The sequence below is a fragment of the Dipodomys spectabilis genome, unplaced genomic scaffold (genome assembly GCF_019054845.1).
Source record: "Dipodomys spectabilis isolate Male_0828 unplaced genomic scaffold, ASM1905484v1 ptg000118l, whole genome shotgun sequence".
Classification (NCBI taxonomy): domain Eukaryota; kingdom Metazoa; phylum Chordata; class Mammalia; order Rodentia; family Heteromyidae; genus Dipodomys; species Dipodomys spectabilis.
Window position 1 is genome coordinate 939878 of NW_024870795.1, and position 70478 is coordinate 1010355.

A 70478-nucleotide genomic window follows, 5' to 3' on the forward strand; every position below is an offset into this window, starting at 1 on the left:
AGAAGAAAGGAGGAGGAAGAGGAAGAAAACTATTGAAAAAACATACATGTGATATAGTAAAATGTGGAAGCAAATCAACTATATTGGCAAGGTTTGAGTAAGTATGAAATTGATCATGTGATGTTCTCCGTGCGTTATAATCACTCAACAAGGATCAACAGTCATTTTCTATTCCTATTTATTGGGGTGACTTGATGAATAATGATTTTTGAAAAATCTTTTTTCAGTCTCTACCTACCTTACTATTTTCAGAAAATCTCTCTCCTCTTCCTGATGTCCTTTGCTCTGGGGATCAGCCATATCTCCCTTCACTTTTCTAAAAGTGAAAGCACCATTATATTTGCACCAATAAACCATGTACTTGTGCCTTGGGCACTACGTTAGTTCCAAGGTCCTGAAGAGATGAGTCGGTCATGGGAAAGCCAGCCTGAGAAGACAGGATGGTGTCATGGCTGTGGATTTTAGCCAGGCTGGCTCTTCATGAGAGATAAGCAGTACACTAAATCCCATGCCTGAGATAAGCAACGTGGCCCCTGGGGGCTTGGTGGCTTTCTTCTAGCTCCAGGACCATCCTCTCCCATTGCATGGCCTCTGTCTTTGCTTACTGCTATTTCCTCATTGATGACTGGAAAGAGACATGGACAGTCCTGTGGCCCATCTTGAGAACCTTCTAGAGATGAGACCCACAATCCATGGCTTCTTTCATCTCTTACTCCTTTTCCATGACTCCGGCTTTCCCCTCCATACATATTGGTCTTTCTCTTTTCCTTCTGGCTGTACACATTCAGGATGAGCTTGTGGTCAGGGAGAAGTTTCTGGTTGGTGCTGTGCTGGCTTTCTGGGTGCTCTGTGCCTTCTGATGTCAGAGAACTCCTGGTCTAGCCCCTGCATGGAGTGTTAACTGCTTCTTCATTTAATACTTCTCTCTTTGTGCCCCTGCTCCAATTAACCACCAGAAAACCGGAAGTGGCACTGTGACTCCAGTGGTAGAATGTTACTCTTGGGCTGAAGATCTCAGAGCAAAAAAACAAAAAAACCACTCAGAGACAGTGCCTAGGCCCTTGAGTTCAAGCCCCATGGTTGAAACACACACATACGAAAACACAATCAGATCCTATAGACATTTGTGGACCAAGTGGTGAGGCCTCAGGTTCAAGTTCACAGATACACATAGATGTGTGTGTGCGTGTGTGTGTGTGTGTGTGTGTGTGTGTGTGTGTGTGTGTGTGCGCGCAAGCGCCAGTTCTGGGGCTTGAACTCAGGGCTGGAGCACTGTCCCTGAGCTTCTTTTTGCTCAAGGCTAGCACTCTACCACTTGAGTCAGAGTTTGCCTTCTGGCTTTTTCTGTGTATGTGGTACTGAAGTATCAAACCCAGGGCTTCATGCATGCTAGGCAAGCACTCTACCACTAAGCCACATCCCCTAGCCCCCTTTGGTATTCTTTTTTTTTTTGTCAGTTGTGGGGCACTGTCCCTGCGTTCTTTAGCTCAAGGTGAGCGCTCTACCGCTTGAGCCACAGCGGCACTTCTGGTTTTCTAGTGGTTTATTGGAGATAAGAGTCTCATGGACTTTCCTGCCCAGGCTGGCTTTGAACCTTGATCCTCAGATCTCAGCCTCCTGAGTAGCTAGGATTACAGACGTGAGCCACTGGCGCCCGGCCCTCTTTGGAATTCTTTTGTGCTGAAGTCGATGCCCCTGGAACATGTTTGAAGAAAGTCAGCTTCATAGAGAACAGCTGTTTCTCAGGAAATAAATGTTCGTCGAGTCGAATGGTTAGATGATCTCACAGCTGTTGGGGCTCATGATCTGTCATTGTGTAAGAACATTATATTTACCAAAACCAGATGGAGTAGCTTGTTACACAGCTAGGCTAGGTGATATAGACTATTGTACTTAGGCTACCAACCTGTGCTGTAACACAATGGTGTGTGTGTGTGTGTGTGTGTGTGTGTGTGTGTGTGTGAAAGCATATCTAAGTATAAGAAAGGTAAGGAAACAGTAGCCTTAAAGGTAAATAATTGTTTCTTTGATGGAGGATACTTATGGAGTTTGCAAGACAGGAGGCCGCCTGGGGGAAAGTCCACGAAGGAAGGGGAGGTAGGGGTCTGAGGTGGTAAAGACTTCACTATATAGTACTTAGGCTGCTACTCCTTTTTTTTCCAATTAATCTTGGTTTAGCTGGGTGCAGGTGGTTCATGTCTATAATCCTTGCTCCTCAGGAGGCTGAGATCTGAGAATCACAGTTTGAAGCTAGTCCAGGCAAGAAAGGCTGTGTGACTCATCTCCACTAAAACTACCAAAAAAAGCCAGAAGTGGAGCTGTGGCTCAAATGGTGGAACACTAACCCTGGGACCTACCTACACACACACACACACACACACACACACACACACACACACACACACAAATCTTAGTTTATAACCTTTCTTCTTTTTCCAAATCTTGATATTTTGAGAAAGGATCTTTCTGTGTAGTTTAGGCTAGTCATGAACTCTCCATCTTTGCTGCCTCAGTCTCCCAAGTGCTGCAATTACAGCCATGCATTACTACATGGTTTGTCAGTTTTGTTTTTTTGTTTTTGTTTTTGCTTTATATACTTTTTGGCTTAAATTTCCTTTTCGTAATTTGAAAAAAGTTTCGATTTTTTTGGTAATATCACTTATTTGGTTTTTTTTTTTGGGTCCAGTCCTGGGGCCTGAACTCTGGGCCTGGGCGCTGTCCCTCAGCTCTTCAGCTCAAGGCTAGTGCTTTACCACTTGAGCCACAGCGCCACTTCCGCTTTTTTCTTTTTGCTTATGTGGTGCTGAGGAATTGAACCCAGGGCCTCATGCATACAAGGCAAGCGCTCTACCACTGAGCCACCCTCCCAGCAATATCACTTAGTTTAAAACATATATTATATAGTTGTACACAAATTTTCTCTCTCTCTCTCTCTCTCTCTCTTTGTCCGTGGTAGGGCTTGAACTCAAGGTCTTGAGCCTCTTTGTGCTTGAGGCTATCACTCTACCACTTGAGGCACAGCACCACTTCTGGTTTTTGAGTGGTTAATTGGAGATAAATGTCTCATGGGGACTTTTCTGTCCAGTCTGGCTTCAAACCATGATTCTCCAATTTCAGCCTCCTGAGTAGCTAGGATTATAGGCATGGACCATAAGCACCCAGCTTCAGATTTTCTTCTTTGCATTTTTATTCTGAGCTTTCTTTTTCTTTCTTTTTTTCTTTTTCTTTCTTTTTTTTTTGCCAGTCCTGGGGCTTGAACTCAAGGCCAGGCACTGTCCCTGAGCTGCCTTTTGCTCAAGGCTAGCACTCTACCTCTTGAGCCACAGCACCATTTCTGGCTTTTTCTGTGTGGGTGGTACTGAGGAATCAAACCCAGGGCCTTGTGGATGTGAGGCAAGCAGTCTACCACTGAGCCACCTTCCCAGGCCTGAAGTTTTCTTTTTCTAAGATTAATTTTTTTTTTACTTCTTAACATTTTTCTTTTTAATTAATTTATTTTTGTTAAAAGCGAAGCTGGGTACCAGTGGCTCACACTTATAATTCTAAACTACTCAGGAGGCTGAGATCTGAGGATTGCAGTTTAAGGCCAGCCTGAAAAGGAAAGTTCAAGTGACTCTCATGTCCAATTACCTAGCCAGAAGTAGAGCTGTGGCTCAAGTGGTAGATCACCAGTCTTGAGTGCAAAAGCTAAGGAATGGCACCCAGGCCCTGAGTTCAAGCCCCAGTAGGGGCGTGCATGAGGGCACATGTACAGATGCACAGGTGCATGTGCGCATGCATGCACACACACACACACCAAAGCACAAAACACATACACACAAAATCCCAAGATACAACCATTCATAGTAGCCTACAGGCCTACACAGGGTCAAGATCACCCATTGCTCTGTCTTCCACCCTCATTTCTGTCCCTCTTAAAGTGTTTGGGGACAAGAAGATGCATGGAGATGTCATTTTTTATAACACACCCTTCTTTTGTGGGATATCTCCTGAAGAGCCTGCCTGAGGCTATGCTGTAATTTTTAAAATAATAATCAAAATATAGTCTCAAATGACAGTAAAAGTATGGTATAATAAATACATAAAGCAATTACATAGTCATTGATTGTCAGTATCAAGGATTGTGTACTATGAATGATAGTGTGCATTGTCCTTTATCTGACTGATATTACATCTCCATACACACGTGAGTGACAGATGGGCTGAGGATCCAATCTAAATATTACCACCAGGCAGCAGGAATGTTCCAGCTCCATGATGAAAAGCCACCATGATACATCGAGTCTGGGGCATGGCTAGAAGTAAATAACTGTTAGCAAAGCTCACCATGTGAATCCAGTGGTTTTCTAAGATTGTTCATGTAATAAAGTACTCAAGTACAGAGCTCTTTGTAGAACATCAAGAATTGAACTGGCTAGGCTCTGGTGGCTCATGTCTATAATCCTAGTTTCTCTCAGGAAGCTGAAATTTGAGGATCACAGTTTGCACCTGGCCCTGGCAGCAGGACCAGCAAAAAGCTGGACCTGGAGCCACAGCTCAAGTGGTAGAGCACCAAGCTGTGGGACAACATCTAGGCCTTGAGTTGAAGTCCCAGAGTCCCCCATCCCTACAACCCTCCAAAAAAGTTCAGATTAAACATGTTTTTTTTTTTTAATCCATTAAGAATTTTAAGTAGCCACTTTATTTTGGGACATTAATCAGGTACAGAAACCATAGTTTTTGGGCTGGGAAGGTGGCTCAGTGGTAGAAAGCTTGCCTGGCATACATGAGGCCCTGGGTTCAATTCCTCAGCACCATATAAACAGAAAAAGCTGGAAGTGGTGCTTGTGGCTCAAGTGGTATCCTTGAGCTGAAGAGCTAGGGGACAGTGCCTAGGCCAAGAGTTCAAGCCCCACAACTGACAAAAAATAACAAACAAGGGGGGTGGCAGGGGGAGGATGGGAAGGGATGGGAAGGGGAAACAAAGAGGAGGCTACAATGCTTGATAAGAAATGTACTCATTATCTTGCCCATGTAATTGTAACCCCTCTGTACAGTATTTTCACAATAAAACAAACAAACAAACCTGTATTTTGGGGGAGGGTTTTATGAATCAGACCATAGTATTATATTAGTATATTCTATATTATATATCTATTAGTAGGAATTTCCATAAGTTTCCAAAAATTTGAGGGTGAAAAATCACCTTTATGGAGTGCTCCTGGCTTATGCTTGTAATCCTAGCTGCTCAGGAAGTTGAGATCTGATTTCTTTCCTTTTTTTTTTAAAGTTTTTATTTTATTCTTTCTTTCCTTCCTTCCTTCCTTCCTTCCTTCCTTCCTTCTTTCTTTCTCTCTCTCTCCCTTCCTTCCTTCCTTCCTTCCTTCCTTCCTTCCTTCCTTCCTTCCTTCCTTCCTTCCTTCCTTCCTTCCTTTCTTTCTTTCTTTCTTTCTTTCTTTCTTTCGGATCCGGTCATGGGGCCTGAACTTTGGGCCTGGGTGCTGTCCCTCAGCTCTTCAGCTCAAGGCTAGAACTCTACCACTTGAGCCACAGTGCCATTTCCGGCTTTTTTCTTTTTGCTTATGTGGTGCTGAGGAATCGAACCCAAGGCCTCAGGCATGCAAGGCAAGCGCTCTACCACTGAGCCACCTTCCCACCCCTATTTATTTATTTTTTATTGATGCCAGTACTGGAGCTTGAACCCAGGGCCTCAACCTTCTTGAATTTTTTGTTCAAGGCTGTATCTCTACCACTGAAATCAAACCTCCATTTGCAGCTTTTTGCTCTTTTCTTTCTTTTTTTTTGGTCAGTCGTGGGGCCTGAAATCTGGGCCTTGGCACTGTCCCTCAAGTCTTCAGCTCAAGACTAGTGCTCTGCCACTTGAGCCATAGCACTGTTTCTGGCTTTTTTCTGCTTATGTGGTGCTGAGAAATTGAACCCAGGGCCTCATGCATGCAAGGCAAGCACTCTACCACTGGGCTACCTTCCCAGCCCCTGAGATCTGATTTCTAAGGCTGAGATCCCAGCTCAAAGCCAGCCTGGGAAGACATACCCACGAGACTCTTATCTCCAATTAATCAGCAAAAAGCTTCAAGTTGGAGGTGTGGCTCAAGGGGTAGAGTATCAAGTCTTGAGTAGGAAAAGCTAAGCCAGACCATAAGGCCCTGAGTTCAAGCACTGGTCAGTACCGGCACAAAATCACAAAACAGAAAAATACCTTTATGGAATAACAAATTACAGTAGACAAACACTGAGCTCCCTTCCTGGGAGTATACACATTTGGTAAAAGGTTCTATTTCCTTTACCCTGAGGAACTTCAGGCAGTGGGACTTGTGGAGAGATGAGGCCTGCTGGGGCCAAGGATTTCCTCTCTGATCACACCACTGAGCAGTGTTTTCCGCCTTCCAGCGCCCCCTTCCCAGAGGTGGGCTCCTTCCTTCATCCTGAGCTGACATGGAGGTCAGGGCCTGTAGGGTCTCCCTCATCACAACTGACCTTTGTGCCACCCTGTAGCCAAGAGAAGAGAGTAACAGACGCAGAATGTGACCCTGGGGCACACATCACCCACATGGTCATCTGGGGGGTGGGGCAGGACTGTCTCGTTGCCATGGCAACCTGGGCCTACCCAGCTGTTTTCAGAGAAACTCTCTGCTCTTCCTGGTGTCCTGGTGTACACACACACACACAGTCTGTTGCTCCCCAAGTAGGTGGGTGTACAAGTGTTTTACTCCTGAGCCCCAGCTTCCTAATATAGAAGGGATGCTACTGAGACAGTCTTTGGAAGAGTCAGTGAAAGAAGGCATGCAAGGGCCTTGGAAAAGGGATGACTGTTCAGCCAATGGCATCTGGGACTATAATATAATTTATGGCTGAACATTTACTGAGGTGAAATCCCTGTCTCCCTGACCACCAGCTCCCCTTTGGTGGGAGGCCCAAAGCCTTCCTTGCACACACACACACACACACACACACACACACACACACACACACACACATACACATATATTTATTTAAATTTTAAAATTTTATTTATTTTTTTGGTCATGGGCTTGAACTCAGGGCCTGGGCTCTGTCCCTGAGCTTTTTTTTTGCTCAAGGCTAGAGCTCTATCACTTTGAATCACAGCACCACTTACGGTTTTCTGGTGGTTAATTGGAAATAAGAGTCTCACAGACTTTCTTGCCCTGGCTAGTGCTTAGACTGGTGGTCCTCAGATCTCAGCCTCATGAGTAGCTAGGATTACAGGCATGAACTATCGGTGCCTGGCTCTTGCATATTTCTTAGAAGTGGCTTTCTCTGTGGTGTAAAGTCCCCCCACTGCAGAAAGGAAAACAGGGGGGCTGAAGGGAATGGGTGTTGGATTGTGATCTCTGAATGACTCAGCCACAGTGTCTAGGAATGTATCTTTGCAAAATGGCTGTAATAAAGTATTTCCCCTGTTGGCCCCACCTTTGTCTCCTAATTTATGAGGCTGGCGGGAACACTGATTAGCCTGTAAACTGTTCTGATCTCTCTGGAGATAAACATAGGATGGAGGCTGTTAAGGATGGCTGCAGTTCACAGAGTTGAACACTCTCCTCCAGATACCTGGAGCTGACGGAAGAGGACTTTGTAGCATCTGGATTCCAGGTGGTTGCAGGGTGAAAGTGATGAGGGGCTCAGCCTTGAGGAACCCCCAGTCCTGGGACTGAGGTGTGGTTTTGAGACCCTGTGGTAAGATTGGTGATTCTCAGCCCCTTGGCCACAGATTACTTTTGTTTGAAACTGGAGTTGGATTCCCAAGTTTGAATTCCAGCTCACTCCTTGCTAGCTATGTGGCCTTGGGCTAGTTCCCTAATTTCCATGTTCATTTGTTTCTTTATATATATAAAGAAATGGTATAAATACCTAATTCATAGGATTTTTCTTTTGAGGACTAAATGAGTTTAAAGAAAATCTGAAGCTCTTAGTGCACCATGCCTGGTAGAGTAAAGGCTTGAGAATTAGTAGCTGTTATCTATCTATCTATCTATCTATCTATCTTTTTGGTTGGATGTGGGGCTTTACCTCAGGGCCTGGGCCACTGTCCCTGAGCTTTTCTGCTCAAGGCTACTGCTGTACCACTTTGAGTCACAGCTCCACTCCTGGTTTTGTTGTGGTTAATTGGAGTTGAGATTCTCTCCGGACTTTCCTGACTAGACTGGCTTCAAACTGTGCTCCTCAGATCCTGAGTAGCTAGGATTGCAGGCATGAGCCACCAGTGCCTGCTTTTGATCTGTATTTTGATCTATCTATATCATCACAACCTGGACTAAGCAGTGAGTGATCTATAGAAGAACGAATCTGGGATTTGAAACAAGTTTATCTCTGGTTGCAGGCCTGTCGGTTCTACTCAAAGGTTTTGTGACCTCTAGGCCTTTACATATACTATTCCTATACTTCTGCATTTGTGAAGATACCTAAATAAGTTGTGGAAAGTTCAGAAATGGCTTAAAAGTTACCAAAGCACTAATGATATAATAAAGAATAGTGGCTGAGACCTTGGAAGAGACAGGATCCCAGAGAGATAAGCCCAACATGTGGGACCATGTGCCCCCCCCCCCCAACAATAGTTGATATTGAATAGGCAGCTAGTCAATAGAAAAAGGCTTGGGTTGCACTTTGGCAGTCTTATAAGTAGAGATCTGAGTGGAAATAAAACTAGATTTCTTTTAACTTATGATGAATAGGGAACCTGACACATCTTCCCTGTTTTGATCTGAGGCTTCCAAAGGCTATTCTCTAGCAGAAAGCGAAAGTGGGAAGAAACAAGCTATAGCTTGGATTTCAGCTGGTATTTAAGTCATCAGAGTAGTCTAGAAAACCTCAGTCTTCTGAATTTGACCAAATCATCCAGGAGTGGCCCTCAGGTGTTTGAAAAAAAAAAAAAAAGCTAATGAAATCCCTTTTGGAAGAAGAGTATCATGTAAGCCTCAAATTATTTTAGCAAATATGTTTAAAAATTATTCAATATCCCATAAGCAATGAAAGCTAAGCAGGCACAGGGCGGGGGGATATGTGGGGGGAGATGGGAAGGGATAGGAAGGGGAAACAAAGGAGGAGGCAACAATGCTTGAAAAGAAATGTACTCATTACCTTGCCCATGTAATTGAAACTCCTCTGCATGGTATTTTCATAATAAAAAGAATAAATAGTAAAAAACAAAAGATAACCAGGCACACAAAAATATATGACATGTTGAGCAAGAATCAAGAGAGACCACAAATGACAACGGGGTGACAGAATCAGACAATCGGAACTATGATCAGAAATCAATAATGAAACAATCACGCTTAACTGTCGTCAAGAAGACACAAAATGAGCTGGGTGCCAGTGGCTCATGCCTATAATCCTAGCTACTTAGGAGGCTGAGATCTGAGGATTGAAGTTCAAAGCCAGACAGGCAGAAAAGTCTGTGAGACTCTTATTTCCCATTAACCACCAAAAAGTTAGAAGTGGTGCTGTGCTTAAATGCTAGATCACCACTAGAGCAAAAAAGCTGGGGGATAGCACCCTATCCCTGAGTTCAAGCCCAAGTGCCAACACACAAAATAACTAGAACAAACCAAAAAAACTTGTATAACCAACATTTATTTTTATTTTACTGTAAAGGCGATGTACAGAGGGATTACAGTTATATAAATCAGGTAACGAGTACATTTCTCTTTGTACAGCGTCCCTTCCTCCCTCATTTTCCCCCCAGTTTTTCCCCTTTGGACTCCTGTGATGTAAGCAACATTTATCCAACTGTAATGTTATACTGTACCACAATTCTCCACATCACTGGGGGAGTATGTCCCATGACACAGATTTTCCTATGAATAACTATCAATGATAAAGTGTATTTATAAGCTAGGCACAGAAAGATATAAGTAGCAATAATTAGGAACCAGAGGCATAGCTCAGTTGGTAGAGCACTAGCCAGTGAGCAAAAGTGGCAGGTACCAAATTCGAGTCAAGAAAAAGCATCAATAATTAATTATCAAATTATAACTATAACAGCAAAATATAATGAATGTTATATGCTGTAGTCTCTGTCTCTGTCTCTCAGCCCATTAATGTACTGCACTAACCAACTTCTTGCAATGATGTGTATGTGGGTACGTGGCCTAAGTGGGTGAGGCGGATGTTAGGACATATTGTTGGCTACTTCCTGAGGGCAAACACAGAACCAGGATAGGACAATGGTCCACACTAAGGTTAAAGGGGTTCCTCATATCCCAGATTGGGAGCGAGTGGGTCAGTGTGAGATTTTACCATGCTACTCAGAGCAGTATACAATTTAAAGTTGAGGAATGGTTTATTTCTGGCATTTTCCATGTCAGATTATTTTAGATATTGCCAGAAAACCACGCAGACATCCAGGTACAGAGAACAAAGGAAGGCTGATTACTGGGAAAGGGGCCAGCAAGACCCCTTCTCACACGGGAGAAGTGAGAAGATGCGCTGGGTATTGGGTATTGTCTGAGGTGACCTATATAACCTAGGAGGTTTGGGAGGGACTAGAAGGGGCTAGGAGGCAGAGACCCTGGTATGGACTTGAGGGCCAGGGGCTTCATCAGGGCGGACTAGGATTTATGGCTGCTGCCCTAGTAGTATATTAAGGAGTCTTGTAGCTGCCTAGACCTGAAGGTCACTCTAAGGGGCTCTTGCTGCCTTCTATGATGGTAGCTGCCCCAGAGAAGTGCCATCCTAAGGTAAAGGGGGCTGGAGGCTGATTATTTACTGCCTTTACCAAATGGGCCTAGTGTTACCTAGGAAGGGAGCGTGCTCAGCCGGTGGAGAGGGGAAGGAGTGTACTAAGCTATGGGAAGGGAGCTCATTGGGCTAACATTCCACATAATATTTTCGGACTAGAATGGACCGGGAAGTAAGTGAGACTGCTAAAGCTGCCACTGAAGATAGGGGTGCTGCTGTATATTTGATTCCCTGAGCCTCTGTTTTCTTATTTGTCCAATACAGTTAAGAATCCTAGTTGGCTGCCTTTCATTATGGGCTTAGACAAGCTATCCATCATGTCAGTTGACTGTGATGATGGTTCTGAGCTCCAGGGAAGCTCCTATGTTGTATGTTAATTTCCTGAAATGTCATTCAATTTCTAGTAACATCTTTTTTTTTTCTCTTTCTCTCCCCCCCCCCCCCCCACTTCTCTCTTTCTGTGGTTCATGGGGCTTGAACTCTGGATGATGTACTTGAGATCTTTCACTCAAGGCTAGTACTCTACCACTTTGAGCCACAGTACCACTTCCAGTTTTTTCTGGTAGTTAATTGGAGATAAGAGTCTCCTGGAGGGGGATGGGAAGGTGGCTCAGTGGTAGAGCACTTGCCTTGCATGCCTGAGGCCCGGGGTTCGATTCCTCAGCACCACATAAGCAAAAAGAAAAAAGCCGGAAGTGGCGCTGTGGCTCAAGTGGTAGAGTGCTAGCCTTGAGCTGAAGAGCTGAGGGACAGCGCCCAGGCCCAGAGTTCAGGCCCCACAACCGGACCCCAAAAAAAAAAAAAAGTCTCATGGAATTTTCTGCCTGTGCTGGCTTCAAACCACAATCCTCAGATCGCAGTCTCTGAGTAGCTAGGATTATAGGAGTCACCTGCCAGCTCCTAGCAACATCTTGTTTCCAATTGGACAAAAGCATGAAGCATGAGCAGTCATCCCTGGGTGCCTGTGGGCAAGTTCTAAGCTCCTCCCACAGATACCAAACCTCACATAAAATGGCACCTTACATAAAATGACACCGAGTTCATATTACACATGTGCAACCAGGCACTGGTGGCTCACACCTGTAATTCTAGCTACTCAGGAGGCTGAGATCTGAGGATCACGGTACAAAGCCAGCCTGGGCAGGAAAGTCTGTGAGACTCTCATCTCCAATAAACCACTAGAAACCAGAAGTGCTGTGGCTCAAGTGGTAGAGCGCTTGCCTTGAGCTGAAGAGCGCAAGGACAGCGCCCAAGCCCAGAGTTCAAGCCCCACAACCGACAAAAAAAACAAAAAACACACGTGCATCCTTAGGTATACTTGATTAGCATATAGTAGCTATACAAGGCGGGGGGTTGTTGGGGCATTTCCACACATGCTCACAATATAGCCAAATATCCTTGCCCCTTCTCTCACTCTCCCCACCCTTGAAACAATTTCAGTGCGTCTTATTTCTATTTCATATATGTCAATTAACTACTTTGTCATTCATCCTCTTCATGAGCCCTCCCCATCTAGTATCTTGTAAATCATCTCTAGCTTACTTTCAATAGCTACTAAAGTAAAAAAAAAAATCTCTATGCACATATTTACTATTCTATGTTTTACAGAATTAATGATAAGAAAAAGTCTGTACATGTTCAGTACAGATACATCAAAATTTATTTCCATACCAGGCACTGGTGGCTCAGACCTTTAATCAATCCTGGTTGACATCTGAGGATTGAGATTCAAAGCCATGGCAGAAAAGTCCCTGAGACTCTTATCTCCAATTCATTACCAACATGCCAGAATTGGAGTAAAATCGGCAGTGTTGGTAGCTTTCTTTAACTTATACTGAAAATGATCTAGCTATTCATGGAATGATGAGCTTGGGGCAAATTCTTTAAGTCTCAGCCAGGCATCGGTAGGCAATCCTGTAATCCTAGCTACTCTAGAGGCTGAGATCTGAGGATAGCTCAATTGGTACTAGACCAGCCTTGAACAACAAAGCTAAAGGACAGTGCCCAGTCCCTGAGTTTAAGTTGCAGAACTGGCACAAACAAACAAACAATTCCTGAGGCCTCAGGGAAGCCATAATTATGGAGGGAGTATCTCAAAGAAACAGAACTCTATGCTTTCCCTACAAATCTGTGTTCTTACTGTTCAGTAGCCTTTGTGGGTAAGCCAAGCTGGTAAGCATGGCTGTGATGACAATTCCTGACACCAAGGAATCTGCTTAGAGAATGTCACAAGTGACATGCCCAGCATGAATCAGAATTAGGGGCGGCTGCTGGAGGAAGAAATATCTGCATTTTCCCCCTGAGGCTGCTGCAGTCCAGGTTTTGACTCCTGTGCTGAGCAGAGCCTAGGGAACAGGCTTAGAGCAAAGCACTTGGGGTACAAGACCGTCCTTATCTTTTTTGGATTGCATTTCTTATTAGCATTCTAATACAATTTACCATGTCTGAGATGTAGAAAAATACCACAGATGCAAACAGTGCAAGAAAACAAAGTCAAATCATCTCCATTTCCAGGAGCTCAGTGAGCTTCCTGTTTTGAAGTTCATTCATTCTGTCTCTCATTCTGTTCCTTCTTGAAAGGGAATCTTACTTCTTGGCAAACTTCTTTGTCCACCCAGTGACACACAATGTACCTTCTCCCACTTCATGCATCTATTGTCTTTCTCTGAGGCTATTTTGAATGGCTACCGGTCCTTCAATGGCACAATTCTGCTAATGGTGTCTATGTGGACTGGCAACAACCTTTCTCGTGATTACAATGGCCCCCTTGACTGGGGATCACGTACTGTGTGCAGCTTTTTGCAGGACATATTTTCCAACAGCAAAATGGAGAAATGCTAGCAGCCCTAGTTGTGCAAAAGGCAGATTTGAATACATGCAACTCACGATTTTAGGATTAACTTGCAAATGCCAAAATTAAGTGCTCACTTCTTGGGCTCCATTTATCCCAGAGGGGACATTTTCATCCCAATTAATTTTTTTTCTTCAAAGAAACTCCACATTGTCTGCATCTACATCTATATAGCTGGATTTTTGCCTTTGGATTAGCAGGAGGGACAATGCCAGATTTCCTTTCCTCTGGGGAGGTTTGGGATTCTACATCTGGAAACTTCACTGCTGCTGCAAGTCAACCATGATCTGAAAACAGAGAGGGGAAAATTCCAAACATAAACCATTTGTAAGTGTGCCACTCTGAGTGCTGACTTGCCCCTCTTGCCTAGGACCTGGATCATTCTTTTGCCATGCTGTGTAATGTTTCCTACCCATCCATCATTTAACTGTTGTTTTTGTATAACAGATCCACTGCTATATATATTTAGATTTATATATTTAAATCTACCTATCTATCTATCTATCTATTTGCAGATCTGATATCCATCCATCCATATGTATATATGTATATGTATATCTATCTATCTACCTATCTATCTGGGAATCTGATATCCATCCATCCATCCATATATATGTATATGTGTCTGTCTGTCTGCCTATCTATCTATCTCAGCGCTATGTGGGTTTGAGTTACCCCAATTTCACTTTATAATGTCCCCAGGGGCAAGAATGTTATGCAAAGGAGGCTGTAGACTATGAGAGGTGGTGGGATGGGGTAACTCTGGTGCCCTGTGGCAGGACAGCATGGTGTATGGGAAGACAAAGTGCATACAAGGCTCAGGCATCTTCTTGGGGTTTAGACCATCTCTGTCATGGATGATGGAGACTATTGTACTCAGCTTTGAGAGCTCTGGACTGGAGTCTGCAGGCTTCCCCTGATGTTCTTGTCCTTCCCTGAAGGTCTGCATGGAGTCTCCTCATACCTTAAACTTGGCACTTGGAAATCATGTCAGAATGAGGTGTCTGCCTTTCCCAGACACCTTTTTCTTACCCAGGGGCTCTCTGTCTGAATCCAGTAGACAAGTGGGGGCTTTTCTAGCACACAGATTTCAGCTTTTCCCTTCCAGTGTTTACCTGGTCCACTCAATACCTGTTTACAGGCTCTGTCAAGTGTCCCTGAAGACTATGACAGTACCCCCATCCCTGAGAGTCTATGTGGCAGAGAGAGTCAGATCACAAATCTGGATATTTAATGTCAAATGAAAGAACAAAAGCTACCTGGGTAAAATGTAAGAGTTTAATAATAAAAGTCTCAGAAGATACACCCACTTTGGTCTCTCATTTATGTACAAAGTTAAAAATGGTGAACGTCTAGGCAAACATATAATCCTACTACTCAGGAGGCTGAGCTCTGAGGATTGTGATTTGAAGCCAGCCAGGGCAGGAGAGTCTGTGAGACTTTTAGCTCCAATTAACCATCAAAATGCTGGAAGTGGATTAGTGGCTCAAGTGGTAGAGAGCTAGCCTTGAGCAGCAAAAAGTTCAGAGACAGTGCCCAGGCCCTGAACGCAGGACCTGGGACCAGCACACACCAAATACAAAAATGCTAAAAATACTGCATGTTGTTTAGGAATGTAAATCCATGCAAGATAAATGCCAAATTTAGGGTGACTAAGTCATCATCTCGGGCTGACTGGAAGGGGCTACTCAGGAGACTGAGACCTGGAGGATGGAGGTTCAAAGCCAGAGCAGGCAGAAAATGTCTGCAAGACTACATCTTTCAATGAATCAGCAAAATGGCAGACTGGAGGTATTGTTTAAGTGACAGCACCAGCTGTGAGCAAGAAACCACAAGAGAGTTCAAAGAGGCCCTGGGTTCAAGCCATAGTCCTGGTATACACACATAAGTAAAGTGATGCTTATGTTTGTCATAGGAAAAAAGGTGTGAGGAAACAGGTTAAACTACAGGAAATTGTCACTTTTGTAGATTAGCAGCAATCAAACACCAGCAGTTTCACCTAACATACCAAGTAGACACAGCCAGTCTCTCTAAAGATGGAGTATGGTGACTCTGATTTCTTTATACTCCAATGTGTTTTTGAAGATGTTCGTGATCATGTCATCATTCATATCTTCAAGACATCCATGTGTATTGAGAGGAAAGAGGCAAGTTCCTTGGAGATAGTGGAGGGGTGGGGCTGGGTAGCAAAGCAGGCGGGGGTGTGTGCTACTTCCTGCAAATCCAACTTCACTTCTCAGAGCCATAGACTGTCAAACAGCATAGCTGCACCATCATTTCCTGTGTATGTGTGTATGTATGTGTGCACACACTGGTACTGGGGCTTGAACTCAGGGCCTGGGTGCTGTCCCTTAGTTCTACCTCTGGTTAATTGGAGTTACGAGCCACATAGACTTTCCTGCTCATGCTGGCCTCAGATTGGGATCCTTAGATTTCAGCCTCCTGAACAGTTAGGATTACAGGTGTGAGCCACCTGTGCCTGGTTGTACTTTTCTGTTCTGCCAGCCATGGATTTCTATAAACTTGCTGCAAAGTAGACTTTGCAACTGTAAAACGTCTCTCTGCTGCCCCCTTGTGTCCCTTGTGCAACAGGCAGGCTCACGTTTCACGGGCCTTGTGAGCTCTCTGCCCTCCCGGGTGGTGTCCTGGCATCAGGAGGAGGAATAGGGCCTTGATGACAGAATTAGTTTGTGCAGGTTTGCTAACAAACAGCGTGGGGGTAATTAGGGTCTCTGGCACAGAGACACAAACAAAGAAATTGCTATGGAGCTGTAAAGATAAGACGTGGAACAGCTCTGCAAGGCTGGCCAGTTCCTTCACTGAACTCCAGGGATAGGAATGGCTGCTCCCACCCTATTTTCCCCACTCAGGGGTGTGATGGGTGGAGAAATCCAGGGTGGTCATCCACAAATAAAGCCTGAAGTCTTTCTTTCCCCTTGAGAGTCATGTAAAAAGTGTTATCTCTATAGCCAGGCGCCGGTGGCTCACGCCTGTTACCCTAGCTACTCAGGAGGCAGAGATCTGAGGATCACAGTTCAAAGCCAACCCGGACAGGAAAGCCTGTGAGACTCTTATCTCCAATAAACTACTAGAAACCTGGAAGTGGCACTGTGGCTCAAGTGGTAGAGAGCTCGCCGTGAGCCGAAGAGAGCTGGGACAGCGCCCAAGCCCAGAGTTCAAGCCCCACGACTGACAAAAAAAAAAAAAGTGTTATCTCTGTAGGTTTCCAGCAAGTTTGTAGTAGCTAACTAATGATGATGATGATGATGATGATGATGGATAGTATTAGAATCTTCATCTGCATCAAGAAATAACTTACCATATGGATTATACTTCAATTTTATAGTCATTCAAGGGAAGGTGGAGAGAATGGGAAGCAGAGAAAAAGAGAAAGAAAGAGGGCCAGGCTGCTGGTGACTCACAACTGTAATCCTAGCTACTTGGGAGGCTGAGATTTGAGGATCTCATTTAGAAGCCAGCCTGGGCAGGAAATTCCATGAGACTCTTATCTCCAATTACCCACCCAAAAACTGGGGTTCTGAATTTGTGTTCATGACATGGTCCCAGAAGAGAATTACAGGACGTGTCACGGTTGCCACCAAGAAAGTTTATTATTAAAATAAAACAAAAAGGAAACTATCCACTTTGGGTGGGGGAGGGAGGGGGGGAAAGGGGGGGTTTCACGTGAATGTGTCAGTACTGGGTTTGAATTCAGGGCCTGGGTGCTATCTTTCAGGTTTTTTTGCTCAAGGCTAGTAGTCTACCACTTGAAACATAGCTCCATTTCTGGCTTTTTTATTGGTTAATTGGAGATAAGAGTCTCATGGATTTTCCTGCCTGGGCTGGCTTCAAACCATGATCTTTAGCTCTCAGCCTCCTGAGTAGCTAGGATTACAGGCATGGGCTACTGGTGCCTGGCTGAGGGTTTATACTTAAATGCGAGTATGAGCACCCCCAAAAGAGGGGCTCTGTGCATTGTGACATCAGGATATTTCTGCTAGGAGAATAGGTCAGGAGATTGACTCAGATATTTTCTATTTTTTTTTCTTTTTTCTTTTTGCCAGTCCTGGGACTTCAACTCAGGGCCTGGACATTGTCCCTGAGCTAGAGCTTGACCACTTGAGCCACAGTGCTACTTCTGGCCTTTTCTGTTTATGTGGTACTGAGGAATCAAACCCAGGGCTTCATGCATGCTAGGCAAGCACTGTACCACTGAGCCAAATTCCCAGCCACAGATATTTTCTGTAACATTTACTTACTTGGGTTAATCATCTAGGCAAGATTAAGCTAGGGGGTTGTTCCTTAGGTCAGGTTATACTTCACTAAAGCTAAAGAAAAGAACAAGGCTTATGTGCTCACAAACCTAATTATGCCATTGCCATTCCATCCAGGAGGAAAGCAAAAGGAAAAATAGCAAATATGTTTTGTTCTTCAGGTTAAGGATTATTATTGTGCTTTGTCTTAAGATTTAGTGCTCATAGAAAATATGTTTTGCTCTCAAGATTATACACTAAGAAAGTAGTAAACATGTTTGTCCCTTAACTCTTGGCAGAGGGATTTCCTGTCACCTTTTCTTATTCTATCCGGCCTCCTGTGACTTCAGGAACTCTGCACAATTTTGGACAAATTTTTATTTTCCAAATGAGGAAACTGGAATCTCAGAATGACTGTGGTAAATACTCCTGGGCAGTCAGATTGCAAGATGCAGAAGTGGAAATTGAACTGAATTCTGTATGACTGTTCTTAATCTTTTTGACCTGGTCCTGGGGCTTGAACTCAGGTCCTGGGCCTTGAGTTTTTGTTTTTGTTTTGTTTTGTTTTGTTTTGTTTTTGCTCAAGGCTCTACACTTGAGACACAGCTCCATTTCTGGCTTTTTTTTTTTTTTTTGCTGGTTCACTGGAGATAAGAGTCTTACAGACTTTTCTGCCTGGGCTGGCTTCAAACTGTGACCTTCAGATCTCAGCCTTCTGTGTGGCTAGGATTATAGGTGTGAGTCACCAGTGTGTAGCTTGGAACTCAACTTTTCTTTTAGATCTTCTGAATGTTAAGTAGGTGAGACAAAAGGGGCCTCTGAGATTCCAGAGAGAGAGAGAACAATCCAGAGAGAGGGAAAGTGGGACAGACAGAGGCCGAGGGGGTGACCCACTCCACAGAAGCACAGGAACCACGAATTGAGTGAGACAAAGGAGACACTAAGCTCTATACTTTGTGTGTGTGTGTGTGTGTGTGTGTGTGTGTGTGTGCGCATACACACATGTGCAATTCCCTACCCCTACACCAGCCTCCATCCCCATGACCACCACAAAAGGAGAAGCAGAGCCAGTTCCTGACTGGTGGCTCATACCTGGAAGATGTTTCTGTCCTGACCGTTATTGATGTCTGTTGTTCTCTGTGCCCATCAGCCAGAACGAGGTATCATTCATTTAAATTCTAGAGGCACACAATCTGTGACAGTGTGGATGTGCTCGAACTGGTATTTAACTTGGCTTCGAGATTCCCCATCTGCACAAAAGAGCAAATGAACCATAAAATAAAAGCATGGAGTGTCAGCTCTGATCTAGCGAGAAAATAAGATCATTGAAGGCAGGATCATTAGGAACATAGGATGGTGAAAGAGCCTGATTAGATGGTTCAAAGGATTCAGTGTTATTGTGGGAAGAGGAAGGGTTAAAGAAGGTAGATGAGGGAGAAGAAGGTAATGCAAGTTAGTAGAAAACCAGCTAATCAGAGAATTGTGGCCTATAAAACTTGAAGATGAGCGCTCCCCCCCCCCCCCCCCCCATGTGGCTCATGCCTGTCATTACCTAGCTTCTCAGAGAAGCTGAGGTCTGAGGATTGTGGTTTGAAGCAAGCCAGGGCAGAAATGTCTGTGAGGCTCTTATCTCCAATTAACTGCTAAAAAGCCCAGTGGAGCTGTGGCTCCAATGGATAGAGCACTAGCCTTGAGCAAAAGAAGTTCAAGGACAGAGCCTAGGCCCTGGGTTTAAGCCTGGGGACCAGCACAAAACCTCCACCAAACAACAAAACAAAACTTGAAGATGGCATAATAAGCTGATAAAACAAAAGCTACCTGACTACTAAATGAGGACCAGGGGTTACAAAAAATGAGGAAATAAGGACAGGACAGTAAATCTTTGGTATCACCACCTTACAGGAAACAGAAGGGAGACCTGCCAACCAGAAAGCCATTCAATTCTTACTCTTTAACCCAAAGGCAAGCTTGGCATCAAGGAAGATGGCCGAAGACAGCCAAGATGGTCAACTTAGGTTAAAGTGCTCTCTCCCTGCGGCATGTCTGTCTGTCTGTCTGTCTGTCTGTCTGTCTCACCTCTCTCTCTCTCTCTCTCTCTCTCTCTCTCTTCTCTCCTCTCTCCCTCTCTCTGGTTGTTGTTGTTGTTGTTATTGTTGTCCTGGGACTTAAATGTTTAAACTCAGGGGCTAGGCATTATCCCTGAGCTCTTTTGCTCAAGGCTAGTGCTCTACCACAAGGAGCCACAGTACCACTTCCAGTTTTCTTGTGGCTAATTGGAAATAAGAGACTTTTCTTCCCCTTGGCTGACCTTGAACTGTGATCATCTGAGCTCAGCCTCCTGAGTAGCTAGGATTATAGGCATGTGCCACCAGTGCCCGGCTATATTTCTTTTTTTGAATAAGCTTTTCTATCATCTTTACTTATGTTTGCATCTTACCTGAATTCTTCTCAAGCTAGATGTAAGGACCCAGGTTGTTTAGCAGTCTTAACAAACTGGTACGTAGGCTGTGAAATTAGGGATTAAGTTTTGTGTTTTCAGACTTGGATTCATCGAAGGAGATCACTAATGGAGTTAAATGCCAGAGTAGGTTGGTGTGGTGTGTAGAAGCAGGATAAAGAGGACTGTAAAGTGACAGAAAAAATTAGGAAAAAGGTATTAGAAGTTTAGCCAGATGTAGGAATTAAGACAATCAGGAAATGTGGAAGTCACTAAGAGCATGGAGCCTTCTTTCTGTCTATCCCCTATTCTTTTAGATGTTGAGTTGCAATCTTCCTAGACTGATATTTTAATTTGAAAATAGAAGTAAATTTCTTTTTCCCCTTTGTGCTGGTACTGGAATTTGAACTTAAACCCTCATCCTTTCACTTGGCTTTTTTGCTCAAGGATCTGCCTCTGCTGCCTACTTTTGCTGGTTAATAGGAGAGAAGAGTCTCTCAGACTTTCCTGCCAGCACTGGCTTTGAACCTCTATCTTCAGATTTCAGCCTCCTGAGTAGCTGGGATTACAGAAGTGAATCACCAGCCTCTAGCTAAGAAATTTTCTCGACCAGAAAGGAATGTCTTGAATGTCATAGTCATTGGCTTTATGTTTGTGTGTTTGTTTGTTTTTTGCGGGTTCCGGTCCTTGAACTCCAGGCCTGGCTGCAATCCCTAAGCTCCTTTTGCTGAAGGCTAGCACTCCATCACTTGAGCTACAACACTATTTTCTGATTTTTCTGTGATTAATTGGAGATAAGAGTCCCACAGACTTTCCTGCTTTGAATCGTGATCCTCAGATCTTAGCCTGCTGGGTAGTTAGAATTGCAGGTGTGAGCCACCAGTGCCTAACCTAGCTCTATGTTTTGAGTAATAGGAAGTCCAGTCTGAAGCCGGCCATCAGTGGTTCATGCCTGTAATCCTAGCTACTCAAGAGGCTGAGGTCTGAGGATCAAGGTTCAAACCAGCCTGGGCAGGAAAGTCTGTGAGACTCATCTCCAATAAACTGCCAGAAAACTGGAAGTGACACTGTGGCTCAAGTGGTAGAGTACTTGCCTTGAGCTGAAGAGCTGAGGGTTAGTGCCCAGGCCCAGAGTTCAAGCCCCACAACTGATAAAAAGAAAAAAAAAAAAGGCCAGTCCTATGCCACTGGCATCCTCAGTTTGGATAACAGACACACCCTAAACCCATTGTTTACAGGCAATTTGAACTTCACAAAAAAGATGAAGGGTTCTTAGATAATATGCCCAGTGTCTAGGTAGGAGTTCAAACAAGAATCCCCCAGCTCAAAAGGTACAAATAGTCCTGTGATAAGGAGAGGCATTTTGAACCTCTTTGATCCTCTTTCATTTTTTTTTTTTTTGTCCTCTCTTTACTTGTTTCTGCTTTGCTAAACATATCCTTGTTAAAACTTTATGGGTGGGCTGGGAATGTGGCTCAGTGGTAGAGTGCCTGTCTAGCACGCATGAAGCCTGGGTTTGATTCTACAGCACCACATAAACAGAAAAAGCCAGAAGTGGTGCTGTGGCTCAAGCGGTAGAGTGCTAGCTTGAGCACAGAGAGGCTGAGGGGCAGTGTCCAGGCCCTGAGTTCAAGCCCTAGGACTGGAAAACAAACAACAACAAAAAACTTTATGGGTTTCTTTTTTTGTGAGATTCCCTTTGATACCTTCTAGGGAGATGGAGTCATTTTCTCTTATCCATTAAGGAATTAAAAGGCAGGAAGATGTTTAAGGTAAAAGGAGTAAGTTTGTTTGAAAATGAAAGGAAAGCCTTGAAAGAAACATAGCAGAACTCTCCAAGAGGAGTGTAACAGAGTCCTCTCAGAGGGTAATTATTACTCTTAGCAAAATTAAGATTAATAGACTTTTCCAGAGAATCACACAGACATCCAGATACAGAGAACAAAGAAAGGTTTATTGCTGGGAAAGGGGGCCGGTAAGATCCCTTCTCACAAGGGAGAAGTGAGAAGCAGCACTGGCTGTTGTCTGAAGTGCCCTATATAACCTAGGAGGTTTAGGAGGGGCTAGAAGGGGCTAGGAGGCAGAGATCCTGTGTGGACATGTGGGCCAGCCAGGAGCTTCATCATGGAGGACTAGGATTTATGGCTGCCGTCCAAAGAGTAGATAAGGGTCCTGCAACTGCCCAGACCTGAAGGTCACTCTAAGGGGCTTTTGCTGCCTTCTATGGTGGTAGCTTCCCCAGAGAAGTGCCATCCCAAGGTAAAGGGGGTTGGAAGTTGATTATTTACTGCCTTTACTACATGGGTCTAGTGTTGCTTAGGAAGGGATCATGCTCAGCTGTGGAAAAGGGAAAGAATGGACTAAGCTATGGGAAGGGGCTCGTTTCGCTAACAATTACCATATGGAGCCCTTTCCATATTTCTTCCCTTGGCTTTGTCCTGATTGCTTGATAGCTTGTGCTCCCTGGGCTTTTTTTCTTGGTTGAGTGGGCAACCAGGACATAATGGGAAGAAGTATGTTAGCAAGGGCCCAAGGCACTATGGGAACAAGAAGTGCCATAATGGGACATATTACCCACCATGTGTTATGCCACTCTTTATCCCTATGTAACAGTTTCCTCTCTCACACTTGAAATGCTTTCCACCATGGGTTGCGATTTCCTATGATTGGGGTGGAAACTGCGAAGTCAAGTCAAGATTTCCCCTGACCACGTTCTTTCTTACTGAGGAATCTTCATCCCTTTCATTTCTCCAGGGACACACTCTTCCCCAGGTGTGTCTCCGCTTTACAACCCAAGCTTCTGCATGTACAGAACATTTGTAGTCCATTCAAACCGTTAGGGGAGGAAGCAGTATTCTTGGGCAGAACAAGTACCACTCCCTGGAGTTAGGAGAGAAGATGGAGAGCTGGAGAGTGCAGCATTAAATAAAGTATCTTGGCTTTGGAATCTGAGCAAAGCTTTGCCTCCGAGGTCAGTGATTTTGCGATTACTTAACTTCTTGGGTTGTTTGCTAGAATTTCAGAGTAATCCAACAATGAGTCCTGCGAGAAGGCCTATGGGGCTTGAACTCTGGGCCTAGGGATTATCCCTGCGTTTTTTTTCTCTCTCTCTCAAGGCTGGTGCTCTACCATTTGAGTCACAGCTCCATCTCTGGCATTTTGGTGGTTAACTGGAGGTCAGAGTCTCATGGACTTTCCTGTCCAGGCTGTCAGATCCTCAGATCTCAGCTTCCTGAGTAGCTTGGATTATAGATAGGCGTGAGCCACCCGCGCCCGGCACCCCTTTCCCTTTAATTCTCCTTGTTTTACTAACTTGTACTGCTTCTCTCCTCTCCCACACTTAACATCCAACTCCTCTTCTGGTTTGGTTTCCTCCGGTTCCACCAGCTGCTCACCGCCCACCACTAGAGGGGGGAAGAGAACCAACCAGCTGCGTGCCTCTCTACCCCTCCCGGCTTCTCTCTATGGCACCTGCCTGACAGACCTCTGAAGTGAGGTGTGAATGTGTGTGCGTGCGTGGGTGTGATCCTATCACGTGACCAGGGTGCCCGGCGCCCGCGCAGGCGCAGGAGCCTCCCTGCCGTCGCCGGGCTGTTCCCCGCGCCGCTCCAGCCGCCCGGCGGTCCCGCCGCTTCTCCCGCTGCCGCTGCGGGACGCGGGTCAGGGCCATGTCCCGAAAGCAGACGGTGGCGAGGAGCCGGCCGGGCAGCGGCAGCCGGAAAGCCGAGGCCGAGCGCAAGCGGGACGAGCGGGCGGCGCGTCGGGCCCTGGCGAAGGAGCGGCGGAACCGGCCGGAGCCCGGCGGCGGCGGCGGCTGCGAGGAGGAGTTCGTCAGCTTCGCCAACCAGCTGCAGGCCCTGGGGCTGAAGCTGCGGGAGGTGCCGGGGGACGGGTGAGGCGGGCCGGGGACGCGGGGCCGGCCCGGCGCGGGGCGCGGGGCGTGGGGCCAGATCCTGAGGCGGAGCGGGCCCGCCCCGGGCGCTCGCCCCGGGGGTCCCCAGAGTGGACGCGGGAGCCGGGCCGCCGGGGGCCGGGAGGTGACATTTCAGCCGAGGCCTGCGGGGAGGGGCTGTCACCCCCACGATGACCCAAGGAAGAGGTGGTGGAAGCTCGGGCGAGCCGGGTGATGCCGTCTCCCGAGTGCTTGCTGTGGGCCCCCTCCCCTCCGTCCCTGATCATCTGGGAGACGCGATCTGCGGGGGTCTGCCCCGCCAGGGGTAGCGGCCCTGATCCTCACTTCCTCCCGTCTTTGTTTCTCCTCGTAGCCAAAGTACCCCAAGTCCGCGTGGGGTTTGGACCGGAATCCCAATCCAGCTGTCTAAGGGGACGGGGGAAGAATGAATGGGGGCTGGAAGGAGAGGATGGAAGAAGGGAAGGAAAAGTAACTTCAGGACAGAGTTACGGATGCAGGAGCATGGATCCAGGAGAAGGAACAGGGTTAGGGAGAGAGGGAGGAAGAAGAGCAGTTAGCATCCTCTTTGCAGAGACAGGTTTAAAGGACTCTGGTTCCCACATGTATCACTGTCTGAGTCTGGGGGAAATAGGGGGAGTGAACACTTTCCTGGGATTTGAACTTAGGTCCTGTGCTTTCTGGGCAGGCATTGTAGCCTACCCTCCTCTTGGTTGGGCAGCAGGAAGAAGGAGCTAAGAGACCATGTAGAATCGCCTTTCATGTAAATTGCGAAAGAAGGAGTTTTTCTTTTTTCTTTTGTTGGTCATGGGGCCTGAACTCTGGGCCTGGGCACTGTCCCTCAGCAGTTCAGATCAAGGCTAAGTAGCACTTGAGCCATAGCACCACTTCCCACTTTTTCTGCTTATGTGGTGCTGAGGAATCAAACCCGGGGCCTCACGCATGCAAGGCAAGTATTCTACCACTGAACCACCTTCCTAGCCCCAGAAGGGGTTTTCTTGATTTCACATTACACTGCAGCTACTGATCAAGCCTTAACTGGTCCTAATTCGTGCTTCCCACTTTTTTCTTCAGTGCTTTGAGGTGTGGTGATTGACCCATCCTCTTGCCTTGGTGTTTTTTTTTTTTTTTGGGTCCGGTCGTGGGGCCTGAACTCTGGGCCTGGGCGCTGATCCTCAGCTCTTTAGCTCAAGGCTAGCGCTCTACCACTTGAGCCACACAGTGCCACTTCCGGCTTTTTTCTTATGTGGTGCTGAGGAATTGAACCCAGGGCCTCGAGCATGCAAGGCAAGTGCTCTACCACTGAGCCGCCTTCCCAGCCCCTTGCCTTGGTGTTTTAAGCGATAGTTTGCACTTGGTTGTGTTTACAGTTACATAGGATGTATTCAGTACTCACCAGTTAATTCATTACACATTGTTTAGAAAGGTGCTGGGGGTAGGTTTGATGACAGAATTATATAAGATGCTCATCACCTAGCAGAAAGCCAAGAGGAGATCTCCAGTATTTTGGTTTTAGGACCATTTGTGTTCTTAAAATGTGCATGGATGAAAGTGTCATGATGAAACCCATTAAAAATGTGTAGTTCTTTTTTTTTTTTTTTGTCAGCTGTGGGGTTTGAACTCTGGGCTTGGGCGCTGTCCCTCAGCTCTTCAGCTCAAGGCTAGCACTCTACCACTTGAGCCATTGTACTTCCAGTTTTCTGAGTGGTTTATTGGAGATAAGAGTCATGAACTTTCCTGCCCAGGTTGGCTTTAAACCGTAATCCTCAGATTTCAGCCTCCTGAATAGCTAGGATTACAGGCGTGAGCCACCAGTGCCTGGCTTAAAGGTGCAGTTCTTTACCCAAGCTTAGAATGCTGAAAAAGAATTACGGTGGAACCCATGATCTGATTTTTCATTTTTTTTTTTTTTGTGTGTCGGTCGTGGGGCTTGAACTCTGGGCCTGGGCGCTGTCCTTCAGCTCTTCAGCTCAAGGCGAGTGCTCTACCACTTGAGCTACAGTGCCAGTTCCGGTTTTCTGGTGGTTTATTGGAGATAGGAGTCTCACGGTCTCTCCTGCCCGGGCTGGCTTTGAACCGCGATCCTCAGATCTCAGCCTCCTGAGTAGCTAGGATTACAGGCGTGAGCCACCAGCGCCCGGCTGATTTTTCATTTTTAAAATATGACTCTAGCTATTTTTACTGTATTAAAGGGTAAGGGATAGACTTTTGTTGTCTTTTTTGTTGGTTGTGGGGCTTGAACTCAGGTCCTGGGCACTGTCCCTGAGCCTCTTTGTGCTCAATACTAGTGCTCTACTACTTGAGCCACAGTGCCACCTCCAGCTTTTTTCTTATGTGGTGCTGAGGAATTGAACCCAGGGCCTCAGGCATACAAGACAAGCTCTCTACCACTGAGCCACCTTCCCTCCAGGTTTTTTTTTTTTGTGTTGTTGGTTGTGGGGCCTGAACTCTGGGCCTGGGGCTGTCTCTCAGCTCTTCAGCTCAAGGCTAGCACTCTACCATTTGAGCCACAGTGTCACTTCCGGCTTTTTCTGCTTATGTGGTGCTGAGGAATCGAACCTGGGGCCTCTATGCATGCAAGGCAAGCACTCTACCACTGAACCGCCTTCCCACCCCCCCTCCCCCCCTTTCCAGTTTTTGAGTGGTTTGTTAGAGATAAGAGTCTCATGGGGACTTTTCTGGCTTTGAACTATGATCCTCAGACCTCAGCCTCCTGAATAGCTAGGATTATAGGTGTAAACCACCAGCAGTGAGGCACAGGTTTAAAACACGTACATTCCATTAGCTATCCATACTTGATGTATGAGTGTTCACCCATAGATCACATGGCTTCTAGAGAGCACCATACATTGAGATGAGAATGAAGATGGTCAAAGTAGCATTTTGTTTTTGAACCTTCAGAAATCCTAAGAAGGTCTTAGAAGAGTTTTCCTTTCTACTTCCCCAAAGCTTTGGGACACATTTTGAAAACAGCTAACATAAAAAAGTACATTTTTGCCAGGCACTGGTGGCTCATGCCTGTAATCCTAGTTACTTAGGAGGCTGAGATCTGAGGATCATGGTTCAAAGTCAGCCTGGGCAGGAAAAGTCATGAGACTCTGCTCTCCATCAGAAAACCGAAAGTGGCACTGTAGCTCAAGTGGTAGAGCGCTGGCCTTGAGCTCAGGGATAGCGGCCAGGCCCAGAGTTCAAGCCCCATGACTGACAAAAAAAAAAAAAAAAATCTTGATTGTAGTGTTACTATGGAGAAAAAGGTGGTGAACACTTCTGAAAATGGTGGTCAGGAAGGCTCCTTGCTCATTTGGCAAATACTCATTGAGTAAAATGTGCTAGGTGTCTCTTAGCTTGGGTCAGGATCTGATCAGATAGGATTGCAGCTAGGCAAGAGAAATAACAGGTTGTAGTATGCACAGGCCCAGGAGTACTATAGTTCTGAAAGATGTACAAGTTGTAGCGTTGGAGGGCATGGCTCAGTTGGCAGAGTACTAGCCAGTAGTAAAAGTATGTATCCAGTTTGAGTCCCAGTTTTGCACCTTAGGAAAAAAAATAGACGAGAAGATGTACAAGTTGCGCAGGATCATAGGAGTATAGGTGTAGACGTAAGGGGAGATGAGGTGAAGAGGCTAGCTTGACTTGAATTCTTATGTATCTCACTTCTGAGGTTCTGTTTTTGGACAGTGTTATATCCAGCGTCTGATCCGGCTCCATGAACCTAACCTCCTGTCACTACTTCTTTAATTGGGTGCTACGAGGTATAACACAGATGTGGTTGCCTGTATATATGCTGTTGAGAAGTATCAGATTCTTTCCTGTGTTAGTATTTATTGAGTAGTCTTAGGGTAAAAATACAATGAAGTTATGGTACTCTACAAAATGAAGGTTGATAATCCCTACTCTCTCCATTGTGGTATGATGACAGTTTGAGTAACCTGAGATAGCATTGTGCTGTAGGCATGTACCCTGTGGGAAACATGGTACTTGCAGAGTTCTGTAATTGCTTGTTTTTCTGAGCTTGAATGCAAGACTTTACACCTATCCCTTAAGCACAGTGGTACTTAAGTAGGGATGATCTTGCCTCCCAGAGGGTTTTTGGCAATGCCTGGAAACATTGTTGGTTGTCACAGCTGGTGGGAGGGAGGTGGTTGGTGGTGTGCTGCTGGCATCTGGAGAGCCATGGGCAAGGGTGCTCCTGAGTATCCGCAGTGCTAGGAGCAGCCTTGTCAACCAAGGGTTATCCCCAGTGTCCACGGTGTGCAGCCCACTGTGTGTGTGTGGCTCAGGTAAACTGCTGCATCTCCTAGAGGTCCTCAGGGAAATGGTGCTGCGTTCTGTTCTTGCCAGGCTTCCTGAGGGAACCCAGCTCACTAGTGTTTGTTTCCTGTATCACTACCTGTAATCCTATCAGAAAAGCAAGTGGTTTCAGGTTATCTTTTTTTTTTTGGGTCAGTCGTGGGCTTGAACTCAGGGCTTGGGTTCTGTCCCTGAGCCTCTCTGTGCTCAAGGCTAGCACTCTACCACTTGAGCCATAGTGCCACTTCCAGTTTTTTCTGTTTATGTGGTACTGAGGAATCAAACCCATGGCTTCATGCATGCTAGGCAAGCACTCTACCACTAAGTCACATTTCCAGCCCCTTAGGTTATCTTGACTTGTTTTTAGTGGGCTCAAAGTTTGGTAAAGGAGATACGTATTAGGATAAGCTTAACAGTTGGTTCTCTCATTTCTGAAACCTTGGGGTAACTATGGCAAACAACTTGGCATTAACATTTGAGAGAAAGTGCAGGCTAGAGCCAGGTGGCTTAGGTTTGAATCCCTGATCCACCACCTACCGTTTTTGTGACCTTGGGCAAGTTGCCCCAAGGTTGGTAATAGTAGCTCATAGAATTGTAAAGACTAAGCTTGGAGTACACGTGAGTGAGGTGTTCCTAGCAGTCCTTGGCACATTGTAAGAACTGCCTCGGTGGTGGTTTTGGTGTTTTTTTTCTTGTGTATTTCTGTGTGTATGGTGCACTGATGATCATGGTTAAGTTCATGGAGTATATTTAATTTCATACCTATTTTTAGACTTTATGAGCATTTGCCCATGTTACTGAAAGTTCTTATCAAGCATGTTACTGAGAATGTTGTGAATTTAGGTATATTAAACATGAAATAACTACATTTATAATTTTATGCAAAATCATCCCTTTTAGACTAGATTGAAGAGTAGATTGCTGGTGGCAGATGCTAAAGGTTTAAGAAGTTTGAGAGAAACCAGGTGTCTGTGGCTTACGCCTGTAATCCTAGCTACTTAGGAGGCTGAGATCAGAGGATTGCAGTTCAGAGCTAGCCTGGGCAGGAAAGTCTGTGAGACTGAGAGCTAGCCTTGAGCTGAAGAGCTCAGGGACAGCACCCTCGCCCAGAATTTAAGCCCCATGACCAACAAAAATAAAAAAAAGGTGGCCATGGTTAGATTTTAGCAATAAGCACCCTACTCTAGTGTATAGAACTTCTTATTCCAAATCCTTCTAGAATCTTGTCTCAAGTAGTCACACAACATCTTGATTTCTCATTTATAGACTCTCCCTTAAATACTCCCAAGTACCAATCCGTATACTGTAGAAGAGATTGCTGCTGCTATATAACTTTCTATGAAAAACCTTTCTTAGTTGAAAAACAAAACCTGTCTCTCTTACACAGGTCTGAAATTTTTCTGAAGGTGATGAATTTATGTTTTAGAATTAGAATATCATAGTTTCTCATTTGGGAGTATTAACAGCTTGGTATCAAACTGGCTTCAGAGTGGTTCCAGTTTCTTTGGTTTTTAAGAGAATTAGATTGGAATTGTCTCCCTTATCTGGGCCTCTGTGATATAATTTGGAATTTCAGGAGCCTTTGAGGGATTTGAAAATGAAGACAACTTTTGGAGTTCCTCATTATTTGCATTTTAATTTTAGAACAACAAAATGCAGTATTTAAACCTGGCATTGCTCTTACCCAGGTACAAGGGTCTGGCTGGGATGTCTTTCTGGGTCACAGCTGTTTGTCATTTGGGTGCCTTCTCATAGCTTTGCCCACTCATTAAGTGGATTGGGAGGTTTTCATACTGCTATCTTTTGAGTACCTTTTGTTAAATGAATGATTCTCTAGCTTGGTTCAGATAAGAAGTTACAGACAGGACATCCTTTTGGAAGGGGATCTGGGAATGTTAGTCCTTAGGCCTGGAATGACCTTTAAGGTCTGCATCCTATGTTACCAGCTCCACTTGTTGAAGAGATGATGCTCAGAGAAATCAGTGGTTTTCTACTCTTGGTTGCCTCTCAGGAAAGCAATGCAGTTGCAAAGCTATCTTAGGGCTGTCCCTGTGGCCTTTGGTACTGTTGAGCTGAGGTGTTATTTCTGAGCATGAAAGAGTACCATGGATGGCTTGGCACAAAGCATCACTGTTTTAGATGAATTAAGCTCATTTTTGAGAGGTCTTGATCACCATTTTTGTTTTGACAGCAATTGCCTGTTCAGAGCCCTTGGTGATCAACTGGAGGGACACTCACGAAATCATCTCAAGCACCGACAAGAGACAGTAGACTACATGGTAAAGCAGCGGGAGGATTTTGAACCCTTTGTAGAAGATGACATTCCTTTTGAGAAGCATGGTAGGTTCACTGTAGGACACCAGATCCTTCAGGAGTAAAGCATTGGGTAATTAAACCCATCAGCATCCTCTACTTTCTACCTGGGGGTTGGTTATATAAGCTATGGCATTAGTTTATTCCACAAATACTCATTTTCATATTCTGTAATAAGCAGCATGCTCAGTATTGGGAGTAAATTTTGAGTATGTGAACTTAATAAAAGTGATGAGTTTGGTGGCTGAGTGGTAGAGAACTTTGCCTGTATGAACCAACCAGTTGATTAACAAAACATGTTAAGTGACCTGAAAAGCTGGTCATGAAATCTATATCTGTATCAGTATCTAGATCTGTTTGGTTTTTATTCCTATACCGGGGCCTGCTCAGGGTCAGGGTGTTGTCCCTTAGCTTTTTCACTCAAGGCTGGCGCTTAATCATTTGAACCACATCTCCACTTCCAGCTTTTTTGTACTTAATTGCAGGTAAGAGTCCCACAGACTTTCCTACCCAGGCTGACTTTGAACTTTGATTCTCACATCTTAGCCTCCTGAGCAGCTAAGGAGTACAGGTGTGAGCCACCAGCATCCAGCTATGTATCTTTCAAAAGTTGTATACTTAAAGCAGTAGAAAAGACCTAGAAAGATACTGACATCCTATGATCATTTTTTCTTGACCTCTAAATTTCTATAAAAAGAAAACAATAAAAGCAACTATCTGAAAGCATTCTTTTTTGTAAAGATTAAATTAGATAACAAAGTAAGCTCTTAGTAAATTATCTGGGATGATGGGACTACCAGCATTTTAAAATTGTCTTCTGTAGGTGTTTTGATTATTTATTTATTTATTTATTTGGGTCTAGTCATGGGGCCTGAACTCTGGGCCTGGGTGCTGTCCCTCAGGTCTTCAGCTCAAGGCCAGCGCTCTACCACTTGAGCCACAGCAGCACTTCTGGCCTTTTTTTTTCCCTTCTGCTTATGTGGTGCTGAGGAATCGAACCCAGGGCCTCAGGCATGCAAAGCAAGTGCTCTACCACTGAGCCACCTTCCCAGCCCCTATTTATTTATTTATTTATTTATATCATGGGGCCTGAACTCTGGGTCTCGGCACCATCCCTCAGCTCTTCAGCTGGCAGCAGGCGCTCTACCACTTGAGCCACACACCACTTCTGGCTTTTTCTGCTTATGTGGTGCTGAGGAATTGAACACAGGGCTTCATGCATGCAAGGCAAGCACTCTACCACTGAGCCACCTTCCCAGCTCAAGGTGTTTTGATTTTTAAGTCATCATTTCTTTTATAATCAGAAAAATCACTAATGTCACATTAATTTCTCATCAAAAACCCAAACATAATTTACTTTCTTTGAGACAAGTTAACTAATGGTTTTAACTAGTTCCTATCTAGCATGCACAAATCAAAACTGTGATGAACCTTTAAATTTCATCACATACTTGCTGAGGGTTTACTGTCCTAGGTGCTGACATTTATGTTTTATGAATAGCATTCTTGTCCCAGAGCTTATATTTATCTCTTATCAGAAAAGAGAACCATTTCTATGTTTTGATAACTAAGTCTGGAGCCATCATGAGTGGACCTGGATGAAGACTGGGGAGGGAGGTTAGTTTGGAGGCCCGCCACACTGGCCAGGTGAGAGAAGAGGAGGGAAGGTCTGCATAGAGACAGCTCCTGAGCATAGGCCCACTCCAGGATGAGTTTGGTAGTGTAACCAAGAGGACTTACTGGAGGTGATGGGGGAAGATGCAATGGGGAAGCTGAGGCTGGTCTGAAGTGTGTGCTTGGAGAACATCTTTGCAGCAGCAGGATGAAGATGCATGCTTGGGAGTCATGTGATCAGTGACCTCAGTGCTCTTCTCATTCCTCAAAAATCCATTTATTAGACACTGGACACAGCAGCAAAACTGGTGTGTAGTTTATGGTTGTCTCTGAGTTATAGTGGTCTTGGTGGGTAGTTTATGATTGTCAGAGTTGTAGTGGTCTTGGTGGGTAGTTTATACCTGTTACTAAGGTGTAGTGGTCTCTCTTGTGTGTTTACTTAGTCTAGCAGACACATTTTATCAAAGAGTAGAAACAGTTTATCAGAGTCAGCATTTATAGGTGTATGGATGGGGTAAATTTTGTAGTTTAATGTTGTATAAAGTGAACTATCTTGTTGAATACGGTTGCACAATCCTGTAATCCCAATGCTGGGGAAGGTAAGGCAGGAGGCTTGTAAAGTCAAGCCCAGCCTGGGCTACATAGCAAGTTCAAGGCAAGCCTGAGTTATAGAAAGACCTTGTCCCTCAAAACAAAAATGAAATAATTATGTCATTTTCCTGGTTAAAAGTATCACTTTGATTGTAATGAGTTTTTATTGGGTGATGTGAAATTCCATTTTGAACATTGATAGGGAAATGGGAGTGTGAGGTTTAAACCTTCAGTTGCTAATGAGGTGGTGTCACTTTAGATATGCAGTGGAAAGGTCTTTCTTGAAATTCCACAGACTGGCAAAACAAATGAAAAGAAGCATAGGTCTGTACATTCTCCTGCGCGTTGGTTGAAGGTCAGGTCAGACTCATTACGCTTGTTTTAATGTCTGGCTGCATGTCATATTATTAACGTATTGAGGGCAGAGAAAAGACTTTGTTTCTGTGGAAACCCTGAACATCTGGTAGACAATAATGTAATAATTGCTGATAAATAGACAAATGGCTCACTTAACTAGAGACTTGATTTACGCTGGTATTTGACTGTGTCTTTAGGTTCAGCCCTTGCCTGCAAATCATGGCTTCAGAGAGTGAGCACATCTTTTTCTAACTGTACAAACATCAGGACCAGAAACCTGAGTGTTCTGAATGCCTCATCTCCCTGCTTCCTCTTCCAGTCATTCATTGTGTCTGTCACTTCTGCCTCAGTAGTTGTTCCCTCTTCTGGTGGCCATTTTCCCAGAATCCTCAGTGCTTGATCCTTTTAGCCTCTTCCACATCGCAGCAGGATGGTGGTCTGGATGTGCTCTCTAACTGAAACCTGCTGGTGGCTTTCCTTGATCTCAAGATAGTTTGAGCTTTTTAGCCCATCATGACCCATGATTTTCCTTCTTCTCCCTTTATCTCTTGCCATTTCCCCTGATCTCAGCATCCCAAGTTCCTGCCATACAATTCAGTCCAGTCTCTCTTGTGTCTGCTGGGAAGGTCACCCATTGTTCTCTGCTAACTCCTACTTATCCTTGTCAGCTTAGTTGTCAGAGCTGAGAAGTTAGTCTCATTCACCTTTTTTCTCTCTCCTTATTACCACATCCTGGGACCTAGAGTTAGTCAAACTTGCTTTTTTTTTTTTTTTAAGTACTTACAGAACTCAGTCACAGCTATAGTTTTGCAGGGAAAGGCACCAGGCCAAAAGCAGCCAAAGGAGTCAATCACTGGTGGCTTATTCCTGTAATTATCCTAGCTACTAAGGAGGCTGAGATCTGAGGATCATAGTTTGAAGTTAGACTGGGCAGGAAAGTCACTAAGACTCTTATATCCAAGTAACCACCAAAAAGCTAGAAGTGGAGCTGTGGCTCAAGTGATAGAGTGCTAGCCTTGAGCACAAAAGCTGAGGGACTGCTCCCAGGCCCTGAGTTCAAGTCCCAGGACCAGCACAAAAAGAAAAAAAAATTAGCCAAAGGGAGAGATATATAGGTCAGTCTGAAAGCTTGCTTTGTCCTCAAGTATTATCCTCTTGGCATTTATGTATGACAGTATGTGATGTGTTGTCACCCAGGGAAGATTATCCCAGCCATATTCCAGCTTTGGTATCCAGAGATACCCCCTTCCCCTTATTGATTGCTTGCTGTTGGTAAAGGATGGATGTCAGGTGTGGTTCTAGAGCTAATCATAGGAGACACACTCTTTTCTCCCTTGAAAATTGTAACTGGTAGAGACCTGGGATAAAGGGCAACCTCCCTTTGAAAAAGGTATAATCCTTGTTACATATCCTTACTGAAGCGTGTGCATTAGTAGTGCCAGTAAACTCTTTGAGGACAAACTCGTAGAATGATCTAAAGCTAGGTCTTTCCAGATTTCCTGGGTGAAATCTCTGCTCATTGGTTCTGTGACCTTGGGCAGTTACATACTGTTCTGCATTTCAGTTTTTTCTCTTGTCAAGTAGCATGCATACTAATCCTTCCAGGGGGTTTTTTAAGGATAAATGATGGGCCTTAAGACATCACTGCAGATCTGGGAGCTAGTGCCAACTCTGCCTGGTTGGGTGGGAGTCAGGGTTGACAGAATAGCTTGTATGTTGTCAGTGACCTCATCTGGGACACTATTGACACTACCCATGTCTGCATTGCTTGTATGGCAGGAAGTGGACGCCAGTATTAAAAAGCTTTGTTGGTAGTTACTGTGGAAGGTTTTTGAAGTATTTTTTAACTTTGAAGTGCCCCACCCCTTAAGTTTAAAGTTGGAAGTTCTTCCCTCCTTGATTTGTTGGTTGCAATTGGTTTAAGTAAAGGTGTTCTAAAGAAGCAAAACCAAGTAAATGAGAAATGATCAGAGCAGTACAAGATGCATGTGTTATAAGCACCTTAGTACACGCTCATGGGTCTTGTGTTTGTTGTGCCTTGTAGATATATATGAAGTACTTAGTGACTGTTCATTGATGGGTTAATGGATGGGTCCTTCTGTAATGAATGAGTGCTCTCCTGAGTAGCAGTGTGCATGTGGTTCACCCAGCTCAATATCCACACTGAATATGCAGGCACCTGGCCTTGTTTTGAACTTAAATACCAAAGCATGTGTGCATTTGGAGTTTTTTCATTATGAAGGCTTTATTTTTCTTTTTTATTTCCATGCAGTGGCCAGTTTGGCAAAGCCTGGTACTTTTGCTGGCAATGATGCAATTGTAGCCTTTGCAAGAAATCATCAGTTGAATGTGGTGATTCATCAGCTTAATGCCCCTTTGTGGCAGGTAGGTCACCTATTCAAGAATTTACCTACATCGTTAGCTTTGGGGATGCTTGAGATGATGGGGCTTGACCTGTGATGTTGAACTACCCAGAATTATGTGGACCAGGAGCCTGACCAAGGCCAAGGATCTGTGATGACTTGGAATTAGTCCTTGTGTTATATACAGATAGAGCCTAGAGTCTAATTCAGAAATCTTAAAATGCTGTAAATGTTGTCCAGCAGTCAGTTAATTGGGTAGTTTGGAAACAGAGGCTCTAATGTGGAAGTACCTTAGGTAATTCCATAAAAACCTGAAGTGAGAAGGGGTCAATGCCTACCAGTTCTAGTTTTGATGGACACACATTCCCATGTGTGTTTTTGGGCTTTTTTAGGGGTAACAAACAGACTACACTCATTATAGTGACATAATTGTTTATCTTGTGCTGTAGATAGCCAGCTTTATTTCTGTCATCTGTGGAGGGGTACATATTGGTTTTGTTGTTTCTTCTGTGGCAAAAAAAGATTTTACACAAATACAGAGTCTTGATAGGATGACAGACACATTGTTAAGCCATTCTGTGATTCCTTTCCCCTCCTCCTATCCTGAAGTATCTGGTCATCAACTCTTCTCACCATTCTTTATCTTTGGTTTTTGGTTTTGGTTTTTCTTGGGTCCAGTTGTGGGGCCTGAACTCTGGGCCTGGGCACTGTCCCTCAGCTCTTCAGCTCAAGGCTAGCGCTCTACCACTTGAGCCACAGCACCACTTCCGGCTTTTTTCTTTTTGCTTATGTGGTGCTGAGGAATCAAACCCAGGGCCTCAGGCATGCAAGGCAAGCGCTCTACCACTGAGCCACCTTCCCAACCCATCATTCTTTATCTTTGGTATCCTAAATTAATTAACCTCAGCTTCCAAACAAGCCTTAAAACCAAATGTTCTGGGGTGTGGAAAATAGAAGGTGGAGCTGCAGGCTCTCCAGGCTCTCAAGGCTCTCCATGGTCTCTGAGCTCTCAGGCTGGGTCCTCAGGCCCTTACTCTTTCCCAGGGAATTCAGAGGCTTTTTGTTACTTTGAAGCTTAGCTTCTGAAGACTGGGCATGTGATTTCTGTTATCCCCTGCTCCACCACTTTGCCATTCTAACTTATTCTTTAATTAGAACCTTCAAACTTTAGAAAAACTAGAAAATCAGAAAAGATGATAAAGGCAAGAAAAAATCACATTATCTAGGGATTATTGTTGATAACATGTTAGTGTGTATCCATGGTCCCCCCCACACACTTAGCTATGTCATTGAAAAGATTCCTGTCACAGCACTTTTACAACATCTTAAACGTATCTATACATGCATACACAAACTTACATTTACTGTTGTCATAAAGGTTATGGTACCATTTTTCAAATGCCACCTACGTATACTTCTTTTTAAATTGCTTAGTCCTGGCTTCTGCTCATTTAAAAATAAAGGTCAGCCGAGAACCAACAGGCTGTGGCTCATGTGAAATAGGGAAATAGCTAAGAAACATGAGATCCAATTAAAAAATGGGCACTGGTAGCTTACACCTATAATCTTAACTACTCAGGAAGCTGAGATCTGAGGATCACTGTTCAAAGCCAGCTCAGGCAGGAAAGTTAGCTTCTTTATCTCTGTCAAAAAGCCAGAAGTGAACTGTGACTTAATTGGAATAGCACTAGCCTTCAGCACAAAAGGTCAAGGATAGCGCTCAAGTCCCAAGTTCAGGCCCCAGGACAGGCACCAAAAAACAAAACAAAACAAAGGTCAGGTTTATAGATACACTTTACATATTACCAATGTACCCTTAATTTTTTCAGTCATAGAGGTTTAGACTTGGCCTCATGCTTTATTTATTTATTTATTTATTTATTTTGGGTCCGGTGGTGGGGCCTGAACTCGGCCTGGGCGCTGTCCCTCAGCTCTTCAGCTTAAGGCTAGCGCTTTACCACTTGAGCCACAATGCTACTTCGGGCTTTTTTTCCCCTGCTTGTGTGTTGCTGAGGAATCGAACCCAGGGCCTCAGGCATGCAAGGCAAGCGCTCTACCACTGAGCCACCTTCCCAGCCCCTGGCCTCATTCTTTATATGCAAGGGCTCTACCACTTGAGCCATCCTCACTCCCAGGACCCTAGCATTTTTTTTTTGGCTGATTATTTATCAGGAAAGGTCTCACTTTTTGCCTGGAATGGTCAGGAATTGTGAGCTTTCTATGTCTCCTAAGCAGCTGGGCTTTCAGGTATGAGGATCCTTCAGAATTCATCCTTTTCAGGGTGCAAGTCTGGGTTTGACTAGTATAGTTCTGTAACTGATGTGAATCTGCATTGCTCTCATGACCCAGTGCTGCCTTCACAGCCCACTGACACTCTCCCCTGCCCCAGGGCCAATTCACATAAAAACCTCTCCTCTGGCCCTTTCTCAAAGTGCACATAGCTCCTGGTAAGACTAATAGCTGCCCTTGTTTTATTACACTTAGACTTCAGGCCCCCCCTCCCCCCCTCTGTGCTCCTTGTATCTCTGACTCTGCTCAGTGTTACTTGGTGCCTTATTGAAGTCTGATCTAACTTGTTGGGATCTCTGTCTCCTCTCCTTTTGTCCTCTTCATCCCTCCTAACAGTAACCACCACTGTCAACATAAGCCTAGTTCTACGGTAAAGTGGGTATCTGTGCCCTTTATAGTGCCTGCCCCTCCTTGGCCTCTGCTAACCACTCTCTGATTTGTCTCCTACAGCTTTACCTTCCCAGGATGTCACTCAATGGGAGAATTCAGCCTTTTGTGTCTACATAAAGGCCTTTTAACAACATTATGTTACAACAAAATGAATTATTCTCCCCTAGTTGATGAGGAATTGTGATCTAGTGAGCAGGAGTGAAACAGTAGCTGTTTTCTTTGGGGGCCCGTGTTGCCAGATGTCTAACAGCAACTAGAGCGATCGTATTTCTTTCTAATGATCTGTGAGCTAAGAGTACTCTACTCTCTAGTTACAATTTTTGTTGTTCAACGTTTACTGTTAGCAGAAGTTATCAAAATCATTTGAATGTGTATGGCATAATGAGCCTTACTTTTATTTCCACTGGATCACCCCCATGTTCCTTCTTGTGTAATGAAACTTCTTATAAAATTTTTAAGAATTGAAACTGCCTTGGTTGCTGCTGTTGTAGTAAGAGTTCTTGAATTAGTGATGAGGCTCACACTAACAACAGCATTCTTTCTCCTGGTGACAAATGGGGTGTACACTCCTGTGAATGGTCTAGACCTGTCATCAGTTCATGAAAATCAGCTGACAGTTTTGGTGACTGCTGGGGGTTTTCCTGTTTGTAAAGTGTAGGTATTATAACTCAGAGTGTACATGCTTCAGGGGATGTGCCACTCAGTCCATAAGCCTTTGTTCCCTGTGTTCTTCTTGGGAGACAAAGGGAGTGACCACTACATGTTGGGACTTAAATATCCTATTAGAGCAAATTTGAATACTCCTGGGCATCTGGATCTGTGTTGTCAAAACACAGGGCCGCACACCTGGGAAGGTGGATTTTGCTTTATAAACCTTTACTTATTTTTTACACAAGCCATGACTGAGCAGTTTGAAGTATATGTAGCTTCCTGTTTGTCTCATGGTTTTTGCTGTTTTTAGACCATAGACATTGTTTAAATTAGCAGGAGCATCATACTATCTGTGATTTTGAGTAAAATCAGAAAGCAGGTGCTGATGTTGTGGAGTTTTAGCAACAAGCTACTGGGGTTTCTAAGGGACAGTGCTAGAATTTTAGTTTCTGTGTACATGGAGGTTTTGGAATGTTTGTGCAGACTAGACCTTAGAGCTTCTGTAAGCATGACTTCAAAGAGCCCTCTCTTGCTGTGTATACCCCGGTTTGTTCACATGGATGCTTTGTGCGTGGGACCTGCAGGGTTGTGTAGTACTGTGGGTCTGCCCTATTATATGTAACACTGTTTTGAAATTGATGTGAAGATTTGGTTGTTGCTGTCAGTAGTCTCACTATGAGGTTGATGAGAAATGATCTTTTTGCTCTACGAATGGGTTGATTTACTATGAGACAAATGAAGTGCTGGATCAAACCATCCATCCAGTCCTATGGCTCCCTTTCAGGACCCTTGGAGAAGTCCCAGCAGTTCATACTCATTTTCTCAAGGTCCAGCAGAGATGAAGATTCCACAAGTCTGTGTCTCTCCTAGCCCTTCCCCATTACAAAGAGGCTGTGTATTTAAGGGCCAAAGAGGTATTAAAACCTCTGACATGTAAGCTTATTTAACTTTACTGTAAACTTGCTCCTGAGTATTGAATGTGCTTTTAAATAGATATATTTCCATATTGTTAACATATTCAGTAAGCACATAGAAGGCTATGAGGATGGGACAGAGAGGAGTCTGAAATTGATTGACACATCCTAGGCACATTCCCAATTAGAGTCTGTTAATGGGGCTTCCGGGCTTCCTGGCCCAAAACAGTGTCACCCAGATCCTCAGTGGCCTCTGCCTTTTGCTTGCAGATTCGGGGTACAGACAAAAGCAGTGTGAGGGAGTTGCACATTGCCTATCGCTATGGAGAGCACTATGACAGCGTTCGGAGGATCAATGACAACTCAGAAGCACCTGCGCATCTCCAGACTGATGTGAGTGAGGCCTTGGTTTTGTGTGTTCTACAGGAAGCAGGGCCAGAGATGTACTTCCTGGATCTGGAAAGTAGTATACTGGTTTGTTTTGTTTTAGTAGAAAGTTTATGGATCTGTGGGTTTGATTATTTCCAACTTTTTTGTGTAAATGAAAAAGATGGATAAAACAGCTTGTTAACCTTTTGCTTTCTCACCATAAGCTAAAAGCTATGATTACAGGCATATAAAGTCTGTGAAATTTAAAAATTATTCTCATGTTTTAAAGTTGAAACATACCTATATTATATTAGGAAATCAGAAAAAAATAAAGAAGGAAATAAAAATTCATGCAAACTACCTGGATGCAAATTTTATTACTGTTTTGGTAGATTTGGTAAATTTCTTTTTTTTTTCTTTTTTCTCTTTTCTTTTTCTTTTTTTTTTGCCAGTCCTGGGGCTTGAAATCAAGGCCTGGGTACTGTCCCTGAGCTTCTTTTGCTCAAGGCTAGCATCTACCACTTGAGCCACAGTGCCGCTTTTGGTTTTTTCTGTTTTTGTGGTACTGAAGAATTGAACCCAGGGCTTCATGCACGCTATGCAAGCACTGTCCCACCAAGCCACATTCCCAGCCCCAGAGGATGGTTGAGATTAAATGATTTATATAGTTTTATTTCTTGATCTTTTTGATTAATATTATATAAGCCTTTTCTGATTAACATTATTGCTATCTTCTATTTATTTATTTATTTGTTTGTTTGTTTGTTTGTGGGTCTTGGGGCCTGAACTCTGGGCCTAGATGCTGTCCTTGAGCTATTCAGCTCAAGGTGAGCACTCTGTCACTTGAGCTACAGTGCCACTTCTGGTTTTCTGGTGGTTAATTGGAGATAAGAGTCTCACAGACTTTCCTGCCTGGGCTGGCTTTGAACTGTGATCTTCAGATCTCAACCTCCTAAGTAGCTATGATTACAGGTGTGAGTCACCAACGCCCGGCTTGATTGACATTATCATGTAAGCTTTTTCTAAGGGCATCATTTTTTATTTTTTTAGACTTGGGGTTTGAACTCAGGGCTTTGTTCTTGCTAGTTAGGCTGTCTATAATGCACACCACACTTCCAGTCCTTTTGTTCATTGATAATTTTTGACATGAGGTCTCAGCTTCCTGCTTAGATGCATACCTGGACCTGATCTTCCTAATAACTTTGGCTTCCCACTGTAGCTAGGATAGCAGGCATGCTACTACTTCTTCACTCTTCCCCTACTTCCTCTCCCCCCCTCCCCCAGCACTGTCCCTGAGCTTATTTTGCTCAAGGCTAGCATTCTACCAATTGAACCCCAGTGCCACTTCCGGCTTTTTCTGTTTATGTGGTACTGAGGTACAGGGCTTCATGTATACTAGCAAGCATTCTACCTCTAAGCCACATTCCCAGTCTCCCAACTTCTTCTTCTTCTTCTTCTTCTTTTTGGGGGGGTTCTGGTTATGGGGCCTGGACTCTGAGCCTGGGCGCTGCCCCTCAGCTCTTCAGCTCAAGGCTAGCGCTCTACCACTGGAGCCACAGCGCCACTTCCGGCTTTTTTCTTTTTGCTTATATGGTGCTGAGGAATCGAACCCAGGGCCTCAAGCATGCAAGGCAAGCACTCTACCACTGAGCCACCTTCCCAGCGCTCCCAACTTCTTTTGAGATGGGAGTCCCTTGAACTTTCTGCGCAGGCTGACCTGGAATTACTCTGCCCCATCTTAAGCCTCATGTAACTAAGATGACAAGCATGTGCCATGTGTCCGACTATTGGTTGAGAACAGGTCTTGTGAGCTTTTCTGCCAGGACTGACCTTGAACTGAGTTTTCCTAATCTTGGCCACTAAGTAGCCAGGCAATGTGAATCATTAGTGACCAGCTTGCATTTCTTTCATTAGTCAGGTTATGCATCATTTCCCATGTTTAAGGCCTATTTGTATTTTGTGTGAATTGTTAGTGTTTCCAAACTTGTGGATTATATCTAGGACTGGAATTGCTAGGTTGTATGGTCAATTCTAAATTTTACTGTTGGAGGAACTGCCAGGCTTTTCCAGAACCCCACAGTGGCTACAGTGCTTTTTTTTTTTTTTTGGGTCCGGTCATGGGCCTGAACTTGGGCCTGGGCGCTGTCCCTCAGCTCTTCAGCTCAAGGCTAGCGCTCTACCACTTGAGCCAGAGTGCCACTTGCAGCCTTTTTCTTTTTGCTTATGTGGTGCTGAGGAATCGAACCCAGGGCTTCATGCATGTAAGGCAAGCGCTCTACCACTGAGCCACCTTCTCCGCCCGTAATGAGTTCTTTATATATTTTAGATAGTAGATTCTTAGAAAATACATGATTTGCCAAAATTCTTTCTGTTTGAAGTAGTTTTGATGTTGTTATTGTTGATCCTCCTGTTTTCCCCCAAAATATGTAATTATCTCATTTGTAAGTAGTGAGTTTTTCTTCCTGAGTTTTATATTTTTAATTTTGTTGTCCTGGCTAATTGCATTGACTGTAGCCTCTAAAGTATTAACTAATAACAGGGTTAGTGAAAATCCTATGTTCCTTACTTTAATTGGAATGAAGATAATCATTCTGTGAGTTTGCAGTGTTGACTAGTTATACCCATAGTACAAAGACTTCAGCTTGTTTGTAGTTATTCACCATTGTAAGTAACATTATTATGAGCACTTTTACATAAATCCTCTATTTGTAGTGTTATTTTCTCTGGGAGCATTCCAAAGCTGTGTAATTGCTAAATCAATTGGTGTTGACAGTGCCAAGTTGTTCAGGTATAATTTTACAATAGATCATTTTGTATGAACAGTCTAAGGTGCTCATTGTTGGACTTCATTAATATTTTATGTGCGAAAGTAACATAGAAACATTTACCAATCTCTTTCATTACAGGGAAGCAGAAGGAGAAGGTTGGATAGTTACAGGGGGATGATTTTTAGCTTTTCTGATTCAGGCTTCAGTCATAAAGGCGTCTTTGACTTCAAGCCAACTGCTCTTTGTTGCTTTAGAATTTGGACTGACAGGTTCCCGTGTGGTAGAGTGCACCTGAGGTGATGATGTGAGTCACGTTGTGCCATGTATCCCAGAGTTCACAGATAATCAGACAGGGCCTTGGACCACATGAGAGTTGAGTGTATGTTTCTTCATGCATTGATCTGTAAAGCTCAGCAAGTGAAGCCTGGAGGATCTGCTTCTGTTCTGCTCATAGGTCGGGAAATGAGCTGAGGCTAAAGTATGCTATTCAGTCAGCGGCCATTGCCACAGTGTTGATGTCTAGAAACTGGGAACATTCATGCTGTTCCTACTGATGGGTTCATCTGGTCTCTTGGGCCAGCTTATGTTCTGCTGTGGCCTAGAATCTCTGCGTGTGTTTGGGACTTAGCTGTTCAGTGCTGTGCTTTTCATATTGTTTGTAGACTCTTCCCTCCTACAAATTTGAATGTTTTAATATTAGAGTCTCTTTCTGTGTTGAAGATAAATGGGGTTTGGTTGTTGAGCTTTCTTTTTTCCTTTAGTTTCAGATGCTTCATCAAAGTGAATCAAATAAGAAAGAAAAGATCAAGACAAAGGGAGCTGACTTTGAAGATGACTTGAGAGATGAAGTAGAGGATGCTGTTCAGAAAGTCTGCAATGCCACCGGATGTTCAGTTAGTATTCCTTTCATGCAGTAGAGCTTTGTCCACAGGGCTGGGCATGTGGCTTACCTGCTACTGTTATAGCATCACTAGTATGCCAGCACCAGCCTGGCCAAGACAGGTGTGCAGTTAGGTGATATGGGATGTCTTAATGAGCTTGAGCTGTCCTGAGAGGACTTAATGTGAGCTGGTCGTTCATTTCCTCATTTGCTAGACTTTACTCAATACTTCTCAAAGCGCTACGGGGTCAATTTAATTTTTTTGGACTAGTATGTTATACTAATAAAGGTGTAGTTTCATAGAGGGAATCAATTTATAAATATATTTTGAGTGGTTATTTCACATGACTGTTGCTATTGGTATTTTCTAAGTGGAAAGGTCTTGAAACCTCGTGTCCATCTTTGTATTTAAGTCAGGAGGTGAAAGCAGGAGCATTTGAGTTCATAACCATCCTAGGCTACAAAGTGAGATTCCCACCTCCCCCCAAAAAAACCCAAAACTATCAATAAAATAACATCATTGTGTTGATGAGCTTGATAAAGCAGAACTAGATAGAAAAGTGTATCTAGAGTCTTAAAGTGTGTTTCTTTGTTTCCTGGATAGGATTTTAATTTAATAGTCCAGAACCTGGAAGCCGAAAATTACAATATTGAATCTGCAATAATTGCCATGCTTCAGATGAACCAAGGGAAAAGAAATAGTAAGTCCGTGATAGCTGTTTATAAGCTTCCTAATTGGCTCTGTTGGTGATGTCAACCTAATTGATCATTTAGTTTATTGAAGTCCTTCATGTGCTGTTTTGTTTCCCCTTAATCCTGGATCTGCATGGAGAAGGTAATTGGGGTTGGAGAAGGAACAGTGGAGTCAGATAGGCCAGCTGGCCTACAATTACATGTGGGGTGGGGTGAGAGTTATGCAGGAGTGCATGGAAGATACCCGATCTAGTCTTGGGGGTAGAGAGTGACAGGGAAGACTACCCCCTAGAAATAGGATATCTTTGTAAAATTCAAAAGACATGTGGAAGGGTGAGATACCTTTATTTGGAAATTTTTATGATACTAGCATACTATCAGCTAAAGATCATTTAGATAGCTTTTCTGTAAGCTAAGTTTAATTTTGACTCAGAGGAAGGAAGGAAGGAAGGAAGATGACTTCTCAAGTTACTTACGTAAACTTTTTCCACGTGATCAAGTACATTAACATCCACTTCACGTGTTTGCTGTGCCTCTGTCAAACACAAGGACCTTGGTTTTTGTGGTGTTGAACAGCACTGTCCAGTACATGCACTCCCAGTATGGCGGGACTTGATGTGTAGGGAATAAGGTGGGCATTTTAAATGGCGTTTACTTTAAATTAATTTTAATTGCCACATGTGACTGGTGGCTGCTGGGTTGGATGTCATCACTTGAGAACTTCTTCTGGGGTTTGTGTACAAATGAAAGATTTCTCTCTGAAAATTCATTTTAAAAAGTAGTTTTAAGGAACCAAACCCTTCTGCTGTCAGGAAGCTGATTACAAGCTTCCTTGTGATCACAAGGTTAATATTCATCCTTTAGCTCTACCAAGTATTTTGTCCCTTGTTCCCAATCTGTTTACATGAAATGGAATTTTGTTTCTTCAGAAAGTGATCTGGGGCTCACGGGATGCTGGGTAATTTATAGCATTGGGTTGTACCTCTGTCAGGTTCTTGGGTTTGTCCCTCCCCCCCTCCCTTCTTCCCTCCCGTCAGTCTGTCCTTCCTTCCTTCCTTCCTTCCTTCCTTCCTTCCTCCCTCCCTCCCTCCCTCCCTCCCTCCCTTCCTTCCTGTGTATCTTTCTCCTTCCCTCCCCTCTCTCTCATCTCTTCTCTTCTTTTCTTTTCTTTTTTTTTTTTTTTGCTGGTCGTGGGGCCTGAACTCTGGCCTGGGCGCTGTTCCTCAGCTCTTCAGCTCAAGGCTAGCGCTCTACCACTTGAGGCACTGTGCCACTTCCAGCTTTTTCTGCTTATGTGGTGCTGAGGAATCGAACCCAGGGCCTCATGCATCCAAGGCAAACACTCTAACACTGAGCCAACTACCCAGCCCCTTTTCTTTTCTTTTCTTTTCTTTTTGTTGGTCATGGGCTTGAACTCAGACCTGGGTGATGTCCCTGAGCTTTTTGCTCAAGGCTTGTGCAGCTCTACTTCTAGTTTTCTGGTGGTTAGTTGGAGATAAACGTCTCATGGATATTTGAACCTTGATCCTCAAATCGCACCCTTGTGAGATTATAAGTGTGAACCACCAGTGCCTGGCTAAATTCTTGGTTTTAATAACATGCTTTTCTTTGGAAGGTGCAGAGGAGAGCCTTGAAAACCTTGAGCCCAGTGGCCGATCACTGAAGCTGAGTGGCCTGTTATGGGAGGAGGGTGGCAGCGGCTCCAGAATCTTTGGAAATCAGGGCTTAAATGAAGGCAAGACTGAAAACAATAAGGCACAGGCTATCCCCTGTGAAGAAAACAAAGCAAATAAAAACCAGCTCCCAAAGGTAGGAAGGAGAGGCAGACAGGCAAATGGGGTGTTGCTGAAGTTTTGTTGCCAGATATGGGGAGTTGAAAGTTCACTTTCTTTTTTCTTTTTTTGGTTGTGGGGCTTGATCATAGGGTCTTGGCACTGTCCCTGAGTTCAAGGCCAGCACACTACTACTTTGAGCTACAGCACTATTTGTCATTTTCTGGTGGTCAATTGGAGATAAGAGTCCCACAGACTTTCCTGCCTGGGCTGGCTTTGAACCATGATTTTCAGATCTCAGCATCCTGAGTTGCTAGGATTACAGGCGTGAAGTTCATTTTCATGTGTCTTTCTTTTGATTTGTTATATGAATAGTGGAAAGGGGTGGAAAATGGTTCAGGGAAGAGGGGCGGGGATGCATAAAATTCTCAAGCAGAATGAATGCCTTGTACTGTGGGGCCACACATGTGGGAGGATCCAAATGCTGAAAAATCGTCCTGTGTTCACTGGCGGAAACTACCTTCTCTGCCTAGTGTTCCTGTGTGATGGCGCTTCCTGGCATGTACACACCGTTATTTTATTTATTTATTTGTCAGTCATGGGCTTGAACTCTGGGCCTGGGAGCTGTCCCTGAGCTCTTCAGCTGAAGGCTAGGGCAAATGGGGGGTTGCTGAAATTTTGTGCCAGATATGAGGAGTTGAAAGTTAATTTTCTTTTTTCTTTCTTTCTTTATTTTTTTTGGTTGTGGGGCTTGAACACAGCGTCTTGGCACTGTCCCTGAGTTCAAGGCTAGCACACTACTACTTTGAGCCACAGCGCCACTTCCAGTTTTCTGGTGGTCAATTGGAGATAAGAATCTCATAGTCTTTCCTGCCTGGGCTGGCTTTGAACTGCGATCCTCAGATCTCAGCTTCCTGAGTAGCTAGGATTATAGACGTGAGCCACCGGTGCCCGGCCCTCTTTGGGTAATTTGGGGAGAAGGAGTTGATTTTTTTTGCTATGTCAGCAAGGAGATATACTTTGCAAAGCAAATTTGAGCAGTAATGGAAAATAAATTGTTTTTGGTCTCGAGCTGCTAACAGGCAGCCTGACTCAGCTGTGCTGGTGACTCAGTGGTGGTCTCTTGCAGGTCACAAACAAGCAACGGAGGGAGCAGCAGCGGCTAGAAAAGAAGAAACGACAGGAGGAGAGACACCGCCAGAAAGCCCTGGAGAGCAGGAGTAGCCATGGGGACAGTAGCAGAAGCGAAGCAGATGTGAACACACAGGTCACCTTGGTGAAGACCTTCGCTGCTCTCAACATCTGACTCTGGCGTCCTGTGAGCCAATGAATGCTTTGAACCAGGCTTTCCAGGGAGGCCATCATGGGACAGTATGAAACCCACCAACAGCCCACACAAGCTCACACTCCGTTAGTTTTTTTCAGCCTGCCTCTTTGTTCAGGATTTTGTCAGTGCTGTGCTTGATTAGACCAGGAAAGCCTTGCCCTGAGAATCAGAGTTCAGTGACTCTGGGATTGCCCCTTCACCCTTGGGGTGAGTTTGCTGTATTGTTTATGAAATAGTTTGAGTAATTGTTAGAAATTCGGAATGACCAACTCCTCAGTTTCATTTTTCAGGCAAATGTTAACATAAAGGGTGATTTATTAATGAACTCAGGAATATGTTTAGATTTTTATTTTCTTCTTATTCAAGTTACTCAGAAAAGAATCCAGGAAGTGATTTTCCAAAGTAATGTGATTGGCAGGGTGGCCTGCGGCTACCCTGAACAGCTCTGTTTCCCTCCCGCCTGTCTCTGGTGTGGTCTCAGATAGTGTAGTTGTGCGGAGGGCTCACCCACACTTGAGCCATGCAGTGGGTGAGGCCTGGGCTCTGCTAAGAAGTCTACAGTGGGGATGAGTTTTGGGTGTTTTTTTTTCTTGATAATCAAGAAGGGAGAAGTCAGGGGACTCCTGGGTTTTTGCCTGGGAAGATCCTAAAGAAATGACCTGCTTTCACAGGAGAAGTTAGGAAGAATATCTAAGGCTTTTCATTTTAAACACCTATGTTTTCTTCCCTGCTAATCTAGACTTAGATGCCTTCAGAGAAATAAATGGTAATTTGACCTTCCTAGGTCAAATTAGTATGTGGAAATGAAATCCCACACATGGTGTCTTTTATTTCTTTTTATTTAAGCCCCGTTTGGGATTTCAGTGTTGGGAAAACTGCAGCATCTCTATATTTGATCAGTGGCCTCAACAGCAGGGAAGTGGCCAGACATTTGGGCAGTGGGCAGGGGCTCTCCCCATCCAGAGTGGGCTGGCCTTGAACTTCAGCACCGTCATATGTGCCTGGATGTAGTCTTTGCCTCCTGCAAACCTAGTATTTGAGCAGATTATAGAGAATGGGTCAAAGGTAAGTTTCTTGTTATCTCCCCAGTGCTTAGACTTCAAAGCGACAAGAATCCAGAGGCAAGGGAGAACTATGCAAGGCTTGCTTACATGAACACATGCGCCGTTGTCTGCGCAGACCCTGTCTTTACCAGCTGGACATTTGCGTTCGTCAGTTTTAATGACAGTTTTACATGTTTATTTGTTCAAGTTAGGGACATTTTGTGGTCAGAGCACCAGAAATCTCCCGGAGCAGCTTCAAGAGTGCTGTGCTTTGGCCACAGTCCGTTGTGTTATGTTGCACATTTAGAAACTACAGCATTTTTTCTCTCTACATGTCATGGAGTCCTAGTTTGTGGTTTTCTGTGTGAAAGGGCCTTGGGATCTGAGTTTTCAGACTCATGGTCTGTTGTCTGTCCTTTCCGGCCAGCTGAGGCCTTTTGGATCGTAAGTCTTGTTTATGCTTAATACTGCTTGAGTACTGCGATGGTGTACAGAAATCCAGAAGCCAGAGAAAGCTCACAGGAGACCGCTGGCAGCAGTGCTGCTGCTTTATTTATGGCTGAATGAAGGTAGTCTTGGGCCTACTGGGTTGTAGAAATTTAGAAGCTGCTAAGAAATTACTACAGAATATTGGGAACATTAATTTATAATCTTTTTAATTCTGGTAATAGGCCTCAGCATTTCTGGTATACAGTGGCAGTTTTAAAAACTAGTCAAATGGCTGTAGTGTTTTTTTTTTTTCCCCCTACCATTTCACAGCTTTCCAGTTATAGCTGGTTTGTTTGCGTGTTAATTACTAGACACGGGTACATGCGCCTAGCTTCACTGGTGTCCTCTAGCTACGAGTCTGAATTTAGGCCTCACTGCCTTAGTCTCATTAAAGCGAGATAGACAGAAGCCATAGGCTTAGTGGCCTTAGGGAGCACTTATCAGCTCCTTCGCTAGCAGCCAAAGCAGAGCCAGGTGTGTTTACTCTCTGGATGGAGATTGTCCTCATGTATAGTCTGTCTTACAAACTGACCCCCATCTTAATCTCCAGCCTATGTTGGGGCTGGTTTATGTCTTGGTAGCTTGCAGTGGGGCCTCTGGAGTAGTGGTCCACAGCTGCTTACTGGCCTTATGTAGAGGAAGGATTTTTAGACATTACGAAGCTCTTTTTAAAAGGCTAATAAGAGAGAGAAAAATTAGTGGCAATAAGCTTTAAACTATAGAATATAGAGCCACAATTTTAACATAATGTAGTTGCCACCAGGAGATGTGAGAAAGATAGATTGTATATGTACTCTAAATATTTCAACAATATGAACATAGCCTTTTAGGAGCAAAATATGGCTGAGGAATTGTGGCAGAATTTTACATGCTAGTCAGATAGTTTCTTCTATAAGCTCTGAGAACACTCCCACCCCCTTCAGGTTGTGAGGGAAATGAAGTGAGGCATCCTTTGTGAGCAGCTAGAGCCGGGCTCTTCAGCGAGATGTCCCGCCTGCCTGCCCCTCTGGGGAGCTGTACAACGTGAACTAGGGTGGTGGCCCGGGGGAGGAGCAGCTCACACAACAGTGCGTGTATCAGGAGCACTGTCACAAGGCCCTGTGGTCAGTGTGCAGTTTCTCACATCCTCAGAAGCTCGTGTCTGCCTGGGTTTCACTGGGTCAAGATAGCATGCCCTCAGTTTTACCTCTGTGAGATGAACTCAGCTGGTCACAGGAAACTTAGATCCCTAGTAAGAGTGGACTAAGTCTGTGAGCAGAAGGGTCTTTAAGAGGATGGGTGGAGCTTTTCTCGGTAGACTCATCCCTTCCATGGCCCTTCGCTGGCCCTTGTTGGTAGACACATAGCCCTCCCCACTTCCCCTCAGGCCTTGGTCTGTGTTGGTAGACTTGGGGTCTGATGCAGGGATTTCATTTTGCTGTTCTCATCTCCCCTGGCTTCTTTTATCTCTGCTACAGAGCAGGGGTGTTGAAGCTGTGAGTCCGTGTAACGCGCGCACTTTCTTCTGGGTGTGTCTCAGCAGGGACACACTTAAGTTATGAAAAGCCCTCCATTACACAGTAGAGAGGGGAGAATTTCTGGTATGTGAAGGCAATACTGAGATTGTCTTTTTTTCTTACAAGGACTAGTACAGTGTATACCCTGCCGTGCCTCTGAGAGGGCCCAGGGAAGGGCTGTGCCTTGTAGATGGCCTGGACCTCTTCTGTCCCAGGTGAAAAATCCCTTTCAGAAACCTCAGCCCTTAAGGATTTCCTCCCAGTCATTCAGTCTCTGTTTAACTGTCCTTACTAGGACTACATTGAGCTTGATTAAAACATCCAACATCCTTGCATAGTTACTTGAGAAGGGGCTGGTACTAGTACGAAGAATTAAGTTCCATACAATCATGCACTTTTGCACAGTGAGTTTATCTGAAGCAGGGCGTACTCATGATCCTGGCTTTCCCCCTGTGCTGGTGGGCATGGAAGGTCTGGATCACTGGAGGAGACCCGAGTCGGGCTCTGCTCCTTTGCTTATCAGCATCTAGCAGGTCCTGTTGCCATCCACCTCTGACAATTACTCAGCTTAGCCACAGACCTCTGCCTGTGGTGTAAGGTCATGTCCCTTGGTTGAAACTGGATCTACACGAGTGTGAGGCTCACAGCGTCCTGCTCTTGGCACTCATTTCCTGTGTCAGCCCTTTTCCCAGTATCCTCTGCTGCACTAAGCTGAAGAGAGCTGGGAGTCAGACTCAGCACCCTGTGCTCCGCTTCCTAGGTCCCCTAGGAAGGAGGGCAAGGCATCTCTTTTCTAATTGCACTCTGCTTGTTGAAGCTTTGGTCTGGAGATCCTTAGACCTCCATTGGGTCCAGATCCACAGACTTCACAAGTCTGCTTTATTTGTGGTGGGAAACATGACCCATGTCCCATGTCTGTAGTTCATTCCCCTAAGCCGTCCTTCACACATTATGTTCATCTGAACCATTTTTTTTTAATTTACCAAAGTACTGTACTTGGCTATTTGCAGTGTTTTCAAAACCAAATGTTTCTTTTTGTGTTTTTAACCTTTAATACTTGGTGCAATAGAAGCTGCAAAGATGTGCCACTTTATCTATGAAATGGAGTTTTGTATATCAATAAATTCTAGTTTAAAAAAAAAAGTTTCAAGTTCCTTGTTGTTTTGGTGTTGGGAATGGTCCCCAGGACCTCATGCATGCTAAACAAGTGTTCTACCACTGAGCTTCCCCAACTCAAGTTGTTCTACCAACATTGAACTACCATGTGAGAAAAGACTCAAAAGCACCCTGAGAATTCTGGGGGTGGGGTGAGGTTCCATGGGGTCTGTGAGTACAGACCCTCTGTATGGGCAGAGCCATTCTCAAGACCTGAGCACTTCACAATCCCTGCTGTGTGACTGAGAACATCTCTGATAACTTTCATTTATCCGAGAGAGAGCTTGTCTGTCAGCTGCCATTCGTCTTGATCCTCGAAGGTTGGCCTGAGACCCTGTTAGCAAGGAGACTCGTGTGCTGGCCGAGGACAGCAGTGACAGGAACATGGATCACCTGGAAGAGCTCTGCGGAGGGGCAGGGCGAACAGTGGACCAGCGAGAGGAAGTGCCAGTGCCCCCAGCAGGTACCCGGTCCACATGTGGACCCCGGCCAGTCGAGGCGTGGGGCTGGCACACAGACTTCACTTACCTTCAGGATTTTGGCCTGGACTCTCACCCAATGTTAGCAGCTTTCAGAACTGGCTCCCTGGCTCTCTGACAGCAAAACCTGGGCTTGGATGGTTCTCTGGATGAAAGAGAATATTCCAGCCATGGGCAGGGAAGGTCTGTCATCGCTATCCATGCCTGATTGAGAGTCTAGACAAACTATTGTGTTCCTGATCCCCAGAGGCCCAGATGCCTGTTGTCCATAACTCAACACACAGCATGTACTTTGAGGATGGGGCTAAGGACCAAAGCGATGTCCTACTTTAGGTGCCCCTTCCTCAACTCCCATTTAGGGGTTCAGCTGGTTCCCCTACCTCCGTGCAGTAGGTGACTTGAATGACATTTTTTTTGGGGGGGTGGTCTGGTTGTGGGGCCTGAACTCTGGGCCTGGGCGCTGTCCCTCAGCTCTTCAGCTCAAGGCTAGCGCTCTACCACTTGAGCCATAGCACCACTTCCGGCTTTTTTTCCTCTTTGCTTATGTGGTGCTGAGGAATCAAACCCAGGGCTTCAAGCATGCAAGCAAGCGCTCTACCACTGAGCCACCTTACCAGCCCCTTGAATGACTCTTAAGGACAGAAATGTTCTTACGCCACAGAGGAACAAGGGGCTGGCTATGCCAGTGTCTCTTGAGAACTGTTTGTGGATGCTGCAGAGAGCTGCCTGAAAACCAGAGCTCGTGAGTTTCCCACTGCCAGACACCGGCGGGGGCACTCATGGCTCCTACGTTTTCAGTCTGTGCCTAAGCAGCAATGTGGGTTTGTCCAGTGTAATGTGCTGACATGGGCAGGAAGACAGATGGTAGCAAGGCAGAGATTTAGAGTTCTTTGGTTGGAAAAGACTATGACCATGCTACTTTGTAGATCCTGATTGGCAGAAGGAAACATTTTCCACCTTGGAGAAAGTGCTGAACCTTTGTATGGCAATATATTCATTCATTCCAACATCTGAGAATCAGCCCCACATGTACTCTCCCTCTACTTCCCAAACCTTCAGCCCAGGAGATGAAAGTGACACTTAACCATGATCCATAAACATATACCCTAAAGGAAAATGTTTGTGACATGAGCACAGAAATCAAGGAAGGCTTGTTGGAGGAGGTGACCCTAGGAATAGGCCTGAGAGGAGAGAGAGGGTGCAGAAATAGGAGCAAAGGCATTTTGCACTGAAGGTTCAACATGAGCAAAACCCTGGAGTGGAAAGAGTGGAGAGCAAGCCCCAGGTTTTTATGGGAGAGTTGACAGACATTTGGGAGGAAGACTGAGATGTTCCTTTTTCAAACGCTTCTTGTGCATTTACCACAGGGTGAGTAGCACCGTGCTTGCTGAGTTCTAAAGATCCGCTGTGCCTGGTCCAGCTGGGCTGCCTTTTCAGTTTGTGGACATGGCTGCTGCATGTCCTCTGACCCGGAGTTAAAGAGGTAGCACCCTCCAGGATTAAAATTTTTTTTCTGTCAGTCCTGGGGCTTGAACTCTGGGCCTAGCTGCTCTCCCTGAGCTCCTTGTAGCTCAGGGATAGTGCTGTACCACTTTGAGCCACAGTACTACTTTCTTGCCATACCATCTCTTCATCCAATTGCAACTATTTGCCTCTGGAGGCATTGATCCAAGGGCACATGGTTTTCAAACAAGTGTCCATTTAAGATAAATGGTCATTCAGATGGCAGGGAGCCCAGAGGCTATTCAAATACAATATTTATCATTTCTATCCAGCCTCTCTGGGGTGGGAGATGCAGAAGATGATGGAGCATCTGCAGTTTATTTATGTAATCCTTAAGACTGTGTGAGGAAGAGGAAGGTGATGGCTCTGCCCTATTTTATACATGAAAGAATGGATAACTGCTTAAAGATCACATAGTGGAAGCAGAGGAAGTAGTTGATCCCAGAGTTGCCTGCTCCTACCCTACTGCAGCCCAAATAACTGGGTAAGCAGGGCTTGGGGAGGTCTAAAATCTCCAGGTGGGAATGTAACAATTTGAGACATCCCCAAAGCATGTATGAAAAAGAGAAAGCTTTTAGGTTGAGGGAAGCTACAAAAGAGCAAAGGCAGGAAAACATCACAGGGCCTGGTGTGGTATAGGTAACGATGCATTGATGCAGTTGGATAAAGGAGACTGGAAACATGCATAGTACCAAGCCTCAAGTGCTAGGGGCTGAGGAACAAGGGGGAGCCATGACAGGGGAGCAAAGGAGTGACATAATGGAAATCAAATCATCAATAGATATGACAGACTGGATGGAAAATGGAGGGCTAGGAATCTTTGGTCCTAGGTTCTTAGCTTTAGTGTAGAACTTACAGGAGCAAGAATAATTGATGCCTGTCTGCTAGCTAACAAGGATATTTGATCCGTCCCCAGTACCCAGCAAAAGGCCAGAACCATAGTTTGTATAGCTTACTAAAGGAGAGAATGAACTTGGGTAAAGGATCAGTTCTTTATCAGTGGCACTGTGAAGAGCCCCAAAGAAGCAGAGGAAATGTCAGTGAAATCACTGGACTCTTCAGTCAGAAAATTTGTTGTAATTTCTGATCTCTTATTCTGCAAGTAATATTTAATTCAGTGCTTCAGATTCAGCTAATAGAACAAAAGCAGAGAAACAAATTCCGGTTATCAAAACAGGAGAGGTAAGTTATGAAAACATCAATGTAACAATGTGCCCTTCTTAGCCATGATGGAGTCCCTTCTCCCATCCATCTATCCATCCATCCATCCATTTGTCCATTGATCCATCGGTCTGTCCATCTGATGAATTAACACTATATAAAACACTTAGAAGAGTGCCCTGTAAATACCAAAAGCTTAATTAATGTTACATGTTCTTGTTATGACATTCATTCATGGGACATTATTGCTAGCCACATAAATGTCCTTTCATATATACTAATGCCTTTAAATCTTGTCACAATCAGTCTGTAAGGAAATGCAGACTGTCTACAAATGTAGACAGAGACTGGGGCCATGGCCATTTGTCAGCACCTCTTAGACCTTCATATTCATACTTGGAGGTCTTTTAACCTATCAGTTCTGATATATCAGGTTCGAGACCACCTTTCTACCAAGATTCTTCCACTGCTGCTGGTGCTGTCCATGGACCCCATTGAACAGTGAATCTTAACAGAATGCAGGTCTATTCCTGAAACATTTGACTTCAGTCCAAGATTCCCCTTTTATGCAGGCCTTTTGTGGAGTCTGTAGCTGGAAATCAAGTGTGTGTACTGTCGACATGCACACAAATGGACCTGAGACAGACTTTTTACTTTCATCCATTGAACGTTTATTAAGACCTGGGAAGCGGGCTAGGGTGAGCTGTGACCAATGGGCTCAGCCCTGGTCTAAGGGGTTGTGTCAACAGCCGTACCAGGCCGTTCCTGAGTTGCAGGTTTCACCTTGTTGGACAGTTACACAACTGTCAGATTGATCACCAGATACATTGTCCCTTAGATCCATCATCCCTCTCCATTTCACCCCTACCAGAGCCACGCCCCCTACCCTCTTTCCTGATTTTCCCATTTCTGCAGAAACATCATCACCCTAAGGTGGCTGCAAAGCCTTCTTTCGTGATCTCATAGGACGTTTATTATTGAAAAGGCAAGTCCAGAAAGTGTACCAGCCCAGAAGCACACTTTATTTACCCACAGGACGAAGGAAAAAATGTGTAGGCCAAATTTCAACTTTTTTCCCCTAATAGTCTGAAAAAGACAGACACCAGAGGGCGCCTCAAGACCACTTTTCCTGACAAATGAAGCTTATGCTCACCCCACACCCAGGCCATTTTTGCTATTAAGGCCTGGTCTTCCTGTGCATTCAGCCAATGACAACAGCAGAATATACATCTGTTTCGTGTTTCCTTCTTGCTAGCATAGAGCTGCTTCACATTTGAAAGTTCATGACACATCCCTTTGATGTCTTATGATCTTCAAAGTCCTGACTGCTCTATATACGCTAGGAAAGGGACGAAGGGGTTGGATGTTTATGGAGCGTCCCCTGTGAGATCTGCCTTGTGCAATGCATTTGCATGGCTTTGTGTCTTTTGAGTAAGCTCTTTGTGAACCCACAGTCCACCTGCGAGTTTTAGATGGTAGAGCTATCCAAGTTAGAGTTAGTAAAACCCTCTGGAGCACCTTGCTTCCAGGGTCGGCTGAGTGCTTCCTGCTGGGGCCCCCTTGGCAACCCCAGTATGTGGAGCCCTTTTGGCCTCTCTGCACCCTGTTCAGCTACGTGGGCTCCCAGCTGGCCTTCCCTGGGTGTCTAGTCTTTCCAGACCTCCTGGGTTTGGTTAACATGGCCACCAGAATGGGGTATTGAAGTGACCAATGTCAACTTCCTAAAGCAATGATGGGTCTGGAATAAGGAACCCCTCGGGGAGAAGGACTGTTCTTCAGTTCCCAGATGCCCCTTGGCCAAGAAAGAGGGTTTGGCATGGGTGCCAGTGGCTCCTATCTATAATACTAGCTACTCAAGGCGGGCTGAGATCTGAGGATCATAGGATCTGGGCAGAAAAAAAATGAGACTCTTTATTTCCAATTAACCAGCAAAACAACAGAACCAGGGGTGAGACCCAAGTGGTGGAGCACCAGCCTTGAGCAAAAAAAAAAAAAAAAAGAGCGTAAGGTCCTGAGTTCAAGCTTCAGTACTGGCTCAGAAAGAAAGAAAAGAAAAGATACCAGGAAAGAAAGAAAAAGGAAGGAAGGAAGGAAAGAAGGTTTGGGTAAGATGGTTCTACAATGGCTTTTGCCTCTGAAACAGTCAATGTGAGTAGACACATTTTCAAGCAGATGACAGTGGGGACAATATTTTTAGGTTGGTATTTTTTATGCCTCTCAGATTAGGCCATCTGGTCAGACATGGCCATTGCCACAATTGCCTTGAATGAGAACTATAGAAATTAGAAGAGAACCACAGAAGAATGCTTTCATGGAAAATGGAAAAGATCCAGTGCGGTGTTATAGATCCTGTGTGGGTGTTACAGACTTGGTGTTTTGGTGTGGCACTAGTGTCACATCTAGTCCCGTGTGTCCCTGTGCTTCGAGCTGTGCTCAAAATCTGAATGAACCAATGAAACCGTAGACCAATGACTTCCTAGGATGACGGCACTGAGAAGCAAAGGGTTCAATTTATAGGGAAACACTATTCACTTCCTTGGAAGAGAGAGCTGAGATCCCAGGGGTGAGTTTGTCAGTCATGGGCATGGAATGGCCCCCTGGTACCTGGGAACACAGGGGTGGGGTGGGGAGGTGAGGCCCAGAAGGCCAGGCTGTGGGAACACTGTGGGGCGGGGGTGAGGGGGTGAGGGGTGAGGAGGCATTGGCTTTGCTTGGTTCCAAGCTCACCCAGGCCTGGCCTGCAGCAGCTGGGGTGGGGCAGAGGAGGTGAGCGGGCCTCAGCAGGGTGGGGTGGGTCCGGTGCACAGCCTGTTGGGGTAGTGCGCATACTTGCGGCTGTAGGTGTCCAGATTGCGGCGAAAGCAGAGTGCAACCTTCCTGTCACACTCACAGGTTTTCTGCTGGCAGACAGTCCTGCCGGCTGGATGGGACAAGGTAAATTGGGACGGTGAACAGAAAGAAGCACAGGCACAGACAAGATGGCTCCACGTCCACAACCCCAGCCTCAGCCCGTGCTGATGGGGACCCATGCGGGTGCGGAGGTCTCTGGGACAGATGATCTTCAAGGGATCGGAGGGAAGGGAAGGCACAGGAAGGCCCGGGACACTTTGTTCTTGTGGTTTTCCTGCTCTCCCCCAAGCCACCAGACAGTCCTGAGTTCTCTCTTGCCCCAGGGAGATCAGGGGGCTCATGATCTCTTTCCCCAGCGCCCCACCAGGAGGCATTTCTAAGTCCTTTCCCCATGCGGTGGCATATTGGACTGTCAAGAAGAAGGAAATGTGCAGCCAACCCCAGATTGCCTGTGCCTGCCCCTGGTGGGCCTTTCTCTAGGCTGAAGGCTCTTAGATCAAAGCTAGGGCATGCTTAGAGTCTCTTTTTCTATCAGAGTGGACAGAGGACCCCCCCCCCCTCGCTATCCCCTGGGAATCATAATGCCCTCTCCTTCCCAGAGCTGGCTGGCATGAGCACTACAGGTACCAGTTGTGTCTGGAAGGCTCCTTTGCCTTCTACAGTAACTACTGTCTACCCAGAGGGGTTGTGGGCTGTGGCTCTTTTTTTTTGTTTTGTCCTCAAATAAATCTCCCTGTTCAGAAGGCTTTAGTGCCCATTTTCCCCATCAAAGATCCATATTTCTCACAAGGATTCTGATCACACCATCGATTTCAGTACCATCCCGACAGTGGACTGTCTCAATCTTGCATAGGCTGCCCCCTTTCCCCCCAGTGACGGGCGTTCACTACCTAACCAAGCTGCAGGAGTCAGATGCTGAGCCAGCTCTGCCAGCTCTGCCTAGGTAGGTAAGTCGGCTCTAGCTCAGTGCCTCCCCCGTGAGATCTGAGCTGGGACTCTGCCTACCCACCCAAATCCTTTCTGCACCCCTCTCCCTCCTTCCAGTCAGCACCTGGATCTAGGTGACAAAAAGGCTTGGTCCTCTGATTCTCTTGCCTTCTAGTTCCTCTCTCGCTCTCTTGGTGTATGCTGCTTCTCCAGTTGGGGATCAGAAGGAAATTAATGGGATCAGATGGGCATGGGGTGTGGAAAGTGGAGGAAATATAGCCTGCCAATCCTACAAGGGCGAATCAGGCTTGGGGACCAGGGCCACAGCCCAAAGCTCCTGCTTGTGTGGTAGTGATCTCATGCTGGGGAGGGGGTGGTATGACTCCAGGTCTCCAGGCTGTGACTTAGCTTTGTCCCTTCAGCCTCGAGCTGGGAGGAAGCACCTGGGGCTGAGGCAGGTGCTCTGGAGCCTCTGGGCCCCAGTGTCACATGACCCTGGGGGGGGGAGCTTGTGTTGCAGCCCAGGGTCTGGCCCTTGAACCCAGGTCCTTGAACATGCTAGGTGATCCTTTACCACTTGAGCCATGCTCCCTAGTCCAGGGGTTTCTGTCTTAAGCTGACTCCCCCTCCCCCACTCGCCCCTGCCACCATATTTTGGCCATGTTTGGGGCCACTCTAGGACCTATCTACCTACCACAGAGGATGCCACGGAAGCCAGCAGAGAAGATGTACTTTTCCAGCTTGGGCTCGCAGCCCAGCTTCTGAAGGCGCCCATAGCAGCAGTCATGGGCATGGCAGCACCTATTGGGGTCATGGTCAAGAGCTGTAAGCCGAGCTGGGCCGGACCAGGGGCTGCTGGGGGCTGGGCCCAAGGTAGTTCAAAGGAAAGGGTCGGTCCCCTGCTCATCAGGTGGCCCCCAATCCTCCCTCCCGCCCCCCCCCAGGGGCCCCCTTGTCCAACTCCTCACCAGTCAGTCTGGTCTACAGGCCAGTGGGAGCCACCAACCCCGCAGTAGCAGCCGTAGTCATTATACTGTAGTGCGGATTTCCCTGTCATCCTCTCGATCATGATCCCAAGCTGAACCAGGTTCCCATGGGCCAGTGCCACTGCAGAGGGGGGAGGGCGGAGGCTACGGGGCCCCTCAGGGGCATCAAGCATCTCTCCCCGTGACCTGCCACTCTGTTTTCCTCAAATCCCATTCCAGGCTTCTCTCTGATGGGCCAATTAAGCGCCTCTCCCAGAAGTACCTCTCCCGGCCACCAATGATAAGTTGATATTTAATTTCCTAGCCCGCCCCCCCATCATGCCACACCCCCTGTTCCCCACTCCCTCCTGGAGCATCACTCACTTGCCCCTTCTCATGGCCTCTGTCTCCCCCAAGAATATTCTGTACCCCAAATCTCTGTACCCCCCAAAGCTATATTGGTCACCCTAATAGACCTCCCTGGATTCCTCCAGATCTTCCTGACTCAGTCACAGGGCAGTGCCCACTGCCCACCGAGGCAGGATGAGGCTAAACATGGAAGCCAGGGCAGAGAGGAGCCCTGGGTGTGCTGGCCTGTCTTGTGCACCCCCATGCCCCTTCAGACTGCATTCTCCTCCCTCTGCTGGCCTCAGAATCAGCCCCTGGATGGTGGCAGGAAGGGGGGGGGTCCTCTGCAGATCAAGGACATCTAGGGAGCTGAGGGTTGCCAAATGGGATGGGAGAGGCCTTGAAGGTCACTTACCCAGGAGACACAGGAAGGTCAAGGTCGGAAGCAGGGGAGGTTGCATTCTGGGGGGAAGGTGAGCAGAGATGCGGTAGCTGCTGAGGAGGAGGAAGTGAGGAGCAGGGCCCTCTGATCTCAGGGCACCTCCCAATTAGTTAAATACACAGATCGTGTCTACTCCCCCATCATTAACCCTTGAGGACCCAGTGATGCAATGATCCTTCTCTGACTGACACCCCGACTAAGTCCCCAGGGGAGGGGCCAGCTATGGGCTCTGCTTCCAGGACGTGGGGGTGGGGTAGGGGCAACTGCATGGCTCTCTTCCCTTTCATGCCCTTCCCATCCCATCACCTGCCCTTTCCAGGATCTCCATCTTAGTTCCCACAGACCAGGCTGGGCGTGAATGACTATGCCTGCTTGTCATTCTTGGTGTCTTTCCTTCATCCCTATAGTACCCATTCAGTGACTGACAGCCCCAGCGGTCAAGTCTGTCTTTGCCTGAGCAGAACAGACGCCCTTCCTCTAGCCTTCCCTGCTCTCCACCTGCTCTTGACTGGGCTAACTTGACCATCCACTTCCATCAACATTTAGATCCTGCTGGGTCTGTGGCCAGGAGTCCTGGCTCCTCCACTTCTCATCTGGCCTTGGGCAGGGCCTTTCCCTTGTTCCCATCCTTAGCTTTTCTGTCTGTACTATGGGGGTACACCTGTGCCTTCTCCTCCAGGGGACTGGAAACTGCCATCTCTCACTGAGCATGCTCCAGCAGCGTCACCGTGAGCCCTCAGCAGCCACATGGCTGGTGCCTGGGTCACTTCCATGTTACGCGGGAGGAAACTGGGAAGCCCACAGGACTTACCCAGGACCACCTTCCCCCTCCCTACCCCAGGCAGAGTAAGGGCAGTGCCCAGTACCCATGCTACATCAGGAAGCCCTCCAAAATGTTCTAATTTCTTGTTTTGGTTTTTGTTTTGGGTCCGGTCGTGGGCCTGGACTCTGAGCCTGGGCACTGCCCCTCAGCTCTTCAGCTCAAGGCAAGCACTCTACCACTGAGCCACCTTCCCAGCCCTGTTCTAATTTCTTATAAAGTCAGAAGGATGACTATAATACTTTAATGGATTATGTCCATCTTGATTCTAATGAACTTGTGAAGTTTAATTATCTGTGTGTGTGTGTGTGTGTGTGTGTATGTGTGTGTGTGTGTATGTGTGTGTGTGTGTGTGTGAGAGAGAGAGAGAGAGAGAGAGAGAGAGAGAGTATTGGGGGTGTTGTCCCTTAGGTTTCTTTTGCTCAAGGCTAGCGCTCTACCACTTGAGCCACAGCTCTACTTCTGACTTTTTGGTGGTTGTAAGAGTCTCACAGACCTTTTTGTTTTTTCAGCCCAGGCTGGTTTTGAACCATGATCCTCAGATCTCAGCCTTTCCTGAGTAGCTAGGATTACAGGCGTGAGCCACCAGTGCCTGAATTACTTATAATATTTTTAATCTGGAGGAAAGAGGCCCACGAAGACCAAGGTCAGAATGAGGTTTTGAGTTTAAACACCTGGCTTGGGTTACAGGCATTGAGTTGGGGCCTGGGGTTGGTTTCTTTTCGGGGAGAGGACATCAAGAAACTGGCCAGGGCTGGCGTTCATGGGAACATCCAGGCACAAACTGTTCCAGCCACAGGTGACAGTCCCTGGAGAGGTTTTGCGTTGGAGTCAGGAGGTGAAGGCTGAATGGTAGGGATCCCTGGGCTGTGATTTTTGAATGTGAGAGTAAAGTCCAGTAAATATGTGATGGATTGGGCCCCAGGGCTACCTGCCTCCTGCCCCACCCATCCACTTCCAGAGCCTCTGCTTGAATCCCTGCCCCCCGCCCCCCAATCCCCATACACACTTCAGAGAAGTTTAGAGGCCAGGGCTCAGAGAGGTGAGTCCACCTGCCTGGGACACCCAGCGGCTATGACTCATGGCCCCGAGAATAAGGGTCACTTGGCTGCCCGTTTCCTTTTGATTTTAACGAGGGCACCTCCTGGCAGCCCCTGGCTCCAGGCCTGGATCATGACGGCCCAAACAGTGAGTCATTGAGAAGCTGCCTCCTAAACAACCGAAAATTAGCTTTGGGTCCAAGTAGGCTTGGCCACAGCAGGAGGGGTGTTTCCTGCGAAGAGCCAGGGTTCTGAGACAATTGTTTTTTGTGTCTGGTCTGTTTGGAGTCATGACCTGGTCAGGATGGGGCCCTGCTGGTGTGTAGCTGTGGCAGGAAACACCAGCAATGTCAGGCCAGAGTCTGGAGAGAAAGCTAGGATGGCTTCCTGGAAGAGGTGCTTTTTGCAGCAGTGATTGGAGGCTTTGGTGTGGGTATTTCCTGGACGTGGAGGCATTTGGGACATTCCGGGAAGGCTGTGGGTGTGGTGGCTTTTCATTCCATTGATGCAATGTGGATGAAAACATCCACTTGATTGGGACAGTGTGTCCTCGGTGGGTTCCGTCCCTTCTCTGAGCCCAGTTTCATCAGACATGGAACAGAGAAAGTTAGATTCCATTTTTAGCCCTTTTCTAGGAGATCCTGTCTATCTTTCCCCTCTCTGGGCTACAGAAGAGATGGCAGCTATTCCAAGAGCTCAAAGTATTTACCCCTAAAGCGGGTGACAGGGCCCAGGCCCAGCATTCCCATGGGACTGCCCTCTCTACCAGACAGGATGGGGTGGGTGGTGGGTGGGACTGGCTGGCGTAGAGCTTGGGGTAGAAGTGAACGGAGGGAGAAGATCCCAGATTCAAGGATCTGTTTTGACATCTTAGTGTAACCATTTGTCTCTTTTGTCTTGAATGTCCCTGTCACCATCATTACCACCCTAACAATAAAAATGTCAAAGCGAATGGCTGCTGTTTATTGAATTCCTACCATGTGGAGAACATGGTGCCTGTGGCTCTTAATTGTACCACCTCATCCCCTGTCATGACAGAGATGTTGCTTTCCCCAGCCCTTTCCAGAGCTGACCAGCCTCTCACTCAATAAACGATCTGAGGACTCCCTATGTACTGGCGAATCAGACCAAAGGTGGCTTCCTACTGGGAGTCAGTTTAAGATTCAGGAGGGGGCTGGGAAGGTGGCTCAGTGGTAGAGTGCTTGCCTCGCATGCATGAGGCCCTGGGTTCAATTCCTCAGCACCACATAAACAGAAAAAGCCAGAAGTGGGCGCTATGGCTCAAGTGGTAGAGTGCTAGCCTTGAGCTAAAGAGCTGAGCAACCAGGCCCAGAGTTGACCAAAAAAAAAATAGATTCAGGAGGCGTGGGCTTTCAGGTATGTCTGGATCATGGCTTTGGCTTTGGCTCCTTTATAGTTCTTTTCTGTATTATGGAATCTTAGCACTATTGTTGTTCCTAGATTGATTTCTCTGGTGGCTCAAAGATGGCTGTTTTTGCACAAGGGCCTCATGCTTTTTTGAGTTGTGCTGAAGGCACGAAAATGAAGGCAGAGAAAATTCCACAGTTACTGAACACTCTCTGGCTTTGTTTTCCAGAACTAACTTGACCTGCTCTTTGCTGCACAGGGGAGAGGATGGGAGCTGACTCACTAGTCCTTCGAGGCTCACCACTGGATCTGGGAGGGGAAATGTCACTCAACTGCACAGTGGGGCGTGGTATGGACAAGTGGCTCTCAGAGGGAAACCTGGCAGAGCATTAAGAGATTAGATGCGGTAGAAATGGTCAGAGCTGATTTCTCTCACTTATGTGTTCACAGAAACAAGGGCTTTTCTAGAATCCCTTGCAGTGGTCCTATGAAGTTAGAAATGGAATGAGAAGGCCCTAATCTTGTGAGACTGACGGGAGAAATGCAAGCCAAGTCAGTAAAAGTGTGTAGCTGAAACTCCTCCCACAGAGAAAAGTCCAGAAGGACCTCAACTAAATTTGGGCAACTCCAGACACAATTTCTCTAAGCCCCAGGGTCTTGACCCAGGGAAAGGAATTTTGCTGTTGTAAGCTGTCAAAAGATTTGCAGGTGACAGTCAGGAGCTAGTTTTCTAAGAATGGACCAGGGAAGCCAGGCGCCGGTGGCTCATGCCCATAATCCTAGCTACTCAGGAGGCTGAGATCCGAGGATCGCAGTTCAAAGCCAGCCCGGGCAGGAAAGTCCGTGAGACTCTTATCTCCAATAAAACCCACTAGAAAACTGGAAGTGGTGCTGTGGCTCAAGTGGGAGAGTGCTTGCCTTGAGCTGAAGAGCTGAGGGACAGCACCCAGGCCCAGAGTTCAAGCCCCATGACCAAAAAAAGAAAAAAAAAGAAAAAAAAAAAAAGAATGGACCAAGGTGTCTCCTTGCCAGCCAAAGAACAAAATAAACAACTGAACTGCCTGAAATGACATACTATGAACAGTGGTCCATGCCTGTCATCTTAGCTTCTTGGGAGATACAGACCAGGAGGAACAGGATTTGAGACCAGCCTTAGCAAGACCCCATCTCAACGAAGAAACTGAGTGTGGTGATGCATACCTGTTATCTAAGCTACGTGGGAGGCATACATAGGAGCATCAAGGTAAGGTCCAGGCCAGCTAGAGCAAAAACGGAGAGAAGCTATCTGAGGAATGACCAAAGCAAGAAGGGCTAGGGGGGAGTAGCTCAGGTGGTACAGCACCTGATTAGCAGGTGCTAAATTCAACCCAGTATCACCAAGGAGAAGTGGGGGGGGGGGGGGAGGGAGAGAGAGTGTGTCATAGGAGAGAAAAAATGCAAGGGCTGGGGAATGTAGTTCAGTGGTGGAGTACTTGTCCAGCTTGTGCAAGATCTCTGGGGTTCAATCTAAGTCACACACACACACACACACACAGACATACACACACACACACAGACACACACAGATACACACACACACACACACACACACACACACACACACACAAAGCCAGCCCGGGCAGGAAAGTCTGTGAAACGTTTATCTCCAATACACCACCAGAAAACTGGAAGTGGCTCTGTAGCTCAAGTGGTAGAGCGCTAGCCTTGAGCTGAAGAGCTGAGGGACAGTGCCCAGGCCCAGAGTTCAGGCTCCACGACCGACATAAAAAGAAAAAGAAAAAAGTTTCTAGAAGTCACAGAGACACCATTACCAGCCCCAGAGCAAACAGCAGTTGCCTGGAGATGCTCAAAATAGGTGCAAATGCATGGTTGCCAAGTCCTTACACAGAGACAAGAGGAATCTAACACATACAGCTTAGCAAACATTTCTGTTTCCAACTCCACATTGATTGAGGATGAAAAGGTCCCATGCTGATCCCAAGGGGAACAGTAAAGCCAGCATTCTGTCTGTAGTGGGGGGTATAGCGCAGAGCATCTTGGGAGTCAGAGAGGGGACAATAACTCCTGGAGGACCTTCAAGGAGAGCTGCAGAGTGGCGTGTCACCAGAGCAGATTTCTGCTCATGGTGAAGAGGGAGGAGCTGGGGGTCCAGGGAACATGTTTGCCATGAAGATTTATATCTATATTGATATCTCTCTCTCTATAAATCTATATCTATCTATATCTTCTCTTCCTTTGATATCAACACCTGCTCTTTCTTTGGGGGCAAAACTACGATTTTTTTTTTCTTTTGTTGATTGTGGGGCTTGAACTCTGGGCCTGGGCTCTTCAGCTCAAAGCAAGCACTCTACCACTTGAGCCACAGCACTACTTCCAGTTTTCTGTTTTTTTATTGGAGATAAGAGTCTTATGGACTTTCCTGCCTGGGCTGGCTTTGAACTGCAATCCTCAGATCTCAGCCTCCTGAGTAGCTAGGATTACAGGTGTGAGCCACCAGCACCTGGCTCTTTTTTTGGGGGGGGGATCTGGTCCTGGGGCCTGAACTCTGGGCTTGGGGACTGTCCCTCAGCTCTTCAGCTCAAGGCTAGCGCTCTACCACTTGAGCCACGACTCCACTTCCGGCTTTTTTCTTTTTGCCTAGGTGATGCTGAGGAATCGAACCCAGGGCCTCATGCATGCAAGGCAAGCACTCTACCACTCAGCCACCTTCCCAGCCCCCCTCCTTCTTTTTTTTTATGAACAGAGCCACCAATCATAATAAGGTCCCACCCCTTAGAGCAGGCACATGACCTAGGTCTGCCAATTAGACTCTCTCTTGGGATTTTTTGTGTTTACAGCAGAGTATATACTAGCTCAAGGCAGGCTGAGCCCAACCATTCTGTATTTGGTGTCCTGCAGAGAATATTTAATGCGTCTTCCTACTCAGAGAGATTCCTTGGGTTCTGTCTCTCCCAGGGCCTGGTATTAGATCCTTCTATATTATCTAGCTTCTCCTCCTCGCTCCTCCCCACCCCTCCTCCTCCTCCTCCCTTTCTTCTTCCAAATTTCTTCTCTCCCTCCCTCTCTCTCTCCCTTCCTTTCCTCCTTCTCTCCCTCTTTCCTTCCTTCCCTCTCCCCTCCCCCTCCCTTCATTTCCTCCCTCCCTCCCTCCCTCCCTCCTTCCATTCCTCCATCCCTCCCTCCCTTCTCTCTGGCACTGGGGATTGAAATCAGGAGCACACTTTTGTTAGGGAAGTGCTTTACCACTTGAGTCACATCTCCAGTCTTTTTGTTTTTAGATTTTTTTTGCAGGGGGGCGGGGTCCGGTCGTGGGGCCTGAACTCTGGGCCTGGGCGCTGTCCCTCAGCTCTTCAGCTCAAGGCTAGCGCTCTACCACTTGAGCCACAGTGCCACTTCCGGCTTTTTTTTTCTGCTTATGTGGTGCTGAGGAATCGAACCCAGGGCCTCATGCATGCAAGGCAAGCGCTCTACCACTGAGCCACCTTCCCAGCCCACCAGTCATGTTTTACTTTGATAAACCATTGCTTCCCCATTTCACATGGTGGACTCTCTGGGCATTCTGTCATGCTAGCCTGGCTGTCTTCACGATGGTGGACATCCGTATGATGCACAATCCCCATGCGTAATCTTCCATCCCTTGGTTTCCTGCACATTTCTAAGAATAGATACCAAACCCAAACTAGACCAACCCAGAGTCCTTCATATGGGTGTATGGCTATCTCCTTTCTGTTGGAACAGAGTCCTTCATATGGGTGTATGGCTATCTCCTTTCTGTTGGAACATGAGAATGAAGCCAATATTCTGGGAAGAATGGAGGGAGGGAGGGAAGGAGAGAAGAAGAGAAGAAAAGGGAAGAGGAAGAGGAGAGAAGGAAGGGAAGGAAAAAGAGAAGAAGGGAAGAAAGGAAGATACAAAAGAGAAAAGGAAGGGATGGGAGGGGAAGGGGAAGAGAGAGAGAGAGAGGAAGGAGAAGGAGGAAGAGAGAAGGAATGGGAAGGGAAGGAATGAAGATCCAACTTAGCTGTCTCCTCTGCACTTGGCATTCCTGAGTCACCAAGGCTGGCTGGATGTTTGTTCTGTCATTTGAAGCTGTAAAGAAATCAGACCAGCACAGGCAGTTCTCAAGAGTGGCAGAAATCAGGTCCTACTTGTACCCGGGGATCCCACCTGGGCGTGTCCTTGGGGAGTGCACAGGGGTGAGGCGGAGCGCCCGGGCCCGCCTTGGCGTGCACTCTCCCAGACACACCAGGAGAGGCCACCATGGAGGCGGACAGAGACTTTCCCAAGTGTCCCTAGCTGGGGACACATCTCTCTGGATGCCTGTATGGGATTTCCCCCTGAACCATGATTTAATTTGCCCACCCACCTGGGTTAGGTGAGTCAAATTAATTTGATATGGAAGTTAAAGCCATGTGGCATTTCCTGTGCTCCTGGCTCGTGTCTGTGTCATGTTCTCCATCAATGGCCACGCTTCCCCCAAGCCCACGCTGCTCAGGGCTCAATCACGGCGGGCAGGCCGCCTCTGCCGACAAGGGCGGAGCGCTAGCCTTGGGCTGAAGAGCTGAGGGACAGTGCTCAGGCCCAGAGTTCAAGCTCCACGACCCCCCCCTCCCCATAAAAAAAAGCCAGCCAAATGGAAAACAAAAGGAAACCATACTAATAATTTAATTCCATGATTCATGATTTTGGCACACAGGTAAGTTTGCACAATGGTGCACTATAGCTTAGAGGTATTATAATTTTGCAGATAAACCATTTTCCTTTGGGTATGCTATTGATGATTGTGCTAAAATCAGAATCTGCTGATTATAAAAGTGGAGTCGTGACAATGCTATGTGTGGGAAGGAGTTATGTGGTGAATTAAAGGTCTTTTGGATGGGTGCTCACGCCTGTAATCCTAGCTACTCAGGAGGCTGAGATCTGAGGATCAAGGTCCAAATCCAGCTTGGGCAGGAAAGACTGTGATTTCATTTGGCAAAGTGTCATCTGAAAAATAACAGGGCTAGTTCTCAGCCACAGGCCATTGCTTTCTACCACACCTCTTTGACCATATTTGAGTGGTTCTGTCTCCCTTAACATTTTCCTATGGATTTTTTAACCAATGAGTGACCCTCCATCTCTTACATTTGTAAAGACACACAAAAAACCTTGTGTGTCTGTGGTGGTGTATGTGTGTGCACACCATCCTGGGGCTTGAACTCAAGGCCTGGGCACCGTCCCTGAGCTTTTTTTCTGACTTTTTTATTTATTTATTTTTGGTCAGTCGTGAGGCTTGAACTCTGGGCCTGGGCGCTGTCCCTGTGCTCTTCAGCTTAAGGTGAACGCTCTACTGCTTGAGCCACAGTGCCACTTCCGGTTTTCTACTGGTTTATTGGAGATCAGAGTCTCATGGACTTTCCTGCCCGGGCTGGCTTGAACCATGATCCTCAGATCTCAGCCTCCTGAGTAGCTAGGGTTACAGGTGTGAGCCACCGGTGCCCAGCTCTGGCTTATTTTTGAGAGAAGGTCTCACTAAATTTTCACTTGGGTTAGCTCTGGTTTGTGGTAAATGGTCATGGATGCTGGCATGGAGAGAGCTTTTCTCAGTCATTAGACTCCATCCACACTAGTTACCCTAACTATTCTCAGTTTGTTAACTTTCTTTCTCTCTCTCTTTCTTTCTTTCTTTCCTTCCTTCCTTCCTTCCCTTCCTTCCCTTCCTTCCTTTCCTTCCTTCCTTCCTTCCTTTCTTTCTTCTTTCCTTCCTTCCTCCCTCCCTCCCTCCCTTCCTTCCTCCCTTTTCTCTTTCTTTCTTTCTTTCTTTCTTTCTTTCTTTCTTTCTTTCTTTCTTTCTTTCTTTCTTTCTTTCTTTCTTTCTTCCTTCCTTCCTTCCTTCCCTTCTCTCTCTCTCTCTCTTTTTCTTCTTTCTTTTTTCCAGATGCAAGCACACGAGAGTCGTTTATTGCAAGCTTGAGCCTGGACTCCCAACTGTCACTGGCGCAGTGGGTAAGAGTTGAGAGTCCCACCTTATGGGGTGGCAGGGTTTTTATCTCAAGTAAAGCAGGGGGGAGGGAGCTTCCAACTTAGCAGTTGCATGATTGGCTAACAATTGGGTGGCAAGGGCTAGTAAGTTTTGTAACATTCTTATTAGTTAGTATGATTGGTTATTCTTTACCAATTTTAGCAGACATTTAGTCTGTGTGGTGGTTTTTTTTTTTTTTTTGTCAGTTGTGGGGCTTGAACTCTGGGCCTGGGTGCTGTCCCTCAGCTCTTCAGCTCAAGGCGAGCGCTCTACCACTTGAGCTACAGCGCCACTTCTGGTTTTCTGATAGTTTATTGGAGATGAGAGTTTCATGGACTTTCCTGCCCAGGCTGGCTTCAAACCACAATTCTCAGATCTCAGCCTCCTGAGTAGCTAGGATTACAGGTGTGAGCCACTGGCGCCTGGCTAGTCCGCACTTTATAACAGTCTCATTAGATAGAACAGCAAGCTAAACCACAAAAAATACGCTGGCAGTGCAACACGTGGGGTCTCAGGGCTCTGGGGACTTTCCGCCTTCTCGCTCATTGGCTGTTGCTAGGGGAACTTATCAGGTAGGGTGCAAATGGGACATCTGTGGTCATTCTGGGGATCTAAGCTCATATGCTGGAAATAGGCCTTCACTCAAATTGGAGTTTTTAGGCAC

At 45.9% G+C, this 70478-nt stretch overlaps 2 protein-coding genes across 4 annotated transcripts; one reads left to right on the forward strand and one right to left on the reverse strand.

Moving 5' to 3' along the window:
- The first annotated feature begins 23835 nt into the window (after positions 1–23835).
- On the forward strand, positions 23836–48536 carry Otud3 (OTU deubiquitinase 3). Of its 3 annotated transcripts, none has more exons than XM_042688684.1 (8): positions 23836–24128; positions 30628–30776; positions 35584–35696; positions 40189–40311; positions 43817–43948; positions 44540–44636; positions 46244–46437; positions 47530–48536. In XM_042688684.1, the coding sequence occupies exons 1-8, from the start codon at positions 23905–23907 to the stop codon at positions 47704–47706; spliced, it is 1209 nt and encodes a 402-aa protein (XP_042544618.1). In that variant the 5' UTR covers positions 23836–23904; the 3' UTR covers positions 47707–48536. The 3 variants fall into 3 exon arrangements, with proteins under 3 accessions (XP_042544618.1, XP_042544619.1, XP_042544620.1); XM_042688685.1 differs by having other exon boundaries at positions 24050–24114; XM_042688686.1 differs by lacking the exon at positions 35584–35696 and having other exon boundaries at positions 24050–24114.
- Positions 48537–57830: 9294 nt separating this feature from the next.
- Pla2g2e (phospholipase A2 group IIE) lies at positions 57831–60610 on the reverse strand. The gene is made up of 4 exons (XM_042688771.1): positions 60559–60610; positions 59799–59937; positions 59525–59631; positions 57831–57973 (listed from the first exon to the last, which is right to left on the reverse strand). Exons 1-4 carry the CDS (start codon positions 60602–60604, stop codon positions 57831–57833), a joined length of 435 nt encoding a protein of 144 aa, XP_042544705.1. The 5' UTR covers positions 60605–60610.
- Between the last annotated feature and the right edge of the window lie 9868 nt (positions 60611–70478).

Excerpts from the sequence above, each read along its gene's own strand:
- Otud3 (XM_042688684.1), top strand. The coding sequence starts at position 23,905 with ATGTCCCGAAAGCAGACGGTGGCGAGGAGCCGGCCGGGCAGCGGCAGC. Across the intron at positions 40,312-43,816 it reads CTGCGCATCTCCAGACTGAT|TTTCAGATGCTTCATCAAAG; the intron begins GTGAGTGAGGCC and ends TTTTTCCTTTAG. Across the intron at positions 43,949-44,539 it reads GCAATGCCACCGGATGTTCA|GATTTTAATTTAATAGTCCA; the intron begins GTTAGTATTCCT and ends TTTCCTGGATAG.
- Pla2g2e (XM_042688771.1), bottom strand. The coding sequence starts at position 60,604 with ATGCAACCTCCCCTGCTTCCGACCTTGACCTTCCTGTGTCTCCTGG. Across the intron at positions 59,938-60,558 it reads GACCTTCCTGTGTCTCCTGG|TGGCACTGGCCCATGGGAAC; the intron begins GTAAGTGACCTT and ends CCCCCTCTGCAG. Across the intron at positions 59,632-59,798 it reads CCTGTAGACCAGACTGACTG|GTGCTGCCATGCCCATGACT; the intron begins GTGAGGAGTTGG and ends TGACCCCAATAG.